Here is a 72,089-nt window from a genome sequence, read left to right on the forward strand (position 1 = left end):
TTACATTTTCATACAAATTTTTAATGCAGTTTGTCAATTTCTTAAACTAGTCTGTTGTCATTGTAATTAGGAATACATTAAACCTGTAAATCAGTTCAAATCAATATTTCATAACCATGAAATATTTCTCTATTTCATTTGTTTTCTTTAATTTCTATCAGCAATATTTTGTAGTTTTCACTATTGCTAGTATTGCACTTTTTTTTACCATTATGCCTAAACAGTTCTTACTTATTGATACTATTACAAGTCTATTACAAGTAACACTTAATTCAATCTCCAACTACTTAGACACAGTATTATAATGAATGATACTATTGATTTTCATATATTGATGATATTTTGTATGATGTTAAGAAAACTCATTAGTTCTAGTAGTTTTTTTTATAGATTATTTCATATATTTTACACAAATTACCTATCATGTTTATCTAATCTACATGTGTTTTTATTATCTACTTTTCTTGCTTTACCTTGTTGCCTTGGCAGAAATTTACAGTAAAAATGTCAACTATAACTGGTAAGATTAATATGATTGTCCATGGTCTAATATTAGGGGAAAAGCATCCATATTTCAGCATTTAGCATGATGTTGATTGTAGGTTTTTCTTAGATAAATTTTATCAGTTTGAGAAAATAGCCTATTGTTCATTTTTTACCAAGAGATTTTATGAATGACTTTTTAAATTTGTCTGATGCTTCTTCTACCTCCATTGAAATGATCATGCCATTTTCTACTTTAGTCTGTTGATGAGATGAATTATAGTAATTAATATTTTGAATATTAAATGAACCTACCTTGCATTACTGGGATAACCTTATTGATCATAATGCATTATGTTTTCTTGATAGTTTTGAATTTGATATCCTAGTATTTTAATAAATATTATTGCATCTATGTTTATGATGAAAATCTTATTGTAATGTTCTTTGTTTGTAATATCTTTGTCTGTTTTTGGTTACCATATCTTAATTGGGCCTAGTATCTATCATGCAATCATATTTAAAATGCACCAGATAGATAAATCTCATGTTTGTTTTTCCCCCCCAGGATCCCATCCAGGATACCACATTGAATTTAGTCATCATGTCTCTTTAGACTCCTCTTGGCTGTGAGAGTTTCTCAGACTTTGTTTTTGATGGCTGTGACAGTTTTGAGGATTACTTGGCAGGCATTTTATAAAATTTCCCTTAATAGATATTTGCCTGATATTTTATTCATGATTAGATTGGGATTAAAGGTTTTGTAAGAAAGACTATGGTAGTGGGGCACCTGGGTTGCTCAGTCAGTTAAGCATCTGATTCTTGGTTTTGACTCAGGTCATGATCTCAGAGTGGTATGATTGAACTCCAAGTTCAGTGCAGAATCTGCTCGAGATTCTTTGCCCTGCCTCCTCTGCCCCTCCCCCGACTCTCTCTCTCAAATAAATGAATAAATCTTTTTTTTTTTTTAAGGCCATATATTAAAGTACCATTTTGGGGGCATTTGGGTGGCTCAGAGGTTAGGTATCTGCCTTTGGCCCAGGTCATGATCCCAAGGTCCTAGGATTGAGCCCTGTGTCCGGCTCCCTGCTCAGTGGGCAGTTTGCTTTTCCCTCTCCCTCTGTTGCTCCCGCTGCTTGTGTTATCCCTCTCTCCTGTTAAATAGATAAAACATATTTTTAAAAAGTACCATTTTCTACCATAATATCAAGAATACATAGTATCACCATGATTTATCACTGTTAGTATTGACCTGAATCACTTGGCTACAGCATGGTTTATCCAATGTCTCCACTGTAAATTACAGTTACTTTTTTTCCCCCTCCCTTTCCGTAACTGTACTCTCTGGAAGGAAGTTACTTGTATAGTCCATACTTAAGGAATGAGGAGTTGTGGTACACCTCCTTCAGAAAGAAGTATCTATATAAATTACTTTGAGTTCTTCTATAATGGAGATGTAGTAGCTCATCCCTCATTTGTTTACTTCTTTGTTCAATCATTTATTTGTATCAGTACAGACACATGGATATTTACTTTATATTTGAGATTATAATCCTAAACCATTTTATTTGTTGTTCAAATTGTTCCAGCTTTGGCCATTGGTAGTGATTTCATTTGGTTTGAATATCCTTTTAACATAAACACATAATTGTCAAGTTTTCATTTTTACCACTTTCTTACTTTGGACATTATAAAACCCTCCAGTTTCATTGTACATTTCTTGTTGCAGTCCTAGAATTAGCCATTCCTCCAAAGAGCCTTGTATGTATTTTTAAATGTAGTATTCATTTACTTATAGAACTGTGAACCTTGACCCTTTCAGTAATAATCTATAACTATAATGTATATAAATGATATAGTATCACATTTTATAATATAACTTCAAGCATGATAAATTGAAAAAAAAAACATTGCTAACATAGCTTTTTAAAACTCTTCTTTCAAAGTTCATATTTAGGCACCATTGCCTTGATGAAATAAAGGCAGTTCAGATATTTATAAAATGAAGCCCACTTGTGAAAATTAAGGCAATTCAGGAAAATTCATGTAATTCAGGATGCCAAATACCTTCATACCTAACTCTTCCCCACATCCCCTAAACTGTTATCTAATATTTTCCATCCCCTTATTTATTACAAGTTTATGGCTCTCCCCATCTCATTTAATTAGCAAGTAAGCAATTCCTTTATACATACTATTTTTAGAGTTTTCAGCATTCTGTACATATACGAAGTATATTTTAATGAACTTGTGTTTACAGAATCATTTATATAACATAATAGAACATAATAGTACATTTTATCATATTTAAAAATTTTAAATTTCATATTATGTTCTCCTTATACCAACAGAAAATCACTATATTCAAACTGAAAGATTAAACATGAAAACACAATGTATTTCAAAATTAGTATTTCTAGAGAAATGCTGCCCATGTTACATTCCATAAGTTCAGCCCCTTGAGTTGTCATTATATTGTTCAAATATAATTGACTTTCAGATTTTATTTTGAAGTCTCCTCAGCATCTTGGTCATTACTAAGTTAGTCATATTGTTCTATGAGCTCTTTTGGCAACATAACCATAAGAGATTCAGAGACTAATACATCAAATTAAGGCCAAGTACTTAAAATTTATCATTAATAAATGGCCTATTGCTGAGTTTCCACTATTTGTGAGAAATCAAAAAATACTGAGAGTAAGTAAAATATATCCATGACTCCAGGAAAAAGTTTAATGTTCACAGATATAAAAGTTGTAAAATATATAGGGCAGGAACTGAAAGGGATGCTTTATATTTCTTGCGTTCACACTATGACATAGGAAGAAACAACTCGTGTGCTATTTGAAGAACAATCATATATTTTCCTCCCATTTGGAAGAAGTAAAACTCTTGGAGTCTACCCCTGGAAGACTTTCCCCTTAACCATTACACTTTACTTTGACTCAAATACTTTTTATCCTTAAGCCTGACCATCACCTTCAAAACCATTTCAGAAGGATATAATATAAAGGTTTACCTTGCCAACAAAGATAGTTTACTGAGGCATTTTCAATGTATTTGGATCTTTCATGAAAAAGCCTCTTAAATTCAGATCTGGACAGATTAAAATCCTTTCATTCAACTCTCTATTATGTATTTGTCCTTTAAAACTCAAACTCTGTAGCAGGGCTTCTCCGCTAGTCCCTGACTAAGCCTTTCATAAAGGTATTTTATTCATCATCTTTCAGAATCCAGGTGAAGCTAGTGTGTCAATCTCTGCTTATACAAAGTGCAATTAGACCTATTTTTTTGGCTTTCCTTTCTGACTTAGATTGGGATGTTGCATATCTTGCCGAAAAACAGAACTATTTTCAGATCTGCATTCCTCAGACCATGATGAGCATTCAGCCAGTGGTTATTCTCTTGATTGTGGCATAATTTATACATAATTATATTTTGCAGTGCCTTGTTCTTGGTCTCAAACACAAATTTTGTTCCCTGCCCTTTTTATCTGAATGTAGATAGAATATTGTATATTTTTTTAATAAAGTGGCTTTTTATTCTCCTCTTGTTCTAGAGTATTGTATCTTAATTAAGGCTGATATCCATCATGCAAACATACTTAAAACTCACCATGTCAAAACCAAGCAATGCAAGTTTTTGCAATGTCAAAGATGCAGCATAGGCTAAAGAAAAAAAAAAGAAAAAGAAATGAATTTATGAATGGTTTGATTCAGTGGTGCCAGATTCTCTTAGTATATAAGCTACCCGCTTGAAATACATCTCCTAATTTTGGAATCTGCACTAAAACATTCCATAAATCATTTACTGTGTAGAAGCACGGATGCTTATTAAATAGTCTAGTTTAATCCAGTTATTAAGTAATCCAGTCTAGTGAAATAAAAAATAATACAATATCTTAAAAAGATCTCAAAAGACTACTTAAACATTGAGGGTGTCTGATCAAGGCAGTGAAAAATACCAAGGCAATTGATCAACTATTTCTTTCACTGGATGAAAATGACCTTCCTAGTAGACTTGCATTCAATTATAGGCCTCTAGGTATTCTCAGTGGAAATTCGAAAATGAAAAAGCGAGATTAAGTGGTCACATTCCTATCAAGGCCTACCTTGTCAATTTTAGATTAACAATAAAATAGAAGTATATATATAAAACCTATAATCCATAGTTATCAATGTATTATAAAACCTCTGTGTGCCTAATAGTGTATACCATACATAATGCGTACACTCCTAAGTTTTAAAGTCATATAGAAAAGCATAAATTTAAAGAGAAAAAAGGAAAGCTATTAAATAGTTAGACAATAGGTTTTCCAAGGGAAACTTAATTGGATTGGAATTATTTAAACTAGAGAATAATGGACTGGAGGGTGATTTACTGTTGAATATAGAGAGTATAATTATGAGGAGAATGCCAACTTGTTCAGCATACCCCAAGAAAAAATTAGAAATGTATTAAATTTGGCAATTCCTTCTTCCTTCCTAGCCCCTGCCCCTGCCTCCGTTCCCATCTTCTCTGTATGAATTTAAATTGTAAATAGGACATTATCATTTTAGGGTATGCATATCTAATCTTTTTCAACAGTGTAGTGAAAATGCTTATCTTCCGTGTGAATATAAGATGGCATGCAGTAAATTTCTAATGAAGAGTTTTAAAAGAAAAAGCTGGGCATTGTAGTTATTCTTCAAAAAAATTCTTATATTTTGAAATAAAAAATACAAGAAGACAATAACTTTAAATACAATAGTTTTTTGAGGCATAGAATGAATAAATTACTTTAAACAAATGGAAAGAGAAAATGAGAAATAAAGTTGAGGTAGATACTTCCTACTGAAAAATGAACAGACTTCTTTAGAATATTGTTCTGTTTGTCAGTTTGTTTTTGCTTATTACACGCCATCCTGAAACCTCTGTTTCTTCAAGTTGTACGTTTCTCATTGTCAACCTGTCAAAAAAAAAAAAATCACTTGCAGCCCCAAGTCTTTCTTTTCTCTGTTTAATTCCTTTAATATCTAGATATACATACTCCTGGTTAAATCTCCGTTCTTCCCATACCAAAATTTTTGAACTTGGAATACTCCTTTTATTTCCATATATCAGAGTTTTCAGAATCATGCTATGATAGGCAGAATTCTAATTTGGCTCTCAAGATTCACACTCCCAGTGTATACACCCTATATAATCCCCTCCCATTGAATGTAGGCATGGCCGGGGCATATTATAACCAAAGGGATTTTTGTAGATATAATTAAGCAGCAAATATTTTGATTTTGATTTAATCAAAAACCCATTATCTGTGTGGACCTGACTTAATCAGGTTGGATCTCTAAAAATGAAGAGATTCAAAGCATGAGTAGAATTCTTCTGGTCTTGGAGACACAAAGCACCATTTTGTAGAGAAGACCACACACTGGGGATCTGAGTAGTCTCTAGAAGCTAAGAACAGAAAAGAAAGAAAAAATTCATGACAAAATATAGTGTCTTTGCCACTTCTGCAATTTTTTTTCTTCTTATAAGACCAGTAAACTGCAATGCCAATGCTGTTAGCCAGGAAGAAGAATGGGAACCTCAGTCCTAAAATTGCAAGGAATTAAATTCTGCCAAAAGCCATGTGATTTTGAAAGAGGATTCTAAGCTCCAGAACCATAGTTTGGCCAACACTTCAATGTCAGCCTTGCTAAATCCTGAGCAGAAGATCCAACCATACCATACCAAGACCTCTGACCTACAGAACTGTGAGATAATAATTGGTCTTGTTTTAAACCAAGGTTTTTAGACTCGGTAGAAATTTGTTATAAAACAGTATACAAGATGAAATCCAGAAGGTGAATAGTATTTTAATACTTCACCTTCTTACTTTGAGTCACTCAGCAACCTTACACATCCCCCCTCCAAAAAATAAAACAAATCAGAAAAGGAGGGCAACTAACATTGCATTTCTCTGTTCCAAAATGTTAACTCTCAATATCTCCTGTCAGTTATTTCTCATTCATAAAAAGTCAAAGCAACCACATAAGAGTTGTTTAAGGTAAAGAATAAAAAGAGATATTAAAAAAGGACTTTTCTTGAAAATCTTACTTTAGTGCTCCCTGGAAATTTGCCTTGCAATCAATCATGCCATCTGTGTGGGCCTAGGCAGAGAAAAACCTCAACTGTAGCCAGTGTCAGCCTTCCTGCTTATTTCATTCCACCATACCTAGATGCAGCCTTATAATATCTTAGCAGGCCTGCAAAGTTTTAGGACTCCCTATTGAACATAAACTGTGACTTCTACAGTTAGGCATCTTTCAAGATTCCAGTTCCATTTCCATTATCTTTGTTACAAAATAGTTGTTGGCAGTAAGTAGAAAGAAAAAATTGATGACAAAATATAGTGTCTTTGCCACTTCTGCAATTTTTTTCTTCTTATAAGACCAGTAAACTGCAATGCCAATGATTTCACCCTTTTTCTTTTTAATAAAACATGGCTAAAGATCATTTGCTTTTCTCTTTCAAATACACCCTGAAAATGCTATCTCTAATAAACTTCCCCTTAGACAATGTGAAATAGATATTTTCCTGCCATTTGATGACAGTCATGGATTGACAAAGCCACAACTTCAAATGTAAGATATAACATCACACTTCACAAATGCCTGGTTCCATCTGAAGGAGGTCATTAGAAACTCTTTGATAATGATGAATCTAAGCAAAATGTGCTGCCTAAAAATTCCTTTTCAAAGAGTAATTCTTTAAATTTAGGCCAGATTTTCCTTAACCCAACCCTTAGTCTTCTCTTATAAATCAATTATTATCACATCCTTCAAGAAAGGATGATGTTGACAGATGAGTGACATTATTAAGTACCCTCTGACCCAGCTGATTCTAATTACCATAATGCCTGTTAGCAAATACTAGGCCTTTGTTGTTGTGATCACGGAAACCTATGTAAAAGCTTAACCTGGATCCTAATATAGGAAGTTATTTCCACAAGTTTTGATCAATGGATTGTGCATTTATGCTAGACTACGTGAGGTAAGGAAGTAAAGAGACAATTCCTTATTACATTATTACAGAAAAGCCTTAGAAACCACATAATGGTCATATTGAAAGATCATTAACATTCTTAGAGTGAATTCCATGAAAGCATGTCATATTTGTTCAGTTCAAATGTGGAGGAAAGTTTTATAGCAGCTGAATTCAAAGTAACACCTTCCACAGACTGCATTTTGGTATGGAAAGTCCTGCATACATTCATTATGCACTCATACGCTGTAATATAAGTGCCTTCCTGACTCAAAATGGGTGACTGTCTTCACAGAATTTTGAAAGAAATTATTTTCTCCTATCTTTTATGAACGACTTTTGTATTATATCAGTTCTCTTAATGAGTAGTGCAAAATGTCAAATGCTGAAAGGAAAAGAAACACATTTATGTATTGTTAGTTTAGCAATGAATTCAGACCCACAAGGCAAAAACACTGTAACTTAAGTCCATCTTACAAAAGCCGAACTAGATTTTCAGAAAAGGACTGAAATACCTGATTGCGCATTCACACAAGCAATCAGCTAGGGAAAAAAAGAATAAAAAAGACATTTCCTAATGTCCACGGCATTTTGTCTGTTTCCAGGGATGTGTTCCAGGCCTTAGGCCATGATAATCATGTTTCCTGCCCTGTCCCTGACCTCCTATTCTATATTACCTCTTTCCTGTTAGTATTAAGTAGAAAACACCTGCCTAACCGCCTAAAGCTTCATGCTAAATGCTGGCACAATACAGCTAAATGGGCTGAATGCAGCCCAACATAGAACCTTCCAAACATGTGCTTGAAATGCACTGAGAGAAGCATTTTTATGCAAAAATGACAGAAAATGTAATCGAAAAGAAAACCTCAAACAAAGCCATAGCCAGATGGTGTCCTTTATTGGGGACCAGCTTATATTTCTGAGCTTTTGAAAATGTCACAGCTTATTGCTGCTCAATTCTAGATTTACATCTGAAATTTGGGAGAAACCCGTCTCATGTGAATATTATGATCCCCTTCACATTTGTCTTGTAATTAACCATTTGGAAAATGCTTTCAATTTTTTGAAACAATTTTTTGTACAATTTTGTTCAGACAATGTATGTTCATCATAGAAAAATAAGAAGCAACATGAAAAACTGTAACAGTAAAAATTAAAAGAAAAATTTCACTGAGTATGCCATTATTCATATTTTGCTTTATACATCTATTTTTCCTATGAATTCAAGCAAGTATGTTAGAAAGTTTGCAAAAATGAAGTTAAACTGTATAGAGATTTACATATTTTCTTGTTAAATTGAAAATTGTGAACATTTTCCCGTGTCAAAAAACACATACATTCAAATTAACATTTTAAATTTTTGGGTACTATTCCACTTAAAGATTATCACATGATATAATCACCAGGATAAATTGTGGGCTGTTTTGTTTTGCTATTTCTAACAATGCTGCAGTAAATATTCTTACACACATAACTTTGCACTCTTGTTAAAATGTTTGCTTACGGTACATTCCTAGAAGTAGCTCCACTGGGCCAAAGTATATTTGTAGTTCTAATAACACATATTACCAGTTATTCAGAAATTTTGCATTCATTCAAACATCCAAAAGGTTATAAAAGTTCTTATTGCCACAAAGCCTCAGAGACATTGTCATTTGGAGATGCTAAAAACAAGACAACAGGTCCCAAAATGGAGTTGCTCATGCTAAGCCTCACATCACCAAACTAATACTTAATTTACAGTTTTGATTTCCCCAGAAATGTAATTTTAAAGTGATAACTTTAGTTAGGAAAGCTGCCTGATGGATCCCTGCCATCTCAAGAAAAGTAATCTTGCAGTAACTAATACTTTTTTGACTAGTATAACTTCCTTGTTCCTGCTCTCTTCTGACTATAAGTCTTTCAATTTATACCGCTCTTCAGAATTCCATTCTGTGTGCTAGACTGATGCTACCTGATTCATGAATCTTTGAATAAAGTCAATAAGCTCTTTAAAATTTATTCAGCTGAATTTTGTTAACAGGAAGAATGTTTTTTAAAATTTCTATTTAGTCATGCAATTAAATATTTTCACTTAAATATATGTATATATTGGCTGTAGTTCTTAATCTCTATTAGAAAGTATTTGTCTTTTACATACTGACTTATATGTACTTTTTATTATGACCTCCCTACTTGTCATATGTAGTACATTTTTTCATTTAGTTTTTTTATATTTTCATTTCTCTTATTGTAAGTTACAATGTATTTTCTGTTAGATTACACAACTTTTATGGTTTGTTGTGGATCTATTTGTATCTTCAAACCTTTCCACAAGCCATATTTATTAGGTGGTAAATTATCTTTTTCCTAGAATTCATTTTGATAAATCAGTTATTTTAAAACTTTTGCCTAGTGATTTAAGATGTCATCTTTACTATATACTAAGTGCCTATATTTACTTGAATGGATTCATTGACTTAGGGGTTCATTTCTTACCATAATATTTTAATTATCATAGATTTATAAGAAATTTTCTTAGCTGGTCAACGTTGACTTTCTCATTAATCTCATTTTTCAAAACCTCTGGTAGTAATAGAAAAGTCTAAAGGCAGATTCTTCCCTCACCTTCACTGATATCATTTAATGTTTGCTTGATCTTTTGTTATATAAATTATTGTCCATATGTATACAATATGATATAGGGACCTGATATTAATTTCTATTAGTGTATAGCTTAAACTTTTCAGTTTGCATATATAGTACTTTATTCATTATCCAGAACACTTTCATCAGTTTCAGGTTAGATTAACTCATCTGTTTGATTTGTCTCTAGTTGAGGAAAAAAGTTACTGTAAATAGAGCATCTCTCTTCTCTATTCTCAGATATTTAATCTTATTTCCACATTATTTTTCAGGATCATTTCATGCATGCATCTTTTAGATTCATGTTTAAATTTTTTGACAGCCTCAGGTTTTATATTGCCTGACTCTACTACTGTGTTCCTTCTGTTTGCTTGCTTTTAGTTCTTTTATCATTTTATTGAGATTACTTTTCTATCATTATTTCACATTTTTTCCAAGCTATTTTTCTCCTTAGGATTCATGCTCTGATATTTAGAAGGTATATCTTCCTGTATACTTTTAAGGAAGCTAAATAATTTAATAATGAGCAGAAGCTTTTTCTTCTGGAGAGATCTTTATTAAGACTACCTTTAATGTCGATGAAGTAAATATGAATGCTCAATGGGTGAAATCACAGAAAAGAAAAGAAATCTAAATTATTAGAATTCTGAACTCAGTCTAAGCAATCACTCCCCCATAAAGAAAACAGAATTGGAAATATTGCTGTAGTGTGATTTATCAAACACAATTAGAAAATAATGAAGACAAACTTTAGTCTATGGATCCAAGTAAGTAAAAAAGATCCCTTCCCAAGGAGTCAAGATGGCGGAGAAGTAGCAAGCTGAGACTACTTCAGCTAGCCGGAGATCAGCTAGCTAGCTTATCTAAAGATTGCAAACACCTGAAAATCCATCAGCAGATCGAAGAGAAGAAGAACAGCAATTCTGGAAACAGAAAAACAACCACTTTCTGAAAGGTAGGACCGGCGGAGAAGTGAATCCAAAGCGACGGGAAGATAGACCCCGGGGAGAAGGGCCGGCTCCCGGAAAGCGGTGGAGCAACAGTGCACAAAATCAGGACTTTTAAAAGTCTGTTCTGCTGAGGGACATCGCGCCAGAGGCTAAACCGGGGCGAAGCCCACGCGGGGTGAGTGTGGCCCCAGGTTCCGCAGGGTCACAGAAGGATCAGGGGTGTCTGAGTGTCGCAGAGCTTGCGGGTATTGGAACGGGAAAGCCGGCTACAGAGACAGAGCCGACAGTAAGCTCACAGCTCGGGGTTACCTTGAACCGGTCGCAGGCTCGGTGAGCTCGGAGCGCGGCCGGAGGTCAGGCAGACGGGAGTAACTGGGCACTGTTCTCTGAGGGCGCACTGAGGAGTGGGGCCCTGGGATCTCGGCTCCTCCGGGCCGGAGACCAGGAGGCCGCCATTTGTATTCCCCGCCCTCCGGAACTCTACAGAAAGCGCTCAGGGAACAAAAGCTCCTGAAAGCAAACCTGAGTGGATTACTCACCCCGGCCCCTGAGAAGGGCGGTGCAATTCCGCCTGGGGCAAAGACACTTGAGAATCACTACAACAGGCCCCTCCCCCAGAAGATCAACAACAAATCCAGCCGAGACCAAGTTCACCTACCAAGGAGTGTGGTTTCAATACCAAAGAGAGCAGCAGAATTCCAGAGGAGGAGAAAGCAAAGCACAGAACTCATGGCTTTTTCCCTGTGATTTTTTTTAGTCTTTCAGTTAATTTAATTTTTTTCTTTTTCATTTTTAGTTTTTTTTCCTGCCTTCTGGTAAATTTTTTTTCTTAACTTTTACCTTTTTATTTTTTAATGTTTTTTAACTAGTTTATCCAATATATATATTTTTTCTTTTTTATATTTGTCTTATTTCTTTTCTTTTTTTTAAATTCTTTTCTTTTCTTTCTTTTTTCTTTTTTCTTTTTTTTTTTCTTTCTTCCTTTTTGAACCTCTTTTTATCCCCTTTCTCCCCTATCACGATTTAGGATCTCTTCTAATTTGGTTAAAGCATATTTTCCTGGGGTTGTTGCCACCCTTTTAATATTTTACTTGCTCCTTCATATACTCTTATCTGGACAAAATGACAAGACGGAAAAATTCAACACAAAAAAAAGAACAAGAGGCAGTACCGAAGGCTAGGGACCTAATCAATACAGACATTGGTAATATGTCAGATCTAGAGTTCAGAATGACAATTCTCAAGGTTATAGCTGGGCTCGAAAAAGGCATGGAAGATATTAGAGAAACCCTCTCGAGAGATATAAAAGCCCTTTCTGGAGAAATAAAAGAACTAAAATCTAACCAAGTTGAAATAAAAAAAGCTATTAATGAGGTGCAGTGGAGGCTCTCACTGCTAGGATAAATGAGGCAGAAGAAAGAATTAGTGATATAGAAGACCAAATGACAGAGAATAAAGAAGCTGAGCAAAAGAGAGACAAACAGCTACTGGACCACAAGGGGAGAATACGAGTGACACCATAAGACAAAACAACATTAGAATAATTGGGATTCCAGAAGAAGAGAGAGGGGAGCAGAAGGTATACTGGAGAGAATTATTGGGGAGAATTTCCCCAATATGGCAAAGGGAACGAGCATCAAATTCAGGAGGTTCAGAGAAGGCCCCTCAAAATCAATAAGAATAGGCCCACACCCCGTCACCTAATAGTAAAATTTACAAGTCTCAGTGACAAAGAGAAACTCCTGAAAGCAGGCCGGGAAAAGAAGTCTGTAACATACAGTGATAAAAATATTAGATTGGCAGTAGACTTATCCACAGAGACCTGGCAGGCCAGAAAGAGCTGGCATGATATTTTCAGAGCACGAAACGAGAAAAACATGCAGCCAAGAATACTATATCCAGCTAGGCTATCATTGAAAATAGAAGGAGAGATTAAAAGCTTCCAGGACAAACAAAAACTGAAAGAATTTGCAAACACCAAACCAGCTCTCCAGGAAACATTGAAAGAGGTCCTCTAAGCCAAGAGAGAGCCTACAAGTGGTAGATCAGAAAGGAACAGAGACCATATACAGTAACAGTCACCTTACAGGCAATACAATAGCACTAAATTCATATCTCTCAATAGTTACCTTGAATGTTAATGGGCTAAATGCCCCTGTCAAAAGACACAGGGTATCAGAATGGATAAAAATACAAAACCCATCTACATGTTGCCTCCAAGAAACTCATTTTAAGCCCGAAGACACCTCCAGATTTAAAGTGAGGGGGTGGAAAAAAAATTTACCATGCTAATGGACATCAGAAGAAAGCAGGAGTGGCAATCCTTATATAAGAGCAATTAGATTTTAAGCCAAAGACTATAATAAGAGATGAGGAAGGACACTATATCATACTCAAAGGGTCTGTCCAATAAGAAGATCTAACAATTTTAAATATCTATGCCCCCAACGTGGGAGCAGCCAACTATATAAACCATTAATAACAAAATCAAAGAAGCACATCAACAATAATACAATAATAGTAGGGGATTTTAACACTCCCCTCACTGAAATGGACAGATCATCCAAGCAAAAGATCAGCAAGGAAATAAAGGCCTTAAATGACACACTGGACCAGATGGACATCACAGATATATTCAGAACATTTCATCCCAAAGCAACAGAATACACATTTTTCTCTACTGCACATGGAACATTCTCCGAATAGATCACATCCTCGGTCCTAAATCAGGACTCAACCGGTATCAAAAGATTAGGATCATTCCCTGCATATTTTCAGACCACAATGCTCTAAAGCTAGAACTCAACCACAAAAGGAAGTTTGAAAAGAACCCAAATACATGGAGACTAAACAGCATCCTTCTAAAGAATGAATGGCTCAACTGGGAAATTAAAGAAGAATTGAAAAAAATCATGGAAACAAATGATAATGAAAATACAACGGTTCAAAATCTGTGGGACACAACAAAGGCAGTCCTGAGAGGAAAATATATAGCGGTACAAGCCTTTCTCAAGAAACAAGAAAGGTCTCAGGTACACAACCTAACCCTACACCTAAAGGAGCTGGAGAAAGAACAAGAAAGAAACCCTAAGCCCAGTAGGAGAAGAGAAATCATAAAGATCAGAGCAGAAATCAATGAAATAGAAACCAAAAAATCAATAGAACAAATCAACAAAACTAGGAGCTGGTTCTTTGAAAGAATTAATAAAATTGATAAACCCCTGGCCAGACTTATCAAAAAGAAAAGAGAAAGGACCTAAATAAATAAAATCATGAATGAAAGAGGAGAGATCACAACTAACACCAAAGAAATACAAACTATTATAAGAACAAACTATGAGCAACTCTACGCCAATAAATTTGACAATCTGGAAGAAATGGATGCATTCCTAGAAACAAATAAACTACCACAACTGAACCAGGAAGAAATAGAAAGCCAGAACAGACCCATAACCAGTAAGGAGATTGAAACAGTCATTAAAAATCTCCAAACAAACAAAAGCCCAGGGCCAGACGGCTTCCCGGGGGAATTCTACCAAAAATTTAAAGAAGAACTAATTCCTATTCTCCTGAAACTTTTGCAAAAATTAGAAATGGAAGGAAAACTTCCAAACTCATTTTATGAGGCCAGCATCACCTTGATCCCCAAACCAGACAAGGATCCCATCAAAAAAGAGAGCTATATACCAATATCCTTGATGAACACAGATGCGAAAATACTCACCAAAATACTAGCCAATAGGATTCAACAGTACATTAAAAGGATTATTCACCACGACCAAGTGGGATTTATTCCAGGGCTGCAAGGTTGGTTCAACATCCGCAAATCAGTCAATGTGATACAACACATCAATAAAAGAAAGAACAAGAACGGTATGATACTCTCAATAGATGCTGAAAAAGCATTTGACAAAGTACAGCATCCCTTCCTGATCAAAACTCTTCAAAGTGTAGGGATAGAGGGCACATACCTCAATATCATCAAAGCCATCTATGAAAAACCCACCGCAAATATCATTCTCAATGGAGAAAAACTGAAAGCTTTTCCGCTAAGGTCAGGAACACGGCAGGGATGTCCAGTATCACCACTGCTATTCAACATAGTACTAGAGGTCCTAGCCTCAGCAATCAGACAACAAAAGGAAATTAAAGGCATCCAAATCAGCAAAGAAGAAGTCAAATTATCACTCTTCGCAGATGATATGATACTATATGTGGAAAACCCAAAAGACTCCACTCCAAAACTGCTAGAACTTATACAGGAATTCAGTAAAGTGTCAGGATATAAATCAATGCACAGAAATCAGTTGCATTTCTCTACACCGACAGTAAGACAGAAGAAAGAGAAATTAAGAAGTCAATCCCATTTACAATTGCACCCAAAACCATAAGATACCTAGGAATAAACCTAACCAAAGAGACACAGAATCTATACTCAGAAAACTATAAAGTACTCATGAAAGAAATTGAGGAAGACTCAAAGAAATGGAAAAATGTCCCATGCTCCTGGATTGGAAGAATAAATATTGTGAAAATGTCTATGCTACCTAAAGCAATCTACACATTTAATGCAATTCCTATCAAAGTACCATCCATCTTTTTCAAAGAAATGGAACAAATAATTCTAAAATTTATATGGAACCAGAAAAGACCTCGAATAGCCAAAGGGATATTGAAAAAAGAAAGCCAACGTTGGTGGCATCACAATTCCGGACTTCAAGCTCTATTACAAAGCTGTCATCATCAAGACAGCATGGTACTGGCACCAAAACAGACACATAGATCAATGGAACAGAATAGAGAGCCCAGAAATAGACCCTCAACTCTATGGTCAACTAATCTTCGACAAAGCAGGAAAGAATGTCCAATGGAAAAAAAAGACAGCCTCTTCTTCAATAAATGGTGCTGGGAAAATTGGACAGCCACATGCAGAAAAATGAAATTGGACCATTTCCTTACACCACACACAAAAATAGACTCAAAATGGATGAAGGACCTCAATGTGCGAAAGGAATCCATCAAAATCCTTGAGGAGAACACAGGCAGCAACCTCTTCGACCTCAGCCGCAGCAACATCTTCCTAGAAACATCGCCAAAGGTAAGGGAAGCAAGGGCAAAAATGAACTATTGGGATTTCATCAAGATCAAAAGCTTTTGCACAGCAAAGGAAACAGTTAATAAAATCAAAAGACAACTGACAGAATGGGAGAAGATATTTGCAAATGACATATCAGATAAAGGACTAGTGTCCAGAATCTATAAAGAACTTAGCAAACTCATCACCCAAAGAACAAATAATCCAATCAAGAAATGGGCAGAGGACATGAACAGACATTTCTGCAAAGAAGACATCCAGATGGCCAACAGACACATGAAAAAGTGCTCCATATCACTCGGCATCAGGGAAATACAAATCAAAACCACAATGAGATATCACCTCACACCAGTCAGAATGGCTAAAATAAACAAGTCAGGAAATGTCAGATGCTGGCAAGGATGCGGAGAAAGGGGAACCCTCCTACACTGTTGGTGGGAATGCAAGCTGGTGCAGCCACTCTGGGAAACAGCATGGAGGTTCCTCAAAATGTTGAAAATAGAACTGCCCTATGACCCAGCAATTGCACTATTGGGTATTTACCCTAAAGATACAAACGTAGTGACCCAAAGGGGCACGTGCACCCGAATGTTTATAGCAGCAATGTCCACAATAGCCAAACTATGGAAAGAACCTAGATGTCCATCAACAGATGAATGGATCAAGAAGATGTGGTATATATACACAATGGAATACTATGCAGCCATCAAAGGAAATGAAATCTTGCCATTTGCGACAACATGGATGGAACTAGAGCGTATCATGCTTAGTGAAATAAGTCAAGCACATAAAGACAACTATCATATGATCTCCCTGATATGAGGAAGTGTTGATGCAACATGGGGGCTTACGTGGGTAGGAGAAGAATAAATGAAACAAGATGGGATTGGGAGGGATCAAACTATTAGTGACTCTTAATCTCACAAAACAAACTGAGGGTTGCTGGGGGGAGGGGATTTGGGAGAAGGGGGTCGGATTATGGACATTGGGGAGGGTATGTGCTTTGGTGAGTGCTGTGAAGTGTGTAAACCTGGTGATTCACACACCTGTACCCCTGGGGATAAAAATATATGTTTATAAAAAATAAAAAATTATTAAAAAAAAAAAAAGATCCCTTCCCTCCATGAAAAAAGTTGAAACACAGGAAGGTTAATAGCAAATAACAAATGGCTTGACTTTTAAGGGGAAAAACCCTCATAATATTTAGGTATTGAGCATAATATTGGTAGCCTTACTCATTGGTCAAACTGTTGCTTAAAACTTATGACATGATTAAAGTACTTTATTGAGAAGGAAATTTGACTATAGAGTAATTCTACAGTATAGATGAAAGAGCTCTAAAGTATATGAATTTACCTACCTAAGTGACACACAAAGTAGAGCAAACATAACAAAATAGGAGAAAAAATCACTGAAAGAACCACATTAGCTGCCTAAGAAAATACAACTGGAAATCACAAATTGTTGCTTTATATCATTGACTATTCAAGAAATTCTAAAGTATTATAAAATATAAATTATTCCTTACCAGCATACTAAAGGTCATAAAAATAAACATGAATTGGTTCTGATTTAGTCAAAGTTTCTTCTTTCTAAAAAATGCATTTTTTAGACTTTGAGAACATTTTAAATGAAAAAGCTTTAAACCTTCTAGAGAATGGCTCCCTGAAGCAATTTTTAGGATCATAAAGGGCATGTTTATACCCCTGATGCAACCTAATTGAAAAAATTTTGGAATGTTTAAAGAAACAACTTAGATAATATTTTTAAGAATGTAAGAATAATAATATACCACACAGACCAATATCCAAAGAATAGATAATGATGATGCATTTTTTTATAGTTTGTTAGAGGCTCTGTATTTTTAATCCAGGGGATTGGTTTTATATGAGGTATAAAGCTTCATTCTAGATTTTCTGTATTAATAAGGAGAATTAAAATAAACCCTAATAATTTTCTCAATCCAAAAATCTATTCCAAAATTATTATCCCTCCCTCATTTAGTAATTATATTACCATAAGTTTGATTATACTATTTTGAAATTTTGTCTTTTGATTCATCTTTGAGAACCTTTCATTGGGAAAGGTTTGATATTATACAATGTAACCCAAATTATATATTTATATTTCTAAAAATTATTTTGAACTGGAAGTCCTGTTATTTTTTTAAGTTTTTTTTTTATTTGTTTATTTGACAGACAGAGATCACAAGTAGTCAGAGAGATAGGCAGAGAGGGGTAGGGAAGCAGACTCCCCACTGAGCAGAGAGCCCAATGTGGGGCTCGATCTCAGGACCCTGAGATCATGACCTGAGCCAAAGGCAGAGTCTTAACCCAGTGAGCCCCAAGAAGTCCAATTATTTCACCGAGAAGTTATCAGTACTTATTTGGTACACAGAGCAGTGATACATCCTTACTACATAGGTGTGAAGCTGAAGGCCAAAGTTGTTCAGTGGGTTGTGTTAGAGCATACATCTCGAAATAGGTAAAGTTGAAATTGGAGTTTAGATATTCAGTTTTCATTATAATTTCTTCCCAAATTTACAAATGATTAAAAAATACGATGATGCAGACTGTTGGTAGTAATAGCAACAATATATAGAAAGAAGACAATGTAAGGGATGGCTAGAATTGGGTGATACTTCTAAGATTCTCTAATCTTTCACTGTCATGAAATTGATAAAAAATCCATTATGTAATTAAGACTGAAATTTGGGATATATAGTCAAAATAGAAGGAATTATTCTGCATGTGATATTAAAGGGGAAAAGATTATAGGCAAATGAGTAGTTAGGAAGCAATGCAATTAAATAAAAATTATCTGTCCAGGTCAAAATGACATTTAACATCTTTGATATATTTTCTCTGAAGTTTAAAAAAAAAGAGTCAAACACTGTAATATTATCTGCAATACAGGAGAATCACATTCTGAAGCTATCAGAGTCATATACTGCTATAGACTGAATCAGGTCTTCCAAAAATTTATGTGTTGAAGCTCTAATCCCCAATGTGATGGTTTTTTGGAGATGGGGCTTTGAGAGATAATTAGGTTTAAGACAAAGTCTTATGGGTAGAACCCTCATGTTAGTATTAGTGATCTTAATAAGAAAAGGAGCTACCAGAGCTCTCTCTCCACTATGTGAGTACACAGCAAAAAGGCAGATATCTGCAATCCAGGGAGTGTCTCACTGAACCAAATCAGGCATCTCCATCTTGGACTTCCCAACCTTAAATAGATGTCTGTTATTTTAACTATTCAGTCTTTGGTCATTTTGCTACAAATGTCAGAGCAAAGACAATCAATTACACACATACCCAATCTATCAGTTTCTCTTTTACATCCATTTAGATACTTTCTGGTACATCAGGCAGAAATAGAGAGAATTTAAGATAGTATATGGTTAATGCTCAGAGAATGGATCTGTAGCTTGTAAGAAGTTGATAAAATCATAGATGGAGTTTCTGGAAAAGAACTACGCACATTTTTATTTTCAAGGATAAAAAAAAATCTATTATTCAGTAGTTCTTAAAGGTGAGGAAGGATGGAAGTGGGGACGGGACTGGAGAGAGGAATGGAAGGAAGTGATAGGATCTGCTGGAAACTTTTAGCTAAAATGAGTGGGTTATAGGTAGAACCCAGACATATGTATTATGAATAAAATTCTTCAGTTCAGGGCTAGTATTAGAGAAAGGTATGCAATGCACTCTCCTCAGACACAAAATTTAAGAGAGCACCAAAAAGCTCAGTTATCAAGAAATATAGTATTTTACTGCAATATCTTAAATGCAAAAAAATGTTGAAACAAAATCAAAATTGTAAATAAAGCTAAGATGTGACCCTGCATTTGCATGACCCTTCTCACTCACCTTAGCCTGATAGCAATCCTTGTTCCAATAAAACTTAATTTATAGAAACAGAGGTCACCTATAGACCTTTCCTTCCCAATTTAATTTGAAAAAATAATTTTAAATGTTGCAGCATTTAAATAAAACACATTACATTTATATACAAATACTGTTTGTCTTGAGTACTGAGTTTTTTAGGCATCCCTTTGAATTTTACACCCTAACAAAAAACTCACTTGGTTTAACCTAGGCCCAAATTCTGAGAAAATCTAAAAATGTTCCTCTTGTCTTATGATAGAATCAATTATCTGAAACATTAAAAAGAAGAAGAAGAAGAAGAAATAAGATAGGCAGAAAAAAAAAATCTCAATTTCAGTATGAAACAATGTAAGATCAAAGCCTATAGTTACCAGAAATTGGACTACACACTATTCATATCAACACAGTTTTAGATCTGAGAGTCTATTAGCACCCAAGAACATGAAGAGGACTCTAAAAACAATCAAAGCACCTTATTTTTAGCAAGTGCTTGACATTAAAAAAATGTATCCTCTTTCATATATGAATGATGAAACTAGGGTGGAAACTATTAAGAATCCAGTGCAGAAGAAAGAAAAGACTTATTATTTCAAAAGAAAATCAATCTCTTGAAAATAATTTAACACAAGAAATATATGAGGATTTTAAAAATATCTGCTTCTTGTCTTCAAAAAATTAGATATAAATGCCTATACGAACCAATATTAAAATATCATAAAGAGAAGTACCTCAGATGAAGGCAATTAGCTAAACTGAAGGCTCTGATGAAAGAGCAAAAAAATAATTTTAAGAACACAAAAATGTAAGAGATTAATTTAAACCTACTCTAAAAGTGAACTTAGAAGGCAGAAATAAATGAAACAAGATGGGATTGGGAGGGAGACAAACCATAAGTGACTCTTAATCTCACAAAACAAACTGAGGGTTGCTGGGGGGAGGGGGTTTGGGAGAAGGGGGTGGGATTATTGACATTGGGGAGGGTATGTTCTTTGGTGAGTGCTGTGAAGAGTGTAAACCTGGTGATTCACAGACCTGTACCCCTGGGGTAAAAATATATGTTTATAAAAAATAAAAAATTAATAAAAAAAAAGAAGGCAGAAATAACTCAGAAAATTAACTTTTTAATGTGTGATACAGAGACCAACTTCAAAAGTTCTTCTATATTTCAGAGGAAGAAAAATAAAAGAGCACAGGTATACCAGTAATAAGAAAATGCAATGGATATGGGAAAAAGAGAAACTTTCCTCTTCAAATACACAGATTCAAGTTGAAAATATAATCCCAATTAATTCACCTAAACCAACAAGCAAATTATTTTTTTAAAAAGTATCATAGTTAAAAAACCAAAAATGACTAAACATATAATTCAAAATAACTCACAAGATACAAAATAGAAGAAAATTGAAATATAGATATATTTTGGTTAATTTTTTAAATTTCAAGAAAATGTCTGTGGTGTGTTATATATATATACATACTTTGTATAAATGGAATAAAAATCACACTGGCTTAATAACAAATGTGCAAGAGTTGTTTAAAGAAAGCTATGAACTTTTAACTATGAGATGAAAAAAATGTAAGGAGAAAGGCAGCATTTCTAAAACAAAATATAAATATTTTAGCACTATTTTCCCTAAGCTTAATATACAAATATACAAACAAAATCTCAAATGGGATGTTCTGAAATTGATCAAGTGTTTTAAAATTCCCTAAGAAAGACTAAATATATGAGAATGACTATGAAATTATTTAAAGAGAATATAATAAATATATTTTAGGGTCGCCAGAGTGGCTCAGTCATTAACCATCTGCTTTCGACTCAGGTCATGATACCAGAGTCCTGGGATTGAGACCCGCACTGGGCTCCCTACTTGGTGGGAAGCCTCCTTGTCCCTCCCTCTCCCCTGGATTGTGTTCCCTCTCTGGCTGTCTTTTTCTTTGTCAAATAAATAAATATTTTTTTTTTAAATAAAAATATATGTATGCATATATCTATATTTTTTAAACATAATGGCATTTTGCACAGGAATAAACATTCAGACCAACAATAAAATCAAAGGTAATGGGAATCAAATATATTGGTATATACTGAAGCTTAATACAAAGTTTATAAAGAAATCAAAGTTTGTTAAGTAATACAGTATATATTCAATGTTACTTAAAAATATTTTATTTAAATAAATACATCAAGTTTAACCTCATCTTACAAAATATCCCCAAATCAATTGATTAAAGAAGCTAAGAGTAGAACTAGAAGGACATCAAATAGCTAGATCTAAAATAGGATCACAAAATTTTTAAAGTCTTCAGGAAAGGAAAAAAGAAAAAGAAGGCAAAGAATAATCTCATGAAACTACAAAACAAAGGGCAAGAAAATATTTGCCAAAAAAAATAGAAAGCATAAATAAAAAAGGCAAAAGTGAGACAAAGTGCATTATAATGATGTGTATAATTACATTATAATAAATGCAAGTGGATAAAAACTAAAAGCTCTTTTATTTTGGGATATCAATAAGGGATTCTATAGTAAGGGAAGATCCAATTTTACCTTCAAAACTCAGGTAAAATGATGAGGAGAGAAAGGTAAGTAATTTAAAGTCTACACATAAAATACTTGGCCCACAATTCTGCCTTCACACTTAGGCACAGAATGTCAGTCTTCTAAATATGCACAGAAAAAAGAAAAAGAAAACAGGGAGAAGTTTTCTCCCATGAAAACACAGAATCTTCCTGAAAAGAACTAGACAGACTGAAAGAGACATTATGGCCCCAGGACAACCCCCTGCACTTTATGTAATTTAAGAAGACTCAGTTCTATATATTTTTCCCATACTTCACCTTAGAAAAACAAAAGCGTTAAAACCTATGGACCTTAGGAAATAATAAAATAACTAAGACAAACTGGGTTACTTTATCTCTAAGCATGTTTCAAAATAAAGATTAGGTATCATTTAAATTGGTAATTTCAAACATAGCTATTAAAAATAAAGTATTTAAATACTATATACTTTTGTACTATTTATTTTTTTTTAAAGATTTTATTTATTTATTTGACAGAGAGAGATCACAAGTAGGCAGAGAGGCAGACAGAGAGAGAGAGAGAAAGGGAAGCAGGCTCCCCGCTGAGCAGAGAGCCCGATGCGGGCCTCGATCCCAGGACCCCGAGATCATGACCTGAGCCGAAGGCAGCGGCTTAACCCACTGAGCCACCCAGGCACCCACTTTTGTACTATTTAACTCCTTCTTTTTTAATTCTTATTTTTTCTTTTTTTTTTGATTAATTTTTTATTTTTTATAAACATATATTTTTATCCCCAGGGGTACAGGTGTGTGAATCACCAGGTTTACACACTTCACAGCACTCACCAAAGCACATACCCTCCCCAATGTCCATAATCCGACCCCCTTCTCCCAAATCCCCTCCCCCCAGCAACCCTCAGTTTGTTTTGTGAGATTAAGAGTCACTTATGGTTTGTCTCCCTCCCAATCCCATCTTGTTTCATTTATTCTTCTCCTACCCACTTAAGCCTTCATGTTGCATCACCACTTCCTCATATCAGGGAGATCATATGATAGTTGTCTTTCCCTGCTTGACTTATTTCGCTAAGCATGATACGCTCTAGATCCATCCATGTTGTCGCAAATGGCAAGATTTCATTTCCTTTGATGGCTGCATAGTATTCTATTCTGTATATATACCACATCTTCTTGATCCATTCATCTGTTGATGGACATCTAGGTTCTTTCCATAGTTTGGCTATTGTGGACATTGCTGCTATAAACATTCGGGTGCACGTGCCCCTTTGGGTCACTACGTTTGTATCTTTAGGGTAAATACCCAATAGTGCAATTGCTGGGTCATAGGGCAGTTCTATTTTCAACATTTTGAGGAACCTCCATGCTGTTTCCCAGAGTGGCTGCACCAGCTTGCATTCCCACCAACAGTGTAGGAGGGTTCCCCTTTCTCCGCATCCTTGCCAGCATCTGACATTTCCTGACTTGTTTATTTTAGCCATTCTGACTGATGTGAGGTGATATCTCATTGTGGTTTTGATTTGTATTTCCCTGATGCCGAGTGATATGGAGCACTTTTTCATGTGTCTGTTGGCCATCTGGATTTCTTCTTTGCAGAAATGTCTGTTCATGTCCTCTGCCCATTTCTTGATTGGATTATTTGTTCTTTGGGTGATGAGTTTGCTAAGTTATTTATAGATTCTGGACACTAGTCCTTTATCTGATATGTCGTTTGCAAATACCTTCTCCCATTCTGTCAGTTGTCTTTTGATTTTATTAACTGTTTCCTTTGCTGTGCAAAAGCTTTTGATCTTGATGAAATCCCAATAGTTCATTTTTGCCCTTGCTTCCCTTGCCTTTGACGTTGTTCCTAGGAAGATGTTGCTGTGGCAGAGGTCGAAGAGGTTGCTGCCTGTGTTCTCCTCAAGGATTTTGATGGATTCCTTTCGCACATTGTGGTCCTTCATCCATTTTGAGTCTATTTTTGTGTGTGGTGTAAGGAAATGGTCCAATTTCATTTTTCTGCATGTGGCTGTCCAATTTTCCCAGCACCATTTATTGAAGAGGCTGTCTTTTTTCCATTGGACATTCTTTCCTGCTTTGTCGAAGATTAGTTGACCATAGAGTTGAGGGTCTATTTCTGGGCTCTCTATTCTGTTCCATTGATCTATGTGTCTGTTTTGGTGCCAGTACCATGCTGTCTTGATGATGACAGCTTTGTAATAGAGCTTGAAGTCCGGAATTGTGATGCCACCAACGTTGGCTTTCTTTTTCAATATCCCTTTGGCTATTCGAGGTCTTTTCTGGTTCCATATAAATTTTAGAATTATTTGTTCCATTTCTTTGAAAAAGATGGATGGTACTTTGATAGGAATTGCATTAAATGTGTAGATTGCTTTAGGTAGCATAGACATTTTCACAATATTTATTCTTCCAATCAAGGAGCATGGGACATTTTTCCATTTCTTTGAGTCTTCCTCAATTTCTTTCATGAGTACTTTATAGTTTTCTGAGTATAGATTCTGTGTCTCTTTGGTTAGGTTTATTCCTAGGTATCTTATGGTTTTGGGTGCAATTGTAAATGGGATTGACTTCTTAATTTCTCTTTCTTCTGTCTTACTGTCGGTGTAGAGAAATGCAACTGATTTCTGTGCATTGATTTATATCCTGACACTTTACTGAATTCCTGTATAAGTTCTAGCAGTTTTGGAGTGGAGTCTTTTGGGTTTTCCACATATAGTATCATATCATCTGCGAAGAGTGATAATTTGACTTCTTCTTTGCCGATTTGGATGCCTTTAATTTCCTTTTGTTGTCTGATTGCTGAGGCTAGGACCTCTAGTACTATGTTGAATAGCAGTGGTGATACTGGACATCCCTGCCGTGTTCCTGACCTTAGCGGAAAAGCTTTCAGTTTTTCTCCATTGAGAATGATATTTGCGGTGGGTTTTTCATAGATGGCTTTGATGATATTGAGGTATGTGCCCTCTATCCCTACACTTTGAAGAGTTTTGATCAGGAAGGGATGCTGTACTTTGTCAAATGCTTTTTCAGCATCTATTGAGAGTATCATACCGTTCTTGTTCTTTCTTTTATTGATGTGTTGTATCACATTGACTGATTTGCGGATGTTGAACCAACCTTGCAGCCCTGGAATAAATCCCACTTGGTCGTGGTGAATAATCCTTTTAATGTACTGTTGAATCCTATTGGCTAGTATTTTGGTGAATATTTTCGCATCTGTGTTCATCAAGGATATTGGTATATAGCTCTCTTTTTTGATGGGATCCTTGTCTGGTTTGGGGATCAAGGTGATGCTGGCCTCATAAAATGAGTTTGGAAGTTTTCCTTCCATTTCTAATTTTTGCAAAAGTTTCAGGAGAATAGGAATTAGTTCTTCTTTAAATTTTTGGTAGAATTCCCCCGGGAAGCCGTCTGGCCCTGGGCTTTTGTTTGTTTGGAGATTTTTAATGACTGTTTCAATCTCCTTACTGGTTATGGGTCTGTTCTGGCTTTCTATTTCTTCCTGGTTCAGTTGTGGTAGTTTATTTGTTTCTAGGAATGCATCCATTTCTTCCAGATTGTCAAATTTATTGGCGTAGAGTTGCTCATAGTATGTTCTTATAATAGTTTGTATTTCTTTGGTGTTAGTTGTGATCTCTCCTCTTTCATTCATGATTTTATTTATTTGGGTCCTTTCTCTTTTCTTTTTGATAAGTCTGGCCAGGGGTTTATCAATTTTATTAATTCTTTCAAAGAACCAGCTCCTAGTTTTGTTGATTTGTTCTATTGATTTTTTGGTTTCTATTTCATTGATGTTGCTCTGATCTTTATGATTTCTCTTCTCCTGCTGGGCTTAGGGTTTCTTTCTTGTTCTTTCTCCAGCTCCTTTAGGTGTTGGGTTAGGTTGTGTACCTGAGACCTTTCTTGCTTCTTGAGAAAGGCTTGTACCGCTATATATTTTCCTCTCAGGACTGCCTTTGTTGTGTCCCACAGATTTTGAACCATTGTATTTTCATTGTCATTTGTTTCCATGATTTTTTTCAATTCTTCTTTAATTTCCCAGTTGACCTATTCATTCTTTAGAAGGATGCTGTTTAGTCTCCATGTATTTGGGTTCTTTCCAAACTTCCTTTTGTGGTTGAGTTCTAGCTTTAGAGCATTATGGTCTGAAAATATGCAGGGAATGATCCTAATCTTTTGATACCGGTTGAGTCCTGATTTAGGACCGAGGATGTGATCTATTCTGGAGAATGTTCCATGTGCACTAGAGAAGAATGTGTATTCTGTTGCTTTGGGATGAAATGTTCTGAATATATCTGTGATGTCCATCTGGTCCAGTGTGTCATTTAAGGCCTTTATTTCCTTGCTGATCTTTTGCTTGGATGATCTGTCCATTTCAGTGAGGGGAGTGTTAAAGTCCCCTACCATTATTGTATTATTGTTGATGTGTTTCTTTGATTTTGTTATTAATTGTTTTATATAGTTGGCTGCTCCCACGTTGGGGACATAGATATTTAAAATTTTTAAATCTTCTTGTTGGACAGACCCTTTGAGTATGATATAGTGTCCTTCCTCATCTCCTATTATAGTCTTTGGCTTAAAATCTAATTGATCTGATATAAGGATTGCCACTCCTGCTTTCTTCTGATGTCCATTAGCATGGTAAATTCTTTTCCACCCCCTCACTTTAAATCTGGAGGTGTCTTCGGGCTTAAAATGAGTTTCTTGGAGGCAACATATAGATGGGTTTTGTTTTTTTATCCATTCTGATACCCTATGTCTTTTGACAGGGGCATTTAGCCCATTAACATTCAGGGTAACTATTGAGAGATATGAGTTTAGTGCCATTGTATTGACTGTAAGGTGACTGTTACTGTATATGGTCTCTGTTCCTTTCTGATCTACCACTTGTAGGCTCTCTCTTGGCTTAGAGGACCTCTTTCAATATTTCCTGTAGAACTGGTTTGGTATTTGCAAAATCTTTCAGTTTTTGTTTGTCCTGGAAGCTTTTAATCTCTCCTTCTATTTTCAATGATAGTCTAGCTGGATATAGTATTCTTGGCTGCATGTTTTTCTCGTTTCGTTCTCTGAAAATATCATGCCAGCTCTTTCTGGCCTGCCAGGTCTCTGTGGATAAGTCAGCTGCCAATCTAATATTTTTACCACTGTATGTTACAGACTTCTTTTCCCGGGCTGCTTTCAGGATTTTCTCTTTGTCACTGAGACTTGTAAGTTTTACTATTAGGTGACGGGGTGTGGGCCTATTCTTTTTGATTTTGAGGGGCATTCTCTGAACCTCCTGAATTTTGATGCTCTTTCCCTTTGCCATATTGGGGAAATTCTCCCCAATAATTCTCTCCAGTATACCTTCTGCTCCCCTCTCTCTTTCTTCTTCTTCTGGAATCCCAATTTTCTAATGTTGTTTCATCTTATGGTGTCACTTATCTCTCGAATTCTCCCCTCGTGGTCCAGTAGCTGTTTGTCCCTCTTTTGGTCAGCTTCTTTATTCTCTGTCATTTGGTCTTCTATATCACTAATTCTTTCTTCTGCCTCATTTATCCTAGCAGTGAGAGCCTCCATTTTTGATTGCACCTCATTAATAGCTTTTTTGATTTCAACTTGGTTAGATTTTAGTTCTTTTATTTCTCCAGAAAGGGCTTTTATATCTCTCGAGAGGGTTTCTCTAATATCTTCCATGCCTTTTTCGAGCCCGGCTAGAACCTTGAGAATTGTCATTCTGAACTCTAGATCTGACATATTACCAATGTCTGTATTGATTAGGTCCCTAGCCTTTGGTACTGCCTCTTGTTCTTTTTTTTTGTGTTGAATTTTTCCGTCTTGTCATTTTGTCCAGATAAGAGTATATGAAGGGGCAAGTAAAATACTAAAAGGGTGGCAACAAACCCAGGAAAATATGCTTTAACCAAATTAGAAGAGATTCCAAATCATGAGGGGGGAGAAATGGGATAAAAAGAGGTTCAAAAAGGAAGAAAGAAAAAAAAAAGAAAATAGAAAAAAAAAAGAAAAGAAAAGAATTAAAAAAAGAAAACACCTAAGAAAAATGTAAAAAAGAAAAAATATATATTAGATAAACTAGTAAAAAAATCGTTAAAAAAGATAAAGGTAACAGTTAAAAAAAAAATTTTACCCGAAGGCGAGAAAAAAAAAATGAAAAATGAAAAAGAAAAAAATTAAATTAACTGCAAGACTAAAAAAAATCACTGGGAAAAAGCCATGAGATCCATGCTTTGCTTTCTCCTCATCTGGAATTCTGCTGCTCTCCTTGGTATTGAAACAGCACTCCTTGGTAGGTGAACTTGGTCTTGGCTGGATTTGTTGTTGATCTTCTGGGGGAGGGGCCTGATGTAGTGATTCTCAAATGTCTTTTCCCCAGGCGGAATTACACCGCCCTTACCTGGGGCCGGGGTGAGTAATCCGCTCGGGTCTGCTTTCAGGAGCTTTTGTTCCCTGAGCGCTTTCTGTAGAGTTCTGGAGGACGGGAATACAAATGGCGGCCTCCTGGTCTCCGGCCTGGAGGAGCTGAGAGCCCAGGGCCCCACTCCTCAGTGCGCCCTCAGAGAACAGCGCCCAGTTACTCCCGTCTGCCTGACCTCCGGCCGCGCTCCGAGCTCACCGAGCCTGCGACCGGTTCAAGGTAACCCCGAGCTGTGAGCTTACTGTCGGCTTTGTCTCTGTAGCCAGCTTTCCTGTTCCAATACCTGCAAGCTCTGCGACACTCAGACACCCCCGATCCTTCTGTGACCCTGCGGGACCTGAGGCCACGCTGACCCCGCGTGGGCTTCGCCCCGGTTTAGCCTCTGGCGCGATGTCCCTCAGCAGAACAGACTTTTAAAAGTCCTGATTTGGTCGCCGTTGCTCCGCTGCTTGCCGGGAGCCGGCCCCTCGCCCCGGGGTCTATCTTCCCGTTGCTTTGGATTCACTTCTCCGCTGGTCCTACCTTTCAGAAAGTGGTTGTTTTTCTGTTTCCAGAATTGCTGTTCTTCTTCTCTTCGATCTGCTGATGGATTTTCAGGTGTTTGCAATCTTTAGATAAGCTATCTAGCTGATCTCTGGCTAGCTGAAGCAGTCTCAGCCAGCTACTTCTCCGCCATCTTGACTCCTCCCTATTTAACTCCTTCTATATAAACAGGAAAACTAATTTTTTTTCTCTGTCCATGAAAGTCAATAATAAGTTTTGTGTGTGTCGTGGAAGGGAGAATACACATGTAATAGAGAACAGGGACTTGAATCTTCACCCAGGAAAAATATTTTATGTCATTCATTGTCAAAAACATGAATAGAATTTTTACAATATCATACAGTAACTAGTTCTCAGATATTTGTATAATTGTGATATTCTGATATCATATTTCGTTTACACTGCCATATTGCACTGCAGTTCAATGCTTTCTATTCTCAAGTCTTAATTGACACCACTAGTCATAATTGAGAAAGGCAAACTCAACAATAATAGTTCCATTCAGAATTCAGTATCCACAAATAGTCCAATTTTGGAAGAGGAATTCAGAAGTCATGTTCATTCAAGACAACAAATGTTAATATAGAAAAGGGCACCAAATGAGCTTCCCAAATATATATGTTTGCCGCGGATGAACAAATCAATTTATACATGTAGGTAAATACATGTGCATACAATTGCAGAGAAATCACATTTGGAAGAATATTTTATCATGACTATAAATGTCAACCAAAAAGACTGGTTACATAATTCAACATTTGCCAGTGAGCTAAGGTGAGGATTTTGCTCTGGGTGACCAAAGCATGTTGATTATTTTGATAGTTAAAATATCCCTATGCCTCCATAACCTTGCCAAATAACTTCTAGACTATATCGTGCATCCAAGCAATTAAGCAAAATCTTCAGCTGCTAGAGTTTAAAGTCAAAAAGAAGATCCAATTTATTTGTTTCATTTAATCATCCAACAAGCAGTTATTGAGCATCTTTTATGTTCTAGACAATTTTCTAACCTCTGAAAATAAAAAACAAAACAAAACAAAAATACAAACAAAATTTGAAAACAATATGCACTGTCCTTGTGAAATTTGCTTTCTATTTGTTTATTTTTGGAGTTTACTTTGTACATGTATATGTGGTGTAACTGTGTTGGGAGAGATGGGGGGACAGAAAATATATGTCCAATATGAATATACAGCTATGGAGAAAAAGAAAACTGAAAAGTGATATGAAGGGTTATTGTTGGCATGTGGCAGAGGGTGAGAAGTGCTAAATTAAATACACTGGATGAGGGAAAGATCACAGAAAAAGGGACACTTTGGGGAAAAGCCCAATGAGGCAAAGGAACCAGCCTGTTGGAAGAATTTTATAGGCAGAGGGAGGAGCAGGTCCAAAGATTTTGGGGCACAGCCCTTGGCCCCCAAAATGCCCTGAGTAGATTTAACAATGAAGAAAGCATTAGGAGATGAGATCTAAGAAGTTAGTCAATAAGAACTGTACCAACTTTGAAGCTGATAGGCCATGGTGAAGTCTTGGCTTTTACTCTGAAATGAAAAGACTTTTAAAGTTTTAAGAAAATGAGTCTAAGTGTATTATATTATACGTTATGATGTTAACTTTTTTGACAAAACTATTTCTGGTTCAATGGGATCTAAAGATCCCATTTTACATGTTTGTAAAATGTTATTGCTTTGTATTCAAGTTTATTTAGAAATTTAACAGATCATCGCTTCAGCACCATCTACAAATACTCTTACTAATTTTGACCAATTTACATTAAACTCACCTCAGTCCTAAAAATTAAGTAATTCTTGACTGTCAAGGCACCATTTCCAAATGTTAGTTAGTTATATAAAAATTTTTACTGATGATGAATATATACATCTAAATAGTTGGCATTACTTATAGTTGTACTATCATCAGTTAAAAGAAACAATGACAACAATGATTTTTTTCTTCCAATGTAGACTGTAAATTCTTAGCCAAATCTCTAATTTCACTTATATTTTCAATATTTGTATCTTTCCGAACATATAATTTCTATTTCTTCTAATAGATACTCTTTTATAAAATTACCATCTGTAATCAAAATACCATCTGGGCAAATTTTTAACCCAATTCATCGTACTCACATATCACACCAAAAGGACTTTCTTTTATATGCATTTGTATTAAGAAATTAAGCTGGTGAAAATTTTAATCCATATTTCAGTTCATTAATTTTTTTCATCATGAATTTTTCCATATGTCTGTGATAAGTCCTAGTTATTAAAAGTAGATATATACTGGTACTTTCTATCCTATTCATTCAACAAACATTTTGTCAACACTATAAACACATAGGAAAACTTTATTTCCACTAAGAAATAATCTTTCATTCTTCTTGAAACAAACTGTATATTCTTTCCTGTGCCCACTTAGAAAGATAAACAAATAGAGACTGTCTCTCTCCACTTAAAATAAAAATGGCACAAGTATGTTTATACACAGCAACCAACAACAGATCTTGGGCTTAGAAGGACAAAGGGGAGCAGAAATGACAGGGGCAATCTGCAACATGTGTGTCCTATCTAAGAGTGGAAGCTGTTACTTACTTTTTGCCAGTTACTTTCTTTTAGGAATGCAAGCTTGATTTACCAATTCTTCCAATATGCCAAAACTTCCAGAAGCCTGTATTTTTAGCTTATCTACCAATTTTAAAATATTTGAATCAATTATTTTCAAAATTTTATTCAGATTAGACAAATTGGGCCATGAGGCTTTGTTTAGTCTCCTACACACCAGTTTTTGATGTCTGCTTTAAAATCAAAGTTCCAATATCCGTTTGATAAGATTCATAGGAAGATTTATGAATTTGGTACAAGCAATCTTCCAAAAGAGGAAAGAAAAGAAGGAAAAGCAAAATGAAAGGAAGAAGGAAGGGAGGAAAGAAGGAAGGGAGGGAGAAGGGAAAGAAGAAAAAAAAGAAAAACTGAAAGAGAAACCAAAAGAAAGAAAGAAAGAAAAAAAAAAAAAACAGAAGACAATTTCCCAGCAATGAAGACAAATATGACTCTTCAAACTAAAGGGCCTGCATTTTAGGAGCAAAAAGAAAAATAATAGCAAAAATAAAACCCACCCCTAAAAACAGAACATGTCTGAAGACAAAACACTTAAACAGCTTATATAGTCAATGGGAAATAAAAAACTACAAACAGTAATTACGATTATATAAACCACAAAGTCACTGACAAATAGAAATAGGAAGACAAAGTACTAAGCTTTAAATTCTCTGAGAAAATAGCTTTTAGTATTGAATTGTATACCCAGCAATAGCATTATTTTCAGGCAACAGGACTCAGAAATGTTGCCACGAATTTACTAATTCCAAAAGCAAAGCTGGTCAATGTTTCCCATGAAGAAAAAGAACTGAATCATAGAAAAATGGTGCAAGAATTTGGTAAAGATTTTTTATCAGGGTGCCTGGGTGGCTCAGGTGATGAACCCAGGATCCCAGGTTCCTGGGATCGAGCTCTGCATCAGGCTCCCCGCTGAACAGGAAGCCTGCTTCTCCCTCTCCCATTCCCCCTGCTTGTTTTCCCTCTCTCACTATGTCTCTTTCTGTCAAATAAATAAAACCTAAAAGAAAAAAAAAAGAATCTCTACCAATAATTTGATGTGTAAGAACTGAATGCAAAAAAAAAATACTTTAATCACAATCTTGTAATTAAATTAAAAATAAAATCAATCTGAGAATAACAGAAACTAAAAAAGCATACAGCTCTTCCCATGTTTAAGGAAGGATATAATCTAATATTCCATAATAGTGTTACAAATATAAAATTTAGCATAAAATTATCTCAACAAGTGAAGAAAAATGAAATGCATAATCCCGCCAAATTAAAGGATAATAGTTTTGAATATGAAAAATAAATGGTAGAGAAAAATAGAACCCTCAATCAGAATGCAAGGGAAAAAAAAGATTTTATAACAGTAGAAAAGGATAGTTATTCAATAACAAGGTTGAGAGAACTGGATAGCAATATACTTAAGAATCAAAATTAAATTGCTGCATCATCATGGGAAAAAATTAACTACAGCTGAATTATAAATTTACATATAAAAAGAACTCTACATAACATAAGTATATAGGAATATACCACAAGACAATATATCTATGAATCTAGAGTAGGAAAGAATATTAAGTTATAATGAGCAGGAAACAGATATGCAAACAGATACTTATACACAAATGCTCACAGCAGCAATATCCGTATTAGCAAAAAGGTGGAAATAATGCAAATGACCATCAATGGATGAATAGATAAACAAAATGAGGTATTATACACATAATGGAATTTTTACCCAGCCATTATGTTACAAAGTACTGATATATATGCTATAATATATATGAACCTTAAAAACATCATGCAAAGTGAAAGAAGCCAGACACAAAAGGCCATGCATGCATTGTATGATTACATGATACAAAATGGCACAATAGATAAATCCATAGAGAAAAAGCAAACTGGTGGTTGCCAGTTCCTGAAGGGAGAAGGGAAAGGAAACTAATTGCTTAGTGTATACTGGGTTTTCTTTTAAGACAATGAAAATATTTTGGAACTAGAGGTTGGTTCATAATGTTGGCTCACAACATTATGGATATACTGAGTAGCACTGAAATGTATACTCTAAAATGATTAATTTTATGTAATTTTTACCTCAATAAAAGAAAACACACACACAGCAAAAATAAAACCATTTTGTGATTATATATATACATATATATTTATATACACAGATACATATATATATATATATATATATGTAATTTAATATGATTTTGGAAACTTGTACCATAGCAATGAGAAAATTTGAACACCAATTACCAGCAACAGTTTGAATCAGTAACCAAAACCTCCCCACAAACAAAAGTCCATGACCAGATGGCTTCACTCGCTAATTCTACCAGACATTTTAAAAAGAATTAACCCAATCCTTCTCAAACTCTTCCAAAAAATTAGAAAAGGAGGAAACACTTCCAAACTCATTTTATGAGGCTGTAATTACCCCAACACCAAAAGCAGACTCAAACATTACAAGAAAAGAAAATTATAGGCCAATACCTGGATAAACATAGATGCAAGAATCCTCAACCAAATATTAGCATGCAGTACTCAACAATACGTTAAAAGGATAGTATATCATGAACAAGTGAAATTCATTTTGCAGATGCAATGATGGTTCAACACCTCCAAATCAATGTGATATACCTCATTAACACAACAGTAACAAAAAGAAGGACAAAAAAAAATCATATGATCATCTCAATTGATGCAGAAAACCATTTGACAAAATCCAACATCCATTCATGATAAAATTCTTAACAAAGTAGGTGTAGATGGAACATTCCTCAACATAATAAAGACCATATATGATAAGCCTACATCTATACTAAATGGCAAAGAGCTGAAATTTTTCCTCTAAGATCGGAAAAAAGACATGGCTGCCCACTCTCACGACTTTTATTCAACATTGATACTGGAAGTCCTAACCAGAGCAATTAGGGAAGAAAATGAAATAAAAGCAACTAAGTCAGAAATGAAGATGCAAAGTGGTCTCTATTTACAGATGACATGATATTAAACATAGAAAACCATAAAGATCCCAATAAAAAATTGTTAAAACTAATAAATAATTCAGCAAATTTGCAGGATACAAAATCAATATTAAAAAAGCAGTTGTGTTTCTATACACTAATGATGAAATATCAGAAAGAAAAATTAAGAAAATAATCCCATTTTACAATTACACCCAAAATAATAAAATACCCTTAGACTATAGAACTAATTATAAGGAAATTGGCCTGTGCTTTTCCCCTGTGTCATATTTTCCTGTATTTGAAGGCCTATGTGAACTGAAACATCCAATGTTTTTTTTCCAACTTTTTAAAAATCTAAGTGTTATGCCAAAAATACTCTCACTATGTAGCTCTTTATATGAAATTCCCAAGAATGTGGAATATCCTCTTGATTTTTTTAGAGTGATACAGATTGTGACAAATCCTCAGAATGACTTCTTCCACAGTAGTAAAGCACAAGCCAATGTATAAAAAAAATCCCTGGACACAACATAGAAAAAAGAAGAAAATCACCCCATCATTGTCTCAAATGAAGTTGAATCTGAGATCCCATGACCACTGTTCATTATATACTTTTTGATATGTAATACTTAAGACAGACTGTGGTACTCTCATAACTAAATCAACTACAAAAAATGTCAATTTTTATTTTAAGGACAATGAGACTGTATAGAGCTTGTTATGGGAGAAATGTATCCATCCTTTCTATTTTCCTCTTCACTGAACTTGTGGAATATAGCTCTCTAAATGTCTAAATGTCTGGCACCCAGAACTTCCAAGAGCAAGAGTTTTATAAAATATGTTTTTTATTATTAAAATAATGCATAATCCTTATAAAAATTTTTAAAAATAGAGAAAATAACCAAAAAGAAAACATATCTATATATGCAACATCTGTAGATACATAGTGTTAATGTTTTCAAAAATATCTTATCAGTGTTTCATCTAGGCATGAATACACATTAGTATTTTTTTATATAGATTGACCTCTCATCATTACATATTGTTCTATAGGTGGCTTTTGATTTTTTTTTTTCACATTACAATCATTACAATTTACCAAAAACATTGTTTCCAAGTAGTTATCAAACTTTAGTGGTCATTAGGAAAAAAGAATGAAATATCTAGGAATAAGTTTAACCAAGGAGGTAAAAGATCTATACCTTGAAAACTATAAGACATTAATACTTTTATAGTTTCCAGGAATATAAGAATAAAAAAAAAGTTAATGGAAAGCAGATAGCAAGCCTGTATGTATAACAAATTTTCAGGTGATGATGAGTAAAAGGATTATAGGGGTGACTATTTGGGTAAAATAACCATTGATGTCCTTTCAAAGAAAGGACAAATGAGCAAAGATCAGAATTTCTTCAGTCTGATTAGTTCTGTCTAACTTTCAAGTCTAGTCTATTTCCGGTCAATTATCTTTTGGTTTAGTTCCTTGAAACACTTTATACTAAAATGTCTTTTATAAAAAGGTTCTAGTCAAAAAAATAAAAACTCAATGCTATGATTCAATTCTTAGCTACTTCATTCTTATGAAAGAAAAACCTCCATAAAATTGAATGTCTTTGTCAATTTCCAACTAGATGCTGAGTTTTATTATTACTATTACTATATGCAGATTTACCTAGTGTGAACTTTTTATTTTTTATTTTTTTTAAAGATTTTATTTATTTATTTAACAGAGTGAGAGATCACAAGTAGATGGAGAGGCAGGCAGAGAGAGAGAGAGAGAGAGAGAGGGAAGCAGGCTCCCTGCTGAGCAGAGAGCCCAATGCGGGACTCGATCCCAGGACCCTGAGATCATGACCTGAGCCGAAGGCAGCGGCTTAACCCACTGAGCCACCCAGGCGCCCAAGTGTGAACTTTTTAAAATCTATTTTTCAATCTCTGAAATCTGAAGCATCTTGGAATCACTCTCAGCCATGGGACAGCCACAACATATTCATTGCCATACACATACAAACTCATCATAGCTGTTCATATTGTCACCACTTTGAGCTATGTGTAATCTTGATAGTTCATGTATTGCATTTAATTGTCATTTTACATAGTTTCAGAAAATTACACTCTGATTCTGCTTTAAAATGAAATGAGAGCTTTACGCAGAGATGCTTAGAAATGAAACAAGCAGAGCATAAATATAAAGTAAGTATTTGCCACTGGAGGAATGGAGCATTCTGGCCCACAAAGTCTCTTGCTTTTCTAGCAGACTAGATGGGTTTATTCACATGGTAGTTCAGGTATCCAAAGAGAAAAAGGAGAAATGCACAAGTCCCCCTGAGCACTAGGCTCTCAACTGTCACAGAGTCACTTCCATCACATTTTGTTAGCCCAAGCAACATCACACTCAAAGAGGTATGTATAAATAAATATTGTGAAAATGTCTATGCTACCTAAAGCAATCTACACATTTAATGCAATTCCTATCAAAGTACCATCCATCTTTTTCAAAGAAATGGAACAAATAATTCTAAAATTTATATGGAACCAGAAAAGACCTCGAATAGCCAAAGGGATATTGAAAAAGAAAGCCAACGTTGGTGGCATCACAATTCCGGACTTCAAGCTCTATTACAAAGCTGTCATCATCAAGACAGCATGGTACTGGCACCAAAACAGACACATAGATCAATGGAACAGAATAGAGAGCCCAGAAATAGACCCTCAACTCTATGGTCAACTAATCTTCGACAAAGCAGGAAAGAATGTCCAATGGAAAAAAGACAGCCTCTTCAATAAATGGTGCTGGGAAAATTGGACAGCCACACGCAGAAAAATGAAATTGGACCATTTCCTTACACCACACACAAAAATAGACTCAAAATGGATGAAGGACCTCAATGTGCGAAAGGAATCCATCAAAATCCTTGAGGAGAACACAGGCAGCAACCTCTTTGACCTCTGCCACAGCAACATCTTCCTAGGAACAACGCCAAAGGCAAGGGAAGCAAGGGCAAAAATGAACTATTGGGATTTCATCAAGATCAAAAGCTTTTGCACAGCAAAGGAAACAGTTAATAAAATCAAAAGACAACTGACAGAATGGGAGAAGGTATTTGCAAACGACATATCAGATAAAGGACTAGTGTCCAGAATCTATAAAGAACTTAGCAAATTCAACACCCAAAGAACAAATAATCCAATCACGAAATGGGCAGAGGACATGAACAGACATTTCTGCAAAGAAGACATCCAGATGGCCAACAGACACATGAAAAAGTGCTCCATATCACTCGGCATCAGGGAAATACAAATCAAAACCACAATGCGATATCACCTCACACCAGTCAGAATGGCTAAAATAAACAAGTCAGGAAATGACAGATGCTGGCGAGGATGCAGAGAAAGGGGAACCCTCCTACACTGTTGGTGGGAATGCAAGCTGGTGCAGCCACTCTGGGAAACAGCATGGAGGTTCCTCAAAATGTTGAAAATAGAACTGCCCTATGACCCAGCAATTGCACTATTGGGTATTTACCCTAAAGATACAAACGTAGTGACCCAAAGGGGCACGTGCACCCGAATGTTTATAGCAGCAATGTCCACAATAGCCAAACTATGGAAAGAACCTAGATGTCCATCAACAGATGAATAGATCAAGAAGATGTGGTATATATACACAATGGAATACTATGCAGCCATCAAAAGAAATGAAATCTTGCCATTTGCGACAACATGGATGGAACTAGAGTGTATCATGCTTAGCGAAATAAGTCAAGCAGGGAAAGACAACTATCATATGATCTCCCTGATATGAGGAAGTGGTGATGCAACATGGGGGCTTAAGTGGGTAGGAGAAGAATCAATGAAACAAGATGGGATTGGGAGGGAGACAAACCATAAGTGACTCTTAATCTCACAAAACAAACTGAGGGCTGGTGGGGGGAGGGGGTTTGGGAGAAGAGGGTGGGATTTTGGACATTGGGGAGGGTATGTGCTTTGGTGAGTGCTTTGAAGTGTGTAAACCTGGTGATTCACAGACCTGTACCCCTGGGGATAAAAATATATGTTTACAAAAAATTAAAAATTAAAAATCAAAAAAAAAAGAGGTATGTATATGGAGAGTAGTGGAGGATTTAGGCTAGTTTTCAAGAAATCTACCCATTATCATACACCAGTATCACAACCAAATGCAGGGAAAACAAAAACAAAAACAACAACAAAACAACAGCAACAACAACAACAAAAAAAAAAAAAACAAAAACAAAAAACAAAAACACCCAGCAAATCCTTTAAATATATGAAAGAAATCTCAAAACTCTGAGAATTTTGAGTGACTAAGTCATATGATTTAGATGTTGTCTAGGACTCTCATTAAGTTATCAATATCATTTTGTGAGAAACTTTCAACTAACTTTGAACACAACTTGCTTATATTTGGATTGTATGTGATTCAACTTATGCCCAATTCTTGTCCAGTAGGAATTTCTGACAGAGTCTGGACAGCTCTCAAAATTGTGCTATCAAGGTCATGAGAACAGATGACATGTATCTATGTCAAGACATCTAGAAGAGCTCTTCTAATAAATGTAAACATTTTAAGTGATCAGAGCAATTTGCCATGATTTAATTAGTAGCTTTTTTTTTTCCAATGGTACATAAAATAATGACATATATTTCAGTTAATGACATACTTGATTTTCTTGGGGGGAAAATTAAAAACATTGATATTATTCACCTGTTTGAGCTATTTTTACCACCAATTCAGATACATTTATCACATAACCAAGCTAGAGATCTTTAGTTTTAGGTATGAAATTAGACAGCTTACACTCACATGTAAGTGTGATCATAAACTTTAGTAAGTGTGAGAATTATTTGGGGAGCATCTCTGACATTAGGTCCTTAGGGTATGAGAGTGGAAAGCAGAGTTTCAGACTCTACATTTTGAACTAGTTACCCAAATCATGCTTGTGCACCAGGAACCACACTTAGGAAAATTTGTTCTAGATAATTTTCTCTTAAATTTTCTCTTAAACTGGGTGGGATATGATGTTTTCATAATAACTATGTGATGATAAGAGCTACAGATATTATTAATAAAGAGACCGGTCCTTCTGCTTTTTAAAATAAGTATTTTTAGCTCATCATCACTCACCATCAGGAAAATAAAATCAAAACCATGATGAGATATCACTTCACACCTCTCAGAATGGCTAAAATTAACAACACAAGAAACAACATGTTGACAAGCATGTGGAGAAAGGGGAGGCCTCTCCTGGTGTTGTTGGGAATACAAACTGGTGCAGCCACTCTGGATAACAGTATGGAGATTCCTCAAAAAGTTAAAAATAGAACTACCCTAAGATCCAGTAATTGCACTACTAGGTATTTATCCAAAGGATAAAAAAAAGTTCAGATTTGAAGGGTTAAATGCACTCTGATATTTATAGGAGCACGGACAACAATAGCCAAATAATGGAAAAAGCCTAAATGTCCATCTACTGATGAATGGATAAAAAAGATGTGAGATAGATATATATACCATTATATAGTAATATTCCATAATGGAATGAAAGAATGAAATCTTACCATTCACAATGATGTAGATAGTGCTAGAGTGTATAACACTAAGCAAGTAAGTCAATCAGAGAAAAACAAATACCATGTGATTTCTCTCATATTTGGAATATAAGAAACAAAACAGATGAATGTATGGCAAGGAAAAAAAGGGGGAGATGCAAACCATTAGAGAGACTCTTAACTATAAAGAACAAATAGGGTTGATGGAGGGAGGGGGTGGGGGATGGGTTAAATGAGTGATGGGTATTAAGGAGGGCACTGGAGGTTATATGTAGGTAACTAATCACTAAATTCTATTCCTGAAACCACTATTACACTATATGTTACATAACTAGAATTTAATTAAAATTTTAAAACAAAAAGAAATACATATATACATAAGAGCAGTGTTTTTAAAACAGTATAAAATACAAATAGGAAAGGTACACATCAACTTTAGACTTATTTTCCACCGGGAGAGGGGAAGACAGGATTAAGGAAAAGTAAAAAGAAATGTTTCAACTATGTGATGTTTTATTTCTCTTAAAAAAATTAGTTATTATGAACATCACAAATTTAAGTCTGCCTGGTACATGCTCCAGGGGGACCCACCACATAAGCAGTGTGTACAGACAGTGCCATCACTGCTCCAAATAGCATGTTCTGTGCTTTCTATAGTCATATGTGAGAACACTGACATTTTCAAAGATACATGTGTTGTATACAATGGTATTATGGTATCACATTATTCTCTAGATGTTTTTAAAACTTACATAATTCTTAAAAATTAGCAGTTACCAAAAATTCTTACTTTATTTGGTGGAAATACATGAAATTGGCAAGAATTAATCATTTTGGACTTACAAAACCAGAAATTTCACATGGTTCAACCCAGTATATACAATGACGAAAATTCATCTTAGTCACTCAAGTTTCTTAATATTCTATATAATATCTCCCTGATATGGGCTTGAAACAAAATAAAACAAGAAGGATTTGCTCTAGATTCACTTAGTCATATGTTATATTCAACCTTGCACTAAATTTACTTAATATCTAAACTAACATTACAACTTAATATAAATATACTGTATAATCTGTATTTAACACTAAAAACATGTTTTTCCTTACACAGAGAGAGGGCAAATATATTCTGGCCAGGAACCTGTAAGGACAATGTCTCCATGTTTAATTTCAATTGTTGTCATTTAATTTCTTGCATGTGTTTATAGAGAACAGGTGTTCAGCACTTCTTAAATTTGGTTATTTTATTATCAATCCTGGGGAGTTTTTATTTTTCTCAGACTTTACAATTCTGTTGTTATTTTTTTCCTTACTGTATGTGCTCTCAAATTTTTTTCTTCAGTATTTTTTTATTCTGTTTGTTCTTTTTCCTGGAGATTACAACTATTTACTCACTACCGATGACATGCCAGCCACTGTGCTAAGCACTGGGCATACAAAGCTGGACAAGACAGCCATCCCAGCTTTTACAAAACTGACTTGATGACTATCTATACTTCTAGCACTTCCTCCTTCACCCTAACTGGGCTCACTGGCACTGGGGTCATTGTACTGCTGGGCTGAGATCCCATGATGGAGTACTAACTTCCCCAGTAGTCAAAGTTTTCCCTCTCTTGTTGTCCACTCCCAGAGGATTTTCTATAAACCCTTTGGATATTTCCCCTTAAGACTCAATCTGTATATACACAGTACCCCACGGTGGCTAACTAGATGTCAATGTGACTTCACAAAACACATTAACACTAACTCTTAACAAAGGATCTTGATCTATACCACTGTATAGAAAGTGCCAAAGACTGAGAAGGAGGGAAGGACCTCCTGGTGAAGTATGCCAGGAAGAAAGCACATGTTCTCTCTGTGAATGTATTGATTATTTGATCACTTTGAGACAATGGCTTCCAACTTTAGTGGACATCAGAATGACCCAGAGGTTATTAAAGTACTGACCAGGGAGTTTCTATCAGTGGGTTTGGGGTGGGACTGAGAATTTGCATTTCTTCTCATCCTTGTACAAGAACCCCACTTTAAAAGTCCTTGCCATAGAACTTCCTAAAATTGTGCAGAAAAAGAAGGAAACTGCCACTTTTTCTAAGTATAGAGATTTTTGCTTTTAATTTTCATTTCTGGTATAAGTGGGTTTTTTTTTAAAGATTTTATTTATTTGAGAGAGAGAGAGCGAGGGAGCTTGAGAGGGGAGATCAGAGGGAGACCAGACTCCCCACGGAGCTGGGAGCCCAATGTGGGACTTGATCGCAGGACTCTGGGATCATGACCTGAGCCGAAGGCAAATGCTTAACCAACTGAGCCATACAGGCACCCTGGTATAAGTGGTTTTATACTTAACCTTTTCTTTAAATCAATTTCATAAGTATTGAAACAACTAAAAAATTCAAATTCAGTACAATGATATAAAATTAGTAGAGTTCATTTTTGTACCAACAAAACAGTATGAGTTGGTGTTTGCTTTAAACGGTTGTTTGTTATGAACTTTTCCAAAGATTGTGCTATATTATACTCCCTCAGATCCATTTCTAAAGAGAAAAGTTATGTTGAGATAACAGATGGTAATAAAGGCTAGACTGGTTCCCAAGACAGTGGAAAAATACAAAGGATAGAGTCAAAGAATTTATCCCAGCAAAGTATAAATCTTTAAATTGTTATTAAAAGATGGAGTAAATATAGATCAAACATTGATGGGGTAAAACAAAAGGAAAGAAAATGGGGAGAATCAAGGGACTTATACCAGCACTCTAGAAGTCTTTGAGCAGTTATTAAAAATGGAATGAATAAAGCAGATATTTATGGAGTCAAAAAGAAGAACTTAATGCAGTACACTCAGAGGTTGGGTAGACCAGTGGGAACCCGTCAGTTCCCCAACATTGAAGTGCCTTAAACAAATCTGCTTTAGTCACCCTAGTTTCAGTGATAATCTCACAAGCAATCAAGTAAGTACAAGGACTGACATCTCCTCCACTGGAGATCCGAGGGCTTAGGCCCATGAATGGGGAAAATGAGATGGAATGGTAAGAAGATATTTCTAGTACTCTTTGACATAGAATCCCTGTGCATTTTGGTTCCAAAACCCATTGGAGAAGCCCTAAGAGGGGCTATAATTAAATTGAGAGATTAAGGGGAAAGTTCAGATGAAAACTGTAATATTTGAACAGATTTCTAAGTGGTAGCATCTCCTTTACCTGAATGTATTATGGAGATGGGGATGAATGCATTTTATTGTGTCTGACTGGTGAAAATTTTTCCTACCTAGTACTAAAAAACTGAAGGCATGCAAATTGATCCTTCAGACAATATTAACTGAATATACTAAATAAGAGCTGATAAGATTGTTCAAGCCTACATCAAACAATGTAGAATAGAAGCTGGAGTGCTGGTATGAAAATATTATCTGTATAATTGTGCTGAGCATGGATGAAAGCTTATTACAAAAGCCAATGAGCATCATCTAGTAATAACTACTAGGATTTGGGGCAATAAAATATCCACTTGAGAAACAACTAGTAGCTGGATATCAGGTTTTGATTGAGACTGTCCTTATAGATGAACACATGAAATAATCTTGAAGAATGAAACACCTACAATATCTTGAGTGATGCCTGAGACATGTTGTAATATAAAAGATAATGCACAGAAGAGTTCCAAAAGAAAATCAAAATGCTTTACACAGGAATAAGCTACTAGGGGAATGCAAGGAGGTATGAAGGAGCAGAAATCCTCTTTTCCCCTATGGTCAACTTTGGAACCAATTGATTGCTTCCTAACCCTGTAGCTACTTGGGTGGTGACCATAAATGGCTCTTGATTGACAAACAAAGAGCTGCTTGGTTTAACTTGGTTTAACAATGTCAGTTCCAAGGAAAATGGACAGCATCCCGTTTGGAAGACCACTACTCATATTGAAGAAGGTAGATCAAATCAGCTTGGTGTGCTGAATTGCATGCTTGTTGCCCCTGCATTTGAGTTTCTACAGTTCACGGACAGTAACCAATGGCCTAGCCATATGGTTGGCAAGGGGCAATGAAAAAATAACCTCTTACAGGATGCCAATTTGGTGCATGGCTCTATGGAAATAACAGGGAATCTGAGATACACACTAAAGTAGAATATATTGTGCTTATCAGATTGGAAGGTGATCAGAATTGATGAGTAGATATTCTGGTGTCCTCAACTGAAGTGGCTACATTATTCATGAAATGAGTGGACATAGGATACTACAGCAATGAAGAAATGGACTAAATCTAGATACTTTCCTCTTACACCTTCTGAAGCATAAATTGCCAATGACAATTGTTTGCCCTGCCAAAAAAAGAAAGACAGGAGAGTATAGATGGCTATGGGGAAGATTCCCTGGGTATAACGCACACTGGCAAATAACTGGCAAATTGAACCGATGCCACAAGCCCCAGGAGGTTACAATGTTGCCCTGATAGGAACAGATACTGATTCTAGACTGAACCCAGTGGAGGATGTAAATACTCAGAGTACTATAAGATACAGCACCAAGAACAGAGCAAGATGGAGGAGAATGAGGAGACCTAAATATCACCAGCTCCCAGGAGTTCAGCTAGATAGTTATCATACCATTTTGAACAGCTACAAACTCAACAGGAGAGAGAAGAGAAGAAGAGCAGCAATTCTAGGTCCAGAAAACCAACTTTCCAGAAGATAGTATGTGAGCAGAAGTGAATCCAAGGCAACATTTGGGAAGATGGACCACGTGGTAGGGGGTGGGGGCGGCACCTGGCAAGTGGTAGAGCAGCAGAGCACAAAAGCATAACTTCTAGAAGACTGCTCCACTGAGGGACATTGCTTCAGAGGCTAAGCAGAGAGTAGAGTGCTTATGGGGATCGTGTGGTCTCAGGACCTGTGGGGTCACAGAAAGACCAGGGATGTCTGAACATAGCAGAGCTCCCAGGTATTGGAACAGGGAGGCCACCTGCAGAGATGGAGCCAAGGAGTGGGCTTTCAGCTCAGGATTACCTTAAACCATGATCCGTGGCACAGTCAGACCACTGCTCTTCAGGCAGGGACCCAAAGCAGCAGATCTGGGGAGATTCACCATCCTCCTCCAGGAGGAGTTGTGCAGGAGCGCACTGCAGGAATCAGCTGGGTTTGGGAATTCCAAACGGGGCCAGGCACCATAGATAGAAACACTCAGTCACAGGCTACGTGAGCTTGGAGAGCAGCAGGAGACCAGGGAGATGGGAGGGATTGACTGCTTTTCTCTGAGGGTGCATTGAGGAGTGGGACTTTGAGCTCTCAACACCTATGGGGCCAGAGATTAGGAGGCTGAAATTATATTCCAATCCTCCAAAGCTGTATGAAAAGTGTTCAGGGAACAAAAGCTATTGAGAGCAAAACTGAGCAGATTACTTACTTAGCCTGGCCCCTCACAAGGATGGTGCAATTCTGCCTTGGGCAAAGACATTTGAGAATCACTGCAACAGGTCCCTCTCCCAGGAGATCAGTAAGATCATCCAGCCAAGACCAAGTTCACTAATCAATGAGAACTGCAGAACTCCAGAACTAACAGAAAGCAACACACAGAATTCAAGTTTTTTTTAACATGATACTTTAGTCTTTCAAAGTTAAATTTTTTTTAATTTTATTTTTTTCTTGTTCTATTTTTTAAATTTTTAAATTTTTCCTCTTTCCTCTTTTAACATTTTCAAGCTATTTTATCTTACCTTTTTAAAAATCTTTCTTAATTTTTATTGTTACAGTCATATTTTATCCCTTCATTGTATTTAACCATATCTTTTGTATATATATAGGTTTTCTTTTCTTTAAAATTTTGGGATGCAATTTCTTGTAATAGATCAAAATATACCCAAAGCATGGTTTTGTTCTAGTCTCCAGCATGATCACATTCTTTCCTCCCTTTTTTCTTTTTTTTTTTTAACCAACTTCCTGTTTTATCAATTCCCTTTTTAGAATCTTTTTTTTTTTAACTTTTCATCTATACAGTCATATTCCATCCCTTCATCATGTTTACCCTTATTTTTGTGTGTATACTTTTCTTTCTTTAAAATTTTAGGAGGTAGTTTCTTCTAATAGACCAAAATACACCCAAAATCAAGAGATTTTGTGGCTCTGTTCTATTCACCAGTCGTATATATACTATATATATACACATATATATATATATGTGCGTGTGTGTGTATATATATGTGTGTGTGTGTGTGTGTATATAATTTTTTTTGTTTGTTTTGTTTTGCTTTTTTCTTTTATCCCCCTTGCTTCTCCCTCAGGTATCAGGTCTCTTCTGATTTGGTTAGTATATATTTTTCAGGGGTCATTGCTATGCATTTAGTATTTTGTTCTTTCACTCATCTATTTTTAATCTGGATAAAATGAAAAGGTGGAAAAACTCAGAACAACAACAACAAAAAAAGTACAAGAAGCAGTACCAATGGCTAGGGACCTAATCAATACAGAAATTAGTAATATGTCAGAACTAGAGTTCAGAATGATGATTATCAAGGTGCTACCTGGGCTCAAAAAAAGGCATGGAAGATATTAGAGAATCCCTTTCTGGAGAAATAAAAGAACTAAAATCTAACCAAGTTGAAATTAAAAAAAAATCTATTACTGAGGTATAATAAAAAATGGATGTTCTTACTGCTAGGATAAATGAGGCAGAAGAGAGCATTAGTGATATAGTAGACCAAATGATGGAGAGTAAAGAAGCTGAGCAAAAGAGAGAAAAACAACTACTAGACCAAGAGGGGAGAATTTGAAAGATAATTGATACCATAAGATAAACAATATTAGAATAATTGGGATACCAGAAGAAGAAGAAAGAGAGAGAAGGGCCGAAGGTATTTTGGAGCAAATTGTCATAGAGAACTTCCCTAATATGGCAAAGGGAGCAAGCATCAAAATCCAGGAGTCACAGAGAACCCTCCTCAAAATCAATAAAAATAGGTCCACACCCTGTCATCTAAGAGTAAAACTTACAAGTCTCAGTGACAAAGAGAAAATCCTGAAAACGGCTCAGGACAAGAGGTCTGTAACCTACAATGATAGAAATATTAGACTGGCAACAGACCTATCCACAGAGAGCTGGCAGGCCAGAAAGGACTGGCATGATCTATTCAGAGGACTAAATGAGAAAAATATGCAGCCAAGTATACTATATCCAGCAAGGCTGTCATTGAAAATAAAAGCAAAGATAAAAAGTTTCCAGGACAAACAAAAACTAAAACAATTTGCAAATACCAAACATTTAAAAGGATCTTCTAAGCAAAGAGAGAGCCTAAAAGTAACATAGACAAGAAAGGAACAGAGACAATATACAGTAATAGTCACCTTAAAAGCAATAAAATGGCACTAAATTCATATCTTTCAATAGTTACCCTGAATGAAAATGGGCTAAATGCCCCAATCAAAAGACACAGGATATCAGAATGGATTTAAAAAAAAAAAAAAAAAGACCCATCAATATGCTATCTATATAAACTCATTTTGGATCCAAAGACACCTCCAGATTTAAAGTGAGGGTGTTGAAAACAATTTATCATGTTAATGGGCACCAAAAGAAAGCTGGGGTGACAATCCTTATATCAGACAAATTAGATTTTAAGCCAAAGACCATAATAAGAAATGAGGAAGGACACTATATCCTACCTAAAGGGTGTGTCCAACAAGACGACCTAACAAACTTAAATATTTATGCCCCTAACATGGGAGCAGCCAATTAGTTAAACCAATTAATAACAAAATCAAAGAAACACATTGACAATAATACAATAATAGTAGGGGACTTTAACAACTCGTTCACTGAAATGCACAGATCATCTAAGCAAAATTCAACAAGGAATAAAGGCTTTAAATGACACACTGGGCCAGATGCATATCACAGATATATTCAGAACATTACATTCCCAAACAAGAAAACACACATTCTTCTCTAGTGCACATGGAACTTTCTCCAGAATAGATCACATCCTGGGTCACAAATCAGGTCTCAACTGGTACCAAAAGATTAGAATAATTCCCTGCATATTTTCAGACCACAATGCTTTGAAACTAGAGCTCAACCACAAGAGGAAAATTGGAAAGAACTCAAATACATGGAGTCTAAAGAGCATCATACTAAAGAATGAATGGGTCAACCAGGAAATTAGAGAAGAATTGAAAAAATTCATGGAAACAAATGAAAATGAAAACACAACTTTTCAAAATCTTTGGGACATAGGAAAGGTGGTCCTGAGAAGAAAGTATACAGCAATATAAGCCTTTCTCAAGAAACAAGAAAGGTCTCAAATATGCAACATAATCCTAGATCTAAAGGAGCTGGAAAAAGAACAGCAAAGGAAGTCTAAACCCAGCAGGAGAAGAGAAATAAAGATCAGAGCAAAAATCAATGAAAAAGAAACCAAAAGAACAGTAAAACAAATAAACAAAACTAGGAGCTGGTTCTTTGAAAGAATTAAGAAGATTAATAAACCCCTGCCAGACTATCAAAAAGAAAAGAGAAAAGATCCAAACAAATAAAATTATGAATGAAAGAGGAAAGATCACAACCAAGACCAAAGAAATACAAAAAATTATAAGAACATATTATGAGCAAGTATACAACAGCAAATTTGATAATCTGGAAGAAATGGATGCATTCTTAGAGGTGTATAAACTACCAAAATTAAACCAGGAAGAAACAGAAAACCTCAACTGACCCTAACCAGTAAGGAGATAGAAGCGGTCATCAAAAATCTCCCAACAAAAAAGAGCCCAGGGCTAGATGGCTTCCTGGGGGAATTCCACCAAACATTTAAAGAAGAATTAATACCTATTCCCCTGAAACTGTTCCAAAAAATAGAAAGGGAAGGAAAACTACCAAACTCATTTTATGAGGCCAGCATTTCCTTGATCCCCAAACCAGAGAATAACCCCATCAAAAAGGAGAATTACAGACCAATATCCTTGATGAACATGGATGAAAAAATTCTCACCAAAATATTAGCCAATAGGGGCGCCTGGGTGGCTCAGTGGGTTAAAGCCACTGCCTTCAGCTCAGGTCATAATTCCAGGATCCTGGGATCAAGTCCAGCATTGGGCTCTCTGCTCAGCTGGGAGCCTGCTCCCCTATCTCTCTCTGCCTGCCTTTCTGCCTACTTGTGATCTCTGTCTGTCAAATAAATAAACAAAATCTTAAAAAAAAAAATACTAGCCAATAGGATCCAACAGTATATTAAAAGGATTATTCACCATGACCAAGTGGATTTATTCCTGGGCTGCAAGGTTGGTTCAACATCTGCAAATCAATCAATGTGATACAATACATTAATTAAAGAAAGAACAAGAACCATATGATACTCTCAATAGATGCTGAAAAGCATTTGACAAAGTACAGCATCCCTTCTTGATGAAAACTTCAGAATGTAGGGATAGATGGTATACACTTCAATATCATAAAAGCCATCTGTGAAAAACCCACATTGAATATCATTCTCAAAGGAGAAAAACTGAGAGCTTTCTGCCTAAGGTCAGGAACATGGCAGGGATGTCCACTATTGCCACTGCCATTCAACATAGTACTAGAAGTCCCCTCAGCAATCAAACAATAAAAAGAATAAAAAGGCATCCAAATTGGCAAAGAAGTCAAACTATCACTCTTTGCAGACGATATGACACTTTATGTGGAAAACCCAAAAGACTCCATTTCAAAACTGCTAGAACTCATACAGGAATTCAGCAAGGTGTCAGGATATAAAATCAATGCACAGAAATCAGTTGCATTTCTATACACCAACAGCAAGACAGAAGAAAGAGAAATTAAAGAGTTGATCCCATTACAATTACACCTAAAACCACAACATACCTAGGAATAAGCCTAACCAAAGAGGCAAAGAATCTGTATCCAGAAAACTATATAGTACTCATGAAAGAAACTGAGGAAGACACAAAGAAATGGAAAAATGTTCCATGCTCCTGGATTTTTTTTTTTAATTCTGAAGTTTTTTAATGCACTAAAAGAACATCTCAGAAACAGAATAGGCATTGACTTATTAACGATGAAGCACTATATAAAGGAGCCCCCTCCCCACTTAGTAAATAGGAATATAGTGTAAATAGACATGAAAGGAGTTGAACGTTTTAGGATTAAATGCAAACCCTAAAGTTGTATACAACATTCATATATGGCTTATTATTTCATAGCAATAATATTCTCAAAACAATGTATATGACATTTATACATACTGGTAGGATGTTTTTGACTCAAAAGTTAAAACAAAACTACTAGAGAGGTAGTTTTGCCAATGTAAGGTGATTAAAAAAAAAAAAGGCTTTACCTTGCTTTTGTTCCTTAAACATCTGTAACCATTTCTCTTTGTTCTAATTTTCTTCTGGATTAGCCAGGAAGATAATGATGCTTTTAGAAGAAGCCAATTCAAAACCATCTAAGAATGAATTCCCACAACTACACAATGATGTTTTTGAAACAACTGCTCTGAAATTCCCCCGGGTGAGTAGGGGGGGTTCTCCATAGTTTTCTTCTGTCTTAGAAAGCATATGGATTCTGGCTCCAAGGAGACCTGTTAAGGTTCAACCAGGAGTTACAGGGAATCATCCTGTTTTTCCCCTCAAATTCTGCATCATGGTTTCATGATGGTAATTTCTATAGTGACCCAAGAGTATTGGAACATACCCTGTCTTGGTAAGTCAGGAATGGCTTTAAATAAATATAAATGCATGTGTATATATATATATAGTGAAGCTTGAAACTTGCTTCCAGGACCAAGTTCCATATTGGAACAAATATTGTGAAAATATCTATGCTACCTAAAGCAGTCTACACATTTAATGCAATCCCTATCAAAATACCATTAATTTTTTTAAGAAATGGAATAAATAACCCTAAAATTTATATGGAACCAGAAAAGACCTTGAATAGCCAGAGGAATGTTGAAAAAGAAAGCCAAAGTTAGCAGCATCACAATTCCAGACCTCAAGCTCTACTACAAAGTTATAATCATCAAGACAGTATTGTACTGGCATAAAAACAGATATATAGATCAATAGAACAGAATAGAGAGCCCAGAAATGGACCCTCAACTCTATGGTCAACTAATCTTCAATGAAGCAGGAAAGAATGTCTAATGGAAAAAGTCTCTTCAACAAATGGTGCTGGAAAAATTGGACAGCCACATTCAAAAGAATGAAATTAGATATTTCCTTACACCCCATACAAAAATGGACTCAAAATGGATGAAAGACCTCCATGTGAGACAGGAATCCATCCAAATCCTTGAGGAGAACACAGGCAGCAATCTCTTTGACTTCAGCCACAGCATCTTCTTCTTAGAAATATCACCAAAGGCAAGAAAAGCAAGGGCAAAAATGAACTACTGGGACTTCATCAAGATCAAAAGCTTTTTCACAGCAAAGGAACCAGTCAACAAAACCAAAAGACAACGGACAAAATGGGCAAAGATATTTGCAAATGACATATAAGATAAAGGGCTAGTATCCAAAATCTATAAAGAATTTATCAAACTCAAAACCCAATGAACAAATAATCCAATCATTAAATGGGCAGAGAACATGAGCAGACATTTCTGCAAAGAAGACATCCAGATGGCCAACAGACACATGAAAAAGTGTTCCATGTCCCTCGGTATCCGGGAAATACAAATCAAAACAACAAGGAGATACCACCTCACACCAGTCAGAATGGCTAAAATTAACAAGTCAGAAAATGTCAGATGCCAGCAAGGATATGGAGAAAAGGGAACCGTCCTACACTGTTGGTGGGAATGCAAGCTGGTGCAGCCACTCTGGAAAATGGCATGGAGGTTCCTCAAAAAGTTGAAAATAGAGCTACCCTATGACCCAGCAATTGCACTACTGGGTATTTACCCTAAAGATACAAATGTAGTGATCTGAAGAGGTACATGCACCTGAATGTTTATAGCAGCAAAGTTCACCATAACCAAACTATGGAAAGAGAAGATGTCCATCAACAGATGAATGGATAAAGAAGAAGTGGTACACACACACACACACACACACACACACACAATGGAATACTAGGCAGCCATCAACAGCCCCCAAAATCTTGCCATTTGCAAGGATGCAGATGGAACTAGAGGGTATTATGCTAAGTGAAATAAGTCAGAGAAAGACAATTATCATATGATCTCTCTGATAGGAATTTCAAAGGCAGGGTGGGAGTCATGGGGGGTAGGGAGGAAAAAAATGACACAAGATGGGATCAGGAGGGAGATAAACCATAAGAGACTCATAATATCACAAAAATCCTGAGGGTTCCTAGGGGTTCGGAGGGTAGGGATTGGGTGGTGCGTTATGGACATTAAGGAGGGTATATGCTATGGTGAGTGCTGTGAAATGTATAAGCCTGATGATTCACAGACCTGTACCCCTGGAGTAAATAATATATTATATATTAATAAAAAATTTAAAAAACAACTAACACCTGGAGCTCATCATGAACTTTGAGAAAAGTGGGGGGAAAAAAAAAAAAAAAATACTGCACCATTTTGGACCACCAAGTCCAAATTTCTTCAGACCAATAAACATACTTTACAAGCCAAATGTTCAACAATGGACAGTGATATAACATCCTCAGAGTACTGGCTTGATAGAGAACTGGAATAGGCATTTAAAAACATGATTTATCACTGGATGTTATATGTAAATAATGAATCATTGAACACTACTTTAAAAAAGAGAAGAGAGAGAGAGAGAGAGAAAGAAAGAAAGAAAGAAGGAAAAAATTATAACATGATTTGTCCAAAAGGGACACTACATAGAAATTAAGGGCTGGCTTATATACCTTAATGAATGTGTGTTCACATTCAACACAGGGTGGAGACAAGGGAGTATCACCACTAGATAGATTTCTCTATCTAAAAGAAATGACTGTTCTTATTTTTCTCTATATCATCTCAACTTCCCCATAGCACACAAACCTGAGCAGGTTCCCAGGACTACGACTTAAGCTGCAAGTATCAGAGCAGGGATGATCTTTGCTGGAAGCAGGAAACTGACTCTCCCCTTAAACTTTGTTTCAGAATTCCTCTAGTCCTGACGGGATGGACAGTGCCTTTACACCACCTGGCAAAATCAATTTGAAAGTGAATGCAGCTGTTTAGTCCAGTGGTCACAATAGTCCACAACTTCTGTACCCAAGTACCCTATTTGAATGGTTCCTGCTAAACTAGTATTGATGCCACTAATCTAAACTAATCTAATCTAAACTTGCACAGTGGTCAAGATTAACATTCCTTCCAAGGAGGAAGTTTTACTTTAAATTGAAAGAAAAAGAAATAGTAGCTGAAGGCAAAGGAATGGAATAATAGATTATGAAATGAGGGTAACCCAATATAACATTAATGGTTCAAAAGAGGCTCAGAGCAAGATATTATATGTTCTCTTAGTTCAATCATGCTAGATGCCAGAAAGAGTAAAGCCATATATCGCTGAGACCTGTTCTGCTTCTGGAACCTGACAAGGTTAAATGGAAACCTATAAACCTTAGTGACCTCACCCTGAGAGATATTTTGGTCATATGACATGATGATGGCATGGACTGACTGCTAATGACAGAATAGGATTCTCTTAATACGCCAATGTACTTTGACCCTTATTTTTCATGTTATATCTACTACACCACGATACGATATGGTAGAATTCTGGCATTGCTGATAAGACTATAATATTGATATGAATGTTCAAGTTTAAACTAACTATAGCTACAATGCTACAAGAAAAATAAAGCTGGCAAGCTAGATGGGCAGTGCTGGTGGTGAGGAAGTATGTGAGTACAATTTAAAATGAAGAGATCGGGAAAGACTTCACTGAGAATGTAACTTGAAGGTGTAAAACTAAAGAAAGTTAGAGAAGGAGGTACGAAGCTCTCTTGAAGATCATTCCAAATGCAGAGAGTAATAAATGCAAAGTCCCTGAGGCAGCTACTCGACCTAGGCAGCTCAAGGACAGAGAGGGGAAAAGTTAGAGAAGATGAAGACAGAGAGGAAAGGATGGAGGAAATTCAGGTTGTGTGTTGTTCGAGACTACTCTGATACTCCTGGCTTTTATTCTGAGTATTGTTAAAAACAGACACACAGTCTCAAAATGAAATCATTTAGGCCAAATAATCAAATCCCAGCTTCATATCTAACCTGATTGCAGTTCCAAACCCTAACCCTTTCCCATCCCAAAAATGCAGTCTTAACAGGTCACTCGGGAATTTTCTGATCAGCACCAAGGAGGTAATCTGTCACATGGGAACCCTCTGTTCCCAAAAGGAATATGAGGTAATTCACCTAATTAATGCCCCTGGCCTTCCCCCTAAAGGAAGGTAACTTTGCCCCCAAACAATCCTTTCTTTTCTTTGGCTAATAACTTCTTTGCCTCATCCTCCTTCCTATGAAAACCCTTCCCTTTGTACAACTTCTCAGAACTCCCTTCTACTTCTAGATGGGATGTTACCCATTTTATGAATGCTTAATAGCCAATAAGATCTTCAAGTTGACTTAGTTGAATTTTGTTTTTTAACAATATGGTGAGGATTTTGAGTATGGGAGCAACATGAACTCACACATCTGCAAGGAATCATTTTGGTTGCTGTTATCAGGAGCAAGCAGGGAGACCAGTTAGGAGGTGAGAAGTACTAGTAGTTTGGACAAGGGTGATAGTGCAGGGGGTTGACATAGTAGTTAGATGGCAAAGGTGGGATGAAAGGATATGCTGACAGAGGTGATGTGGGTGCAAGAGATAGCAAGGAGTAAGGACAACTCCAAGGAAATTGGCCGAAGGACGGAGCTGCCATGTCTAGGGTTGTGAGGGAGCAAGATTGAGGGTGGAAATCTGGGCTCAGGTTTGGACATGAGATTTAAGAATGTTATTGGACATCCAAGTAGAGATGTTGACTAAGTAGGTGGATACACAAGACTGGGGTCACAGAAAAAGTTCAGGCTGGAAGAGGAAATCCAACTGTCTATATATTTGTTTTTAAAACCAAGGCACTGAAAAAGATCAAAAGCATCAGTGTACATAGGAAAGATGACAAATCCAGATGGACGAGCCTTTGAGTCCCTCAGTATTTAGAGTGGTAGAGATGAGAAAGAAGAACTGAAAAGGAAGGAAAGGTGCAGCTTTAAGGTGAAAGGGTAGCCGGGAGAGTAGGGTGCCCTGAAAACTCTGAGAAGGCCATTTCTCAATGAGAAGGGAGCAACCAACTGAAAAATGCTGCTCAAAATCCAGTAAGACAAGTACTGATTTAGTAACCCAAAGGTCAGTAATGTCCTCAACAAGCAATTATTAAACATCGATTTCCTAAACCAAAGGCTAAAACTTAAAAATGCCAAATGTTACTATAAAACTGACAGCTTCAAAACAACTTTCAAAGGCAAAACTTTGTGATGCTAATTATTCACATATACATTTGACAAAATGTCTGATATTATACAGATGTTCGGCATCATAGAGGACCTGGGTTTGAATATTGACCTCATTCCCTGCTTATTAACTGACCCAGCTAAAGGGCTTCAACCCTAGTTAAATGAAAGACTCATTATAAAAGCCAGGCACCCCAGCAGAGTAGATGCTCAAGAAAACGTTCGCTATTTTGATTATTGGTTGCAGTAACACAACTTCTCTTTCATAAGAAAGTTAACTAAGTTAAATAGTAATGAAAAACCATTAGAAAAAAAAAAAAAACCTAAAGTATGAAGAAAGATATCCCTCTTGTAAAACCTAAATATATCATTAACAGAAGTTTTAAACTCTCTTTGGAAATTCAGGAACTGGGAGTGAGAGGATGTTGCAGGAATAGAAGTTCATTAAAAAGAAAATCAAATTTTAGATTTGAGTTAGTCATGCCAGAGTGTAATACCTAATCAAAATGTGGAATCACAGAAAGCAGATCACCCAGTAAACTTTCTCATTTTTACATGAAGAATCTGAAGTGCAGAGAGATTAATTTTTTTTTTTTCAAAGACATCCAACCAGTTAGCAACAAAGGCAAACACCAAGTTTCCCAGGGGCAGTGGCCAGTCCTGCCATTTTTATCTCTATATGCTTTGTGACTTAAAAAGTTCTTTAAATTTTTTTTTTTTTTGAGAGAGAGAGAGTATGAGCAGGGGGAGGGGCAGAGGGAGAGGGAGAAGCAAACTCCCTGCTGAGCAAGGAGCCTAATACTGGGCTCCATCCCAGGACACTGAGATCATGACCTGAGCTAAAGACAAATGCTGAACTGACTGATCCATCCAGACGCCCCTTAAAAAGTTCTTAACTAGTAAGAGGCAAATATATGTTGACTGACTCCCTCATTGACTGACAGAATGAAAGAAGGAATAAATGAATGGATGAATAAGTGAATGATTGAAACTAGGGGAAAACATGGGTTTCTTGAATCTTAGCCCAGAGTTTCTCATTTAATCCTTACTCTGCCTTATATCTATCTCTCCAAGCTTCTCTCGACTCAGTGTGCAGAACATAGAGTGAAGCAAAAACAAACATATTTAGCAGGAGATATGCTTTCTACTATGAACAGAGGGTAACATTGAAAAGTATCTTTGATAAAGTGTTGATGGATGAGAGAAAAGAAATGTTCAAATAAGTTTGGGATCTATTGAGAAGAACTCCCACTGTGTTGATTTGCTTTACCAAATGTTTCATGTAGCAACTGGATTCAGTCCATTTATCTAGTCCTCCATAGCTGCGCTCAACCTAGACTATTTTGCAAGGAAAAAGATTTCTGTACAAACCCCCTGCATGATTTTCCTGGTGTGAAAGGACTTATTAATGGAAAAGTAAATTCTGAAATCAGCTCTCAGCACTGGATAAAAGCCTACACTATAAGCCAAAGGCAGCTTTATTCCTCAGTGTGCCTAAATATACCTATGAGGATTGAAAAAGTTGTCACTGAATTACTGCTCATGCAGAAGAGAGAAAATTAAATGGGAGACTATTTAAAGAAAATTACAACTAATAGAAACATCAGATTTACAAAGTCACTGCTCTGCTGCAGAAATCCTTTAGTGTCTCTTAAGTCTTAAAGCACAAACCCCCTAATGGATTTGGATATGCTTCAATTTCAACTTGTATACCCTTGCTGCTCTGTTGGAAGAGTAGAGGAATGGTTAAATAAAAGAATTGGGATTTTTCCTCTCTACTAACTTTGACTCGTCCAGTGTTAAGAAGCTATGTAAATAGTAAAGTACTATGCAGATAGTTCTTGTCATTGTCACAAAAGAGAAAAAAAGGTTTTATACTCAAACCTGATGTCTTAGAGTAAGAAAATGAACGAACACTTTATTTTTTTCCATTTCATGAAGCACCCCGATACCCAAAAGTTTACTCCGTTACAACCTGCATTTTGTAGAGTACTTAAGTCTTTCCTTAAGGATGAATCACTGCCCGGATGAACGTAACCAAGTTTTTCTCTATCATTTTGAAACAAACTTTTCTTTCCTTTTTTCAAAATTTATTTATTTTACTTATCTTAAATATTTTATTTATTTATTTGAGAGAGAGACAATGAGCAGGGAGAGTAACAGAGCAAGAGAGAGAAGCAGACTCCTCACAGAGCAGGGAACCTGACTCAGGGCTCCATCCCAGGACTCAGAGATTACAACCTGAGAGGAAGGCAGATGCTTAACCAACTGAGCCATCCAGGTGCCCCAATATTTATTTATTTATTTTAGAGAAGGAAAGAGAAAGAGAGCATGAGCAGGAGAAGCAGAGGGACAGGTGCAGAGAATCCGAAGTACACTCCACACTGAGCACAGAGCTTGACACAAGACTCCATCTCAAGACCCTGAGATCACAACCTGAGCCAAACCAAGAGTCAGACACTGGATCAATTGCACCACCCAGGCACCCCAAAACAAACTTCAAAAAGGAATGGTGTTCTGCCAAATGGCGTGGAATGCTTATGTTCAAAAATGCCAGGAATGTCAAGGTATACCTCAGTGACATGTACATTTGCAGTCAGAACTATCACTGGGGGCCAAGTGAAAGCGAAACCAGTTAATTGGAAACATAGCTGATTTGTTAAAAATGATGAGGAATTTGGGGGCTGCTTATAATAATAAACCCAGGGGAGCAAAGTTGTTGAGTGGAGACTGACAAGATAACATGGCAGTGGAGCTCATGAAATCTTTAGTCAGGTTACAAAAGTTCCAAAGGTTCTACCTCAAATACTTCACAGCTTTGTCACCTTAAACATGTGTCACATGTTTGAACCTCACTCTTTGAACCTCACTTTCCTCAATAGGATTATTGTGGAGAGTAAGAAAAAACAAAAAACAAACAAACAAAAAGACAATGAAAGTAAAGCACTCAATATAGTGCTGCCATATAAAATACATTCATAAATGTTATGTCTTTTGTTGATGTTAATGCTGCTGATGATGATGAGTGATGTCTTTTACAGATTAAGTGCTTAAAATAGCCTTTATTAGCCCTGAAAAAATTTTTTTCAGAAGTTCCAAAATTAGTGGATTAAACACAAAAGTCCGTTATCAATATATGACTCTTTCCCAGAATATCTGATGGTAACCAGGAGGGCAGGCAGGAGTTTGAAGGCCTCAGATGACTAGAGTCCCCCACTGGTTAGATGAAAAACTGTATGATGATGGAAGAACCCCCCGGGGCACAAAAATGTTACCCTGAGAATTCTCTGGTTGCAAATATTCCTTGCTAATTATGTCAAGGTTCAGTGATTCGACACACCCATACTGAGAGCTTACTCTGTCTTATGCATTATAAGAGGTTCTAAGAAACAGGCATGGCTTTTGACATACAGAAAGTCTCCAGATATCAATATAATTCTCCTCAGCCTCCGTGTACTTAGGGGATAAGTATGAGTGAGACAACAGATCAAAGGAAATGAGTTGTCCTGCAAATGAGGCCCAACCAGTGGTTGAGGACAGATCTCAGCACAGGTATAAATATTAGCGGTAAGCAGGCCTGCTCTAGCACTTCTCAGAACATCAGCATACACATTTTAATTGCTCACTTACTTATCCTTCTGTCCCACTGGATTCTGAGTCCCTGGGGGGCCTGGCCTGAACTTGTGCATTGTTATGGCTTCTCAGAATCTAGAATAGTGTAGGACTGTGAGAAAATGTTTGTGAAACTGAGTGATTCTGTAGCTTTCTTAGATTAGCTCAATCTGATTAGACATGATTTAATTTTTTAACCAGGATTAGAAAGGCCATAGGCTTTAAAAGGACAGAAGGATTGTGAAGGATGATATCAATAAGTGAAAATTAATAAATATTTTGTCAACATAGCTGGAAGAAATCTATGAGTAAGGAAGGAAACAGAAAACCATCCAAATTTGAAAACAGAACAATTACCACTTTGTAATTGAAATGTGAGGGTGCCTGTATAAGATGTGAATGCTTATTTAGAATGCAAAGTAATATAGGAGAACATGTTAGAACTTCTTTCTCCCTGCTCGTGTAATTAAAACAAATGAGTTTCCATTCACACAAATCCTGCCTAAGTTATTTCAGAAGGTTCTATTTAGAAGAGAAATGGATATGTTAATGTTTTTCAAGCACTAAAAGATATGAAATGAGCATGCATACTTTTCCTCAGTGATGACTGTGTTCTTAGTGAAGGACCAAGGTTAAAGTAAACAAATGGAAAATGATGAAGGCTGAGAGAAGAAGACAAAGAATTAGACAAACACAGAATTTCATTTTAAAAATCATCTGAACAATATACTATCTTTTCAAGACCAACATACTTACATGGTTAGTTATTAATCAACACACACAAAAAAGACAAAAAAAAAAAAAGTTCTTCCTCTCTCCCAACAGCTGAAAATAGGCTATGGTGGTTATGCCTTTTTCCACCAATCTCCTCTTTAGGGTCTTAGATGTCTGCCAAGATCTTGTCCAAATGGCAAAAACAAAGAAGTTTCAGAGGAATCTGGGGCATCTAGAAAAGAATACCAAAAGAACGTGCAAACAGAAATAAAGCCACAGACCAGAAACTCCGAAAGTACTACCCAGACCTCTGAGGAATCAAAAACTATGGGAAATTTATTAAGAGGATTAATTTGATTGAAAGTCAGGTGTGTAGCTGGTCATGCTTTTCCTTAACTCATGCAACATGTAAAAAGAGAAATTTGCCTGCAGAGCAAGCCATTGCAAGTTTTAACGCCTGAACAGCCAAGGATATAAAGGATTTGGGAGATAACAAAAATTATGAAAGAGAAAAGATTTTGTCATTGCACAAGGATTTTTACAGTATAGAAGGCAAGGTGCTGGAGGAAACTTAGATTGAGGCCTTGACCTGATCCATCACCAGAGCTTATATTATTTTTCATTCACTTTGCCCTACAGGTGAAGACTATGTTTGTCTATAACGGATGCTAACAAATGCAAATGTTGTAAGACCATACAATAAAGATTGCTCAGACATTGCAAGATAACTCCTGAAGGAAAAAGCAAACAAAGAAGATAAATTACCTCTAGTTCAGAGAAAACTGTATTTTAACACTTGTTTCATTCTTAAAAAAAATATGAAATAAAAAGAATAGGGTTGATACTGAAACAAAGATTTAGGTTAGACATCAGGAAAAATTTTCAAGTGATAAAGCAGGTGCAAGTAGAGTGGTTACCAAATCCTGAGGTTGAGGCTATCTTCCTGAAGAAGGAGGCTATCTTCCTGAGGATATATGTTTATGTATGCCATCCATATAACACAGGAATGGCCAAGCATAACCTATTCCTTAGAATAATAGTTTTCTTTCATGGTTTTATTTATTTGGGTCCTTTCTCTTTTCTTTTTGATAAGTCGGGCCAGGGGTTTATCAATTTTATTAATTCTTTCAAAGAACCAGCTCCTACTTTCGTTGATTTGTTCTATTGTTTTTTTGGTTTCTATTTCATTGATTTCTGCTCTGATCTTTATGATTTCTCTTCTCCTGCTGGGCTTAGGGTTTCTTTCTTGTTCTTTCTCCAGCTCCTTTAGGTGTAGGGTTAGGTTGTGTACCTGAGACCTTTCTTGTTTCTTGAGAAAGGCTTGTACCGCTATATATTTTCCTCTCAGGACTGCCTTTGTTGTGTCCCACAGATTTTGAACCATTGTATTTTCATTGTCATTTGTTTCCATGATTTTTTTCAATTCTTCTTTAATTTCCCAGTTGACCTATTCATTCTTTAGAAGGATGCTGTTTAGTCTCCATGTATTTGGGTTCTTTCCAAACTTCCTTTTGTGGTTGAGTTCTAGCTTTAGAGCATTGTGGTCTGAAAATATGCAGGGAATGATCCCAATCTTTTGATACCGGTTGAGTCCTGATTTAGGACCGAGGATGTGATCTATTCTGGAGAATGTTCCATGTGCACTAGAGAAGAATGTGTATTCCGTTGCTTTGGGATGAAATGTTCTGAATATATCTGTGATGTCCATCTGGTCCAGTGTGTCGTTTAAGGCCTTTATTTCCTTGCTGATCTTTTGCTTGGATGATCTGTCCATTTCAGTGAGGGGAGTGTTAAAGTCCCCTACCATTATTGTATTGTTGTTGATGTGTTTCTTTGATTTTGTTATTAATTGGTTTATATAGTTGGCTGCTCCCACGTTGGGGGCATAGATATTTAAAATTGTTAGATCTTCTTATGGACAGACCCTTTGAGTATGATATAGTGTCCTTCCTCATCTCTTATTATAGTCTTTGGCTTAAAATCTAATTGATCTGATATAAGGATTGCCACTCCTGCTTTCTTCTGATGTCCATTAGCATGGTAAATTCTTTTCCACCCCCTCACTTTAAATCTGGAGGTGTCTTCGGGCTTAAAATGAGTTTCTTGGAGGCAACATATAGATGGGTTTTGTTTTTTTATCCATTCTGATACCCTGTGTCTTTTGACAGAGGCATTTAGCCCATTAACATTCAGGGTAACTATTGAGAGATATGAATTTAGTGCCATTGTATTGCCTGTAAGGTGACTGTTACTGTATATGGTCTCTGTTCCTTTCTGATCTACCACTTGTAGGCTCTCTCTTTGCTTAGAGGACCCCTTTCAATATTTCCTGGAGAGCTGGTTTGGTGTTTGCAAATTCTTTCAGTTTTTGTTTGTCCTGGAAGCTTTTAATCTCTCCTTCTATTTTCAATGATATCCTAGCTGGATATAGTATTCTTGGCTGCATGTTTTTCTTGTTTAGTGCTCTGAATAATAGTTTTCTTTAAAAAAAAAAAAAAAACTGTGCATCTTGGGATTTCTTTTTTTTTTTAAAGATTTATTTATTTATTTATTTGACAGAGAGAAATCACAAGTAGGCAGAGAGGCAGGCAGAGAGAGAGAGAGGAGGAAGCAGGCTCCCTGCTGAGCAGAGAGCCCGATGCGGGACTCGATCCCAGGACCCTGAGATCATGACCTGAGCCGAAGGCAGAGGCTTAACCACTGAGCCACCCAGGCGCCCGCATCTTGGGATTTCTTTCTTTCTTTCTTTCTTCTTTCTTTCTTCTTCTTTTTTTTTAAGATTTTATTTATTTATTTATTTGACAGACAGAGATCACAAATAGGCACAGAGAGAGGAGGCAGAGAGAGAGGAGGAAGCAAGCTCCCTGCTGAGCAGAGAGCCTGGATGTGGGGCTTGATCCCAAGGCCCTGGGATCATGACCTGAGCTGAAGGCAGAGGCTTTAACACACTGAGCCACCCAGGCACCCCGTATCTTGGGATTTCTGTGTGTGTGTGTGTGTGTGTGTGTGTGTGTGGAGTGTGTTTTTGTTCGGGACTGAAAATGGGCAGAAGGGTGTTTTTTGTTGTTGCTGTTTTGTTTTGTTTTTTAAGAACAGTGGACCTACCTTTTCCTGGGGGATCTACTGAACGTCTTATCTGTGTTATATCGTTTAAATGACATGACTACCCTTTGAAATATATTTTAGTATTTATAGGTTTTATTATTTTTATCTTACAGACAAAAAAAACTGAGACTAACAAGATTTAAGGCAATGGCTCAAAGCTAGGAAGTAGCAGAGCAGGCAGGCACAGATGTCTACGTGTCTCTCAAAAACTTATGCTAGTACACCTACCTGTACTTTGCTGCTTTTTGATATGATCCTGAAAGCTGTTTCAAGTCCTAGAATTATGTGTGATATATTTTAATTGGGAACATCAATTACTTTATTCCTGCAAATCTATGAAACGCATTACTTCCTTTCATCCACCTAGAAAAAGGATAAGAGGAGCACCTGCTAAGGAAGTGACCAGGTGAGAGATGCCTCAGCCCTAAACTGAGAAAACAGGATGCCAGGGGAGAGTACAGACAAGATTGAGCCATTAACTGGAATGTATGCATGAGGATATGGGATTAGTTGATGACAAAAACAAAACAAAACAAAAACAAAAAATGAAACAAAACAAAAACAGAAATAAGGGAGAAGAAGTGGTTTTAAGGAAAATATAATGGTTGCAATGGTTTCAATGTTGGGCTTGAGCACTTAGTAATGAGATATTTTCCTACATCAATAATTATATATAGCTGGATAGGGTCCAAAATGGACTTTCCTTTCAGTTGTTCTTTATAGCATAATGAGGTAGCAGTGAATTATTTTAGTGCACCGAGTAGAGGCTCAAGCCAGGCAAATACCTGACATTTAAAACCTGTTCTTTATAAACAGTTATATGTGCCATACTTGTGATTACATGTATTAAACATAAAAATACTTCACGGCAGATTCTAAGTTAATAAATTCACCATAGCATTGAAAATGTGCCTCCCACTACCAGAAAAATCTCATACCAAATATTGAATACTCCCTCTAAGAGAGAGAAAACATAGCTAATAACAACAGGGAAGTAATAGCTCAAGTTCTTGAATTTGGGGGCACCTGGGTAGCTCAGATATTAAGCATCTGCCTTCGGCTCAGGTCATGATCCCAGGGTCCTGGGATGGAGCCCCTCATCGGGCTCCCTGCTCAGCGGGAAGCCTGCTTCTCCCTCCCCTGGTTCTCCTGCTTGTGTTCGCTCTCTTGCTGTATCTCTCTCTGTCAAATAAATAAACAAAATCTTAAAAAAAAAGGAAAATAAAATAGATCCTGAATTTTAACTTCTTCAAAGCAGCAGACTAAAGAGACTTTAAGTAACACTGCATCTAAAATGGTAGTACATGCAGTGACTGCATTGCATTGCTTATAAGACTTGAAATCCAACATCCATATGATACTTCATATGTTATATATTAAATTCTATGCATTCTATGAATGCAACAGTATTATAATGAAAAGCAATCTGAGGAAAACCCAAGCTAGCCCACTGGTTTTAAAATTCAGCATAACCTAGCTGCCACTCACTGGTAATATCATCAATGCTATAGACTTTACTATAGCTATAGCCTCAAAAATATAATTCCTTCAGTGCTTACAATATTTTTGCCATTTGATAATAAATGCTGCTAAAGTGCCTATTGTCTGGCTCTCTCTTTCCACAATCTTTTCTCTCAAATAAATGGTGTGAAACTTCTGAATGAAGCACTACTCTTTTAATTGTGCTTGCCAATGGGGTGATTCTCATCTTAAATGATGCAGGTAATAATTTCATAGTTGGTATGCAAAGGGGATATAAGCCTTTTTTTTTTTTCTTTTTTTGCTTTACATTTCTCACCTCAGTGTCATGTACAGCTAGGCTGGGCTAAAAATATGTACAATGATATTTAAAAATTGACATGCAATTTCCTGTACAGTGGAAAAGAAAATATTTCTAGAAATATGGTGGTAATAGCATCTTCTAAATTGGCAAAGGTGGAAGGGACGATATGTTTTACTCTCAAAAGATGAGTTGTCATAAGAATTTACTTTATGAGCACCAGTTTAAAAAGTTGATCAGGCAGTGTAAGGACAGATTTTGTTCTTCTCCAAAGTATCATATTTCTGAAGAGTGGCTGGGGGAAAGAAGCAGAGAGGACATTGCCTAAGAACTTAACACTTTATAATAATCCCACTCAAAAAATGTAACTGCTCAGGTTCCAATCAAACACATTTTGATGGATGGAGAAGGAGGGGGAAGAATTCATAATCAGTTGTTCAATGCCTAGTTTCTAAGAGGAAGTAAAGTCTTTATAGAAGCATCAGTAAGATGTTTGGAGGACTGTTTTTCCTTTAGAGTACAGCTTTTTTTTTTTTTTTTCCTCCTCCAGGAGCACAAATTACTTAATGATGATTAACTTTTTAAACAGACAAGAATGGAAATCAGATCAGGAAATTCAATCTTAGAATCATTCATTTATCTGATTGCAAGGGCCACTATCCAGACAAATTTTTATTTATCTTCAGAGTCTTAAGTCAAGCAAGTATCAGTGCATTAGAAGTAAAGAGTTTCTCTCACTTAAAATGTGCCATTCTTGGAAAATTGAAGAGAAACCAGGTGGTAAATGTACATGTCATAGCGTAGTGGTCTAGTGTACAGGCTGTATAGTCAGAGGAAATGGGTCTTTCTCTTCAGTGTGAGTGTTGAGTCTTGGGTGGTCACTCCACCCCCAAAATACTGTACTCTGTGACTTACTTTCCTTCACATGAAAAGGCAGGTAATAACAATTCCTTCCTCTTTCGGTTGCCATAAAGACCAAATGAAAACACTAAAGTATTTGGAATAGTGACTGACACACAATATGCTCCTCTTACTATTTTAGTCTTTAAAATACAATGTGAAATAGAGCAACATAGGATATTTGTTGAACAGGCTTTTTTCTGTCTCCCTTTTTCTAAGGTTGACAGCTCAAATTCCTACAGGTCAAACAACTTGTGTCAGGTTGTATTTTTTTTTTAAGATTTTATTTATTTATTTGACAGACAGAGATCACAAGTAGGCAGAGAGGCAGGCAGAGAGAGAGAGAGGGAAGCGGGCTCTCTGCTCAGCAGAGAGATGTGGGACTCGATCCCAGGACCCTGAGATCATGACCTGAGCCGAAGGCAGCGACCTAACCCACTGAGCCACACAGGCACCCCTGTATTTTTGTTTTTTGAAAGACACTTTTGCATATTAAATATGCATAGGGACAGAATTCATTTCCATAAGGAAATATATTTTCTTATTTTTATCAAATGTCACCCTCTCCAGCTACCTGGTTCCCCTCCTCCACACTTTGTAGAGTCTAAGAAATATTTTCTCTGATTTTATTGTAGAATAATCAACAATATGCATGCCATGATGAAAAGGCAACTGATACAGGGCCTGAGCTGGAGAGGTCAGAGTGAGAAGGAACTTATAAATTGAACAGGACCGTCACTCCCTGAAAGGGTAATCCACCAGTTCCCCTCTAGGGATTGGTGCCTTGCAGGAACATGAGCTTCTAGAGATTGGATTTTTTAAGAGAACAAAAATCTAAACTTTTAAGTGTAATTTTTAGATAATTAAATATTTGCAACAGATCCAAAATAGTTTCCTGGACAACGCTTGGCTTGATGACAGCCAGCGCACAACTTTTGTTCTGCATTGTGATCAGCATCTACGATAAATATAACATAGAATTAGGATGTTAAAAATTATATTTGCATGCACTCATTTTTAAAAAATGTCTGTTTGTTACAGAACTGTTTTATTTTCATGAGCTCTTTCATGAGTTATTCTGAGTTTCCCTTAACATCCCCATCCACTTCAACCCCTCCTACTACACCTTATTAGGACACCACATGTACATTTCACCCACTACATGGGAGAAAGTTTATGTACATGTGTTTGTGGTGTGCAAATACACATATATTCATAGTTTTCTTTGGCATATCTTTATATTGTCCCAAATTTCATTATAAAATTTTCAAAAAAGTTGAAAGAATATCATGAAAAAAAAGTTGAAAGAATATCCATGCAACCTTTGTCTAAATTTAAGTAATTTTACTATATCTGCTTCACATATATACTTACCACATTTGTTTCATATATAGGTATACATGAAGAGGGCTTTTTAATGCTTAAACAAATTCTGTTCTATAGGATTTCATATCAAATATACTTCAATAAACACGCATGTTTAAAAATAAATGTGTAAAAAAGTAAAAGTAAATAGTTAATAACTTTCCAATATATTAGAAGTACAGAATATAAGCTATCTTGGGAAAATCTTTTTGTGTGAAATGTCTGTATTTATGGATGGGCATAATCTTACAAATACATATGAAATTAACAAGTATCATTTGAATAATACTCAGCATTTACAAAACTATTCTCATGCATTCTCTCATTTAAATTGCAAATAATTTCTGAACTGAAGAGGTTGCCTTATCTACCAAAGGTATAATGCAGAAGTAGATGTTCATATATATAAGATGCAAGCATGATAAAATATTTTACATAGTCTGCAACTCCGTTAAAAAAAATTCTGAATCAGTTGAAAACAATTGCAAATATTATAAACCTTCATTCCTAAATATTTCAACATGCATTTTCTTCAGATTAAAAAAAAATCCGCATTAATTGGGCAAAGGATTTCCTTTCTCCCAAAATCATGAATATTATTGTATCTTTTTATGTTCCACTCAGTTGTGCATTAATTATACATTAACTCATATAATAAACATTATCAAGTGCTTTCAATTTTTCTGAAACTGTGTAGCCCCAGAGATAAAAAGATTTGGCACTGGCACTCAAAAACCCTCACAGTGTAGTAGCAAAAACAGGCCTTTGTGTAGTTAGACATACATAGTATGGAAGAGGCAAGAAGAAGTGTGGATTCTAGCAGATACCCAGAAATCAGGAGTAAGGTGTAGGAGACAAGGTCAAATCTGAACTTGTATTAAGGAGTACTTTAGCTAAGACTTAAAAGATGGCATGAAGTTAGTCAAGTGAAGAACCTGGAATTTCATATTCTGGGTCTTAAAGGAGTGTGTGCCGAGAAACTGAGGTCAAGATGATATAGCATGATGTACTCAGGATGTAACTAGTGGGATGTTAGTATAGCTGAAGCAATTTTCCTACGCCAGGGAGCACCCCAACTGCTGACCAGTCATTTTTAATATTAGTTGTGAATAACTATCATGGATGGTCTAGTGTAGAAAGCATTTCAGACATTTTAGACAAAAAAGGATTATAAATGAGTTAATAAGGGCTTTCAACATATCAGAAAGGTTGATACACCAAATCAAAACCTGGACCTCCAGAAATTACCCATACAATATATTTACTACCTATAGGATGCCTCTGGAACTGTGCTATATCACTAGCTGCTGCTTGCCCAACCATAGTCCTCACAGGAGTCTGTAGGACAGGTGCTGGAACATTGCTAAGGGAACTCACTGATTCTGCAACCATACCGGTCACTGACAACAGCTGAATATAGGTTGAAAGGTGGCCCACACATCATTTCCACCTTCTAATATTCACATAAATATATCTAATCAGTGAGAGTATTTTGCTTCCAGAAACCCAGACACAATGCAGTCTGGGAAATGTAGCCTTTAGCTCTTTGATCTTTTCCATCAGAATGAAGGTGGAATGGAATTTAAGAAATCAATCCAGGGTATCCAGTAAATTTTTACTCACTCTCTCTTAATCGGCCTCCTTTCTGAACTGAATGCACTGTTACAATCACTGATTAACTACTCAAGGTGCAGATTGTTGCCAAATGTGTTTCATTTAGCTCCTCTATTATGAACAGAATCAAGTTCATCCACAGGGATGGAGCCATGACCTTGACTTTAAAAGACACAATCATGGAGCAAACTAAATTCAACAATCAGGATAACTTTTTCCCCCAATAGCTTTAAATATATGACTTCTTTGTTTCGGAGATGGTAAAGCATAAAAATGGACAAAAATGAACAAAGAACTTGTCATGCCTTCTTGAATTTTAATCTAAAATAAATACATATTTATTGAAATAGAATTACTGGCTGATAGAACAAAAATTGGTAAGAATCTTAGAAAATCTATGTTTCAAATCCCATCAGCTATATCAATATTCTTATGATACTCATTTCAAGTAGACATCCAACTTCTACTGGAATATTTTCATGAAATCAGGAACTGCTTGCCTGGTCATGACTATATTCCATTTTGTACTAACAACAGTAAAACATCTCCTGAATTCTAGCCCCTAGTCCTAGTTCTATACTTTGGAGTCACAAAAGTTAAGTTCATCTCATCTTCTGACTTACGAACTTTTAATAAAGTTTGCAGTCGCATTCTCCCTAAGTCTTCTCTACAAACTAAATAATCAATCACCTTTAGTCATCGCTTCAGACCATCATGACATAGCTTGGTCTAGACATGGTCAGATAATCATAGAATACAATGCAACTGTATTTAATGGAGATAAAGCACAGACTGGAATTTTAAAGGCCATATCATAGAATGTGTTGGTTTGAATTGAGCTTAGGAGCAACGAAAAATTATATATTTTTCAAATGCACCACTCTTAGGTCGTTTCTCTCCATCTTCTACACATTTAGCTATAGTATCTGGAACCAAGTCCCGGAGGTTTATTACTATAAGTACTGATCTGTTTATTATAGCATACTTAGCTTGTTGATTTATAATTACATGGTCAAGACAGATGATATGCCTCCAAGCATCACATTTTACTCCCAAAACCAAGAAGAAAGATGAAGTGCTATAAAAAGCAGTGGCAACAAATTTTACTACTGTCTCATTGGTCAGAAATATGTCAAATGTCTAATCCTACCTGCAGAAGAAGCTAAAACTCAGGTCTTTGGTTCTAAGCCTCTTTTGTATAACATGACAAGAAATAAGGTAGTAGGGAAGATTGACATAAGCCCCAACCTATAATATCTGTTATAATATACAGTATGTGAACCTACATGGGTTTCCATTGAACACAGTTACTTGGACCAAACATGCATAATCCAACCTTTTAATTATTCATTTGGGAAAGTTTTCTATGATTATCATCACTCTCATTAGCTTAAAGTTTATAGAAATTATTTTCTTATATTCCTTAAAAATAAGGATAACAGTTGTTGCCAATCTTCCATCACTTATTCTTTGCTCCACAGTTTTTTTTTAATCTTTCAGTGATTTTCATCTATAAATTCATCTGTTCAGTGATTTTCATCTATAAATTATTTCAGGATGCAATTAACCTCGTCCAGAAAAGCAGAAATCATTTAGAGCAATTATGTGCACATTTAACTTCAAATCAATAATGGCTTTATTTCTCTATTTCCAATAAATTTTCTAGCCTTTTGAATGTGGAGCTTATTCTCTTCAACAGAGAGAAGATACAAGCAAGCCAATGAGAATTATGCACTATGGTTTGCTTTTCTTATATTTTTCACACCTAACCTGAAACACCAAGCTTTGGCCTGCCTTCCTTTCCTTCCAGTTCCATATATAGAAAATCCTTATTCAATCTTTTCCTTTTGAAATTTTAAAATCATTTTGATCTTTTCTATGAACTTGTACAAATGTCTTTTTAAAATCAGACTAACACATTTCCACACTCCACCACATAGAGCATGTACACTAATAGTGCTTAATTGATTTTTCTGCTTACACATTTTGCACATGGAATTCAGTCCAAAAGAGTAGCAGTCCACAACATTTCCTAAACTCCCAGGTTAACAAATCATGAGCACAACAGGTCATTTGAGCATAGAAGGAGGTAATTGGTGGATTAGAGCCATTGCATTTTTATCCTATCAGTTTCTTGTAAAAGGTCAGTACACAGAGATAAGGAGATTAAAAGGTTATAGAATAACAGATTTCTTATAAGCTCCAGTGTGCTGGCTTCAGGTTGAGTGTGACCGAACATTCTAAGTCTCATAATTCAAAACTGTACGAAATTTAATGGGTAATGAAGTGTATTGAATAGTATTACAGTGAATTTCCTTCATGCTCATATTGTCCAGAGAATAGTCTGAAAATGACCAAAATGGCAACCTTCCCTTAAAATTCCTGCTAAATAGCATAACAAACATATTAGAAATAAATAGAGAAAAAACTGTACATGATTAAGGGTCTTTATAATAATAACCTTATTTAAAGCTGTTCACCTTGTGGAAAACACACACACACACAAAACAACACAACATGATTAATGAGCCTGAAATTTTTAGCTTTGTGAACATAGGTTTGCTAACCCAATTTTTTCGGCATCAGTCTCAGCAACTGAAAGAAGAAAGGATTCTATAATATGATGGACTAGTGAAATTCAGTCATATAATTATGTAAGATTTTTCAAAGTGTTAAAATATAAAAGTTTGCAACTTATTATAGAAGTTGTATAAAGTTTCCAGGCTAGCACAATTGGGTATTGCAAAAAAATTCATGTGTATTGCCTGACAAGCTGATGTCAATGTCTCTGTATACATTTCGAGGGATGTTATAGTTAACACTGTTTCTATACCTCTAACTTGTTAAAGAGATTGAAGCCAGATGACATGGGTGCACACTAATACCCAGTAAAATGAAGAGATTTATTTTTATGTGATGAACTTCAGAAT

Source organism: Mustela putorius, unplaced genomic scaffold (assembly GCF_011764305.1).
Source record: "Mustela putorius furo isolate JIRA1106 unplaced genomic scaffold, ASM1176430v1.1 tig00003983_pilon_pilon_pilon, whole genome shotgun sequence".
Lineage (NCBI taxonomy): Eukaryota > Metazoa > Chordata > Mammalia > Carnivora > Mustelidae > Mustela > Mustela putorius.